Raw genomic sequence first — 54,700 nt, forward strand, 5'->3', positions numbered from 1 at the left:
GATCAGAGTAATTAGCATAGCCATCATTTCATGTATTTCATTTCTTTGTGTTGGGAATATTCAATATCCTCCTTCTAACTATTTGAAACTATATATTACTGTTAACTATAGGCATCCCACAGTAGTATAGAATACTAGAATTTATTTTTCCTATCTAGCTGTGATTTTTTTATCCTTCAACAAATCTGTTCATATTCTCCCCTTCTCAACCTGTAGTATCCTCTGTTCTACTTTTTACTTCTGTGAGATCAACTTTTTTGGTCTCCACATATGAATGAGAACATGTGGCAGTTAACTTTCTGTTCCTGGCTTATTTCACTTAACACAATGTCCTACACTTCCATCCATGTTACTGTGAATGACAGGATTTCATTCTTTTTATAGCTTAGTACTCCACTGTGTATATATACCACATTTTCTTTATTCATTCATTTGTTGTTGGACACCCAGGTTGATTTCATGTCTTAGCTATTGTAAATAGTGCTGCAATAAATATGGGGATGTAGATGTCTCTTGGATATACGGATATCCTGTCCTTTGATAAATGTCTGGGTGGGATTGCTGGACCATATGATTACTTCTATTCGTAGGTTTTTTGAGGAGCCTTCATACTGTTCTCCATAGTGGCCATACAAGTTTACATTCCCATTAAGAGTATATAAGAGTTCCCTTTTCTCCACAGTTTTGCCAGCACTTGTTAATTTTTTTGTCATTTTGATAATAACCATCCTAAGTGGGATGAGATGACACTTCATTTTGGTTCTGATTTGCATTTACCTGATGATAAGGCTGGGAATTTTTCATATATTTGTCATCCATTTCTGTGTCTTCTTTTGAGAAATGCCTGTTCAAAAAATTTGCCCATTTTTTTAAAGAAAAATTTTTTTGCTGTTGAAATGTATATTCTGGATATTAATCCCCTGTTAGATAAATAGTTTGCAAACATTTTCTCCAATTCTCTAGGTTGTCTTTTCACTCTGATGATTGTTTCCTCTGCTATGCAGAAGCCTTTTTGGTTTGATATAATTTCATTTGTTTATTTTTGCTTTTGTTGCCTGTGGTCTTACTTAAAAAAAAAAATTCATTAAAATTTTTCCCAGTGTCCTGAAACATTTCCCCTATGTTTTCTTCTAGTAGTTTTGTGATTTGGGGTCTTACATTTGGTATTTGATCCACTTTGAGTTTATTTTTGTATAGCATGAAAGATGGGTGTCTAGTTTCATTCTTTTGCATATGGATATTCCATTTTCCCAGCAACATTTATTAAAGAGAATGTCCTTTCTTCAATGAGTGTTCTTCATACCTTTGACAAAAGTCAGTTGACTGTGTATATATGGATTAATTTCTGGGTTCTCTATTCTGTTCCATTGGTCTATGTGTGTTTTTATGCCAGCACCATGCTGTTTGCGTTACTGCAGCTTTGTTTTGTATTTTGAAGTTTCATGGTATGATGCCTCCAGCTTTGTTCTTTTTGCTCAAGATTGCTTTGACTATTCGAGGTCTTTTGTGGTTCCATAAAAATTGTGAGTTTTTTCTGTTGTTGTGAAGAATACCATGGAAATTTTGATAGGGATTTCATTGAATCTGTAGATTCCTTTTGTAGTATGCTTATTTTAACAATATTAATTCTTTCAATCCATGAGCATAAGGTGTTTTTACATTTACTTGTATCCTCTTCAATTTCTTTCATCAGCATTTTGTAGTTTTCCTTGTAGAGATCTTTTACCTCCTTGGTTAAGCTTCTTCCTAGGTTTTTGTTGTTGTTGTTTTTGCAGCTTTAGAAAATGAGATTGCCTTTTTGATTTCTTTTTCAGCTAGTTTGTTTTTCACATGTAGAAATGCTACTGATTTTTGCATGTTGACTTTGTATCCTGCAACTTTAGTGAATTTGTTTATCTGTTCTAAGAGTTTTTTGGTAGAGTCTTTAGGTTTTTCTATATAGAAAATTATGTAGTCTGCAAACAAGAACTATTTAACTTCCTTCTTTCCAGTTTGGATGCCCACTATTTTTCTCTTGCCTAATAGCTCTAACTAGGACTTCCAGTATTATGTTGAATAAGAGTGCTGAGAGTGGGCATCCTTGTTTTGTTCCAGATCTTAGAGGAAAATCATTCATATTTTCTGCATTCAGTATGATGACAGCTTTGGGTTTGTCATATATGGTCTTTATTGTGTTGAGGAACTTTCCTTCTATACCTAATTTATTGAGAGTTTTTATCATGAAGGAATGTTGAATTTTATTTCTGCATTTTCTGCATCTATTGAGGTGATCATATGGTTTTTGTCTTTCATTCTGTTGATGAGATATATCACGTTTATTGATTTGCATATGTTGAGCCATTTTGCATTCCTGGAATAAATCCCACTTGATCATAGTGTATTGTCTTTTTGATGTATTGTTGTATTCCATTTGCTAGTATTTTGCTGAGGTTTTTGCATTTCTGTTCATCAAAGATATTGGCCTGTAGTTTTCTTTTGTTGCATTTTTGGTATCAGGGTTATGCTGGTCTCATAAAATGATGTAGGAAGAGTTCCCTCTGCTTCAATTTCTTGGAAATATTTTCAGAAAAATTGATATCAATTCTTTAAAGATTTGGTAGAATTCAGTAATTAAAACCATCCATTCTTGGACTTTTCTTTATTGGGAGTCTTTTTATTACTGATTTAATCTCATTACCTGTCATTAGTCTTTTCAGGTTTTCTATTTCTTCTTGGTTCAATCTTAGTAGGTTGCATATGTCCAGTAATTTATCCATTTCCTCTAGTTTTAAAATTGTATTGGCATATATTTTTCGTAGTATTGTCTAATGATCCTTTTTTTCTGTGGTATCCATTGTAATGTCTCATTTTTCATTTCTAATTTTATTTATTTGAGTTTTCTCTCTTTTCTTATTTAGTCTGGCTAATTGTTGATTTTATTGTTTCAAAAAAACAATTTTTTGTTTCATTGCTCTATTGTATTTTTTACTCTCAATTTTATTTTTGCTCTGATTTTTATTATTTCTCTCCTTCTACTAATTGGGCTTGTTCTTCTTTTCTAGATCCTTGAGATGCATAATTAGGTTGTTTATTGGAAATTTTCTATTTTTGATGTAGGTATTTATTATGCTGATGAAAAAAATGTGTATTCTGCACCCATTGGGCAGAATGTTCCATAAATATGTTAGGTGTATTTCGTCTATGGTGCAGTTGAAATCCAATATTTCTTTGTTAATTTTCTGTCTAGATAATCTCTCCAATGCAAAGAGTAGAATGTGGTAGAATGTGGAAGTCCCAAACTATTACTGTATTTTGCTTTATCTCTCTCTTTAGATCTAATAATATTGGCTTTATAAATCTGAGTGTTCCAGTGTTGGGTGCATATATACTTACAATTGTTATATTTTCTTCCTTAATTGATCCCTTTATTATTATATAATGTTCTTCTTTGTCTCTTCTTACAGCTTTTGACCTAAAGTTTGTTTTGTCTAATATACATATAGCTATTCCTGCTCACTTTTGGTTTCTATTTGCATGGAATACCTTTTTCCATCTCTTCACTTTTAGCCTATTTGTGTCTTTATAGGTGAGGTGAGTTTCTTATAGGCAGCGTATAGTTAGGTCTTGTTTTTTTTTTTTAATCCATTTAACCAGTCTATATCTTTTAAATATGGAATTTAATCTGTTTACATGCAAGGTTATTATGAATAGGTGAGGGCATACTCCTGTCATTTTATTGATTATTTTCAGGTTGTTTTATATATTCGTTGTTCCTTACTTCTTCTCTTATTTATTTTTGTTTGGGTGGTATTCTGTAGTGATAAGGTTTGATTCCTTTCTCTTCTTGTGCATTGGCTCTACCAGTGAATTTTATAGTTTTGCATGTTTTCATGATGGTGTTTATAGGTTTTCAGCTATTATTTCTTTTCATTTCTGCCATCTATGAATAAATCAGCTATTATTTCATTAAATATGTTTCCCTTAACTTCCTCCTTCTGGAATGCCCATAATGTGAATATTTGTTCACTGAATAGTGTGCCACAAATCCTGTAAGGTTTTTTTCATTCTTTTTTCTTTTTTTGTCTGCCTATGTTATTCCAAACAGCCTGTCTTCAAGTTCAGAAATTCTTTCTTCTGCTTGGCCTAGTCTGTTTTTGAAGCACTTGACTGTATATTTTATTTTATTCATTTAATTCTTCAGCTCTAAATTTTCTGTTTGGTTCTTTTTTATGATGTTTCTCTCTTTGTTGAATTTCTCATTCAAATCATAAATTGTTGCCCTGATTTTGTTGAATTATCTATCTGTGTTCTCTTGTACCTTGTTGAATTTTCTTATAATCATTATTTTGAACTTTTGTTCTGGCATTTCATATATTTCCTTATGATTGGGATCTATTATTGAAGAATTATTGCGTTTCTTTGGAGGTGTTACGTTTTCTTGCATTTTCATGTTTGATGTTTCCCTGTGTTGATTTCTAGTCATCTAGTGAAACTCACCTCTTCCAATATTTTGGAGTAGGTTTTATAGGGAAAGGCTTATCTGCTTGGACTCAAGCACATTACATTTATTGTGCGCTTTATTTCTATTATTGTTACGTTAGAATATATAATTAAATAATTATACAACTCACCATAATGTAGAATCAGTGGGAGCCCTGAGCTTGATTGCCTGCAAATAGGCAGTCCCATCTGGGGGTGATGGGAGACACTGACAGATTATCAGGCATTAGATTCTCATAAGGAATGCACAACCTAGAACTCTGGCATGCACAGTTCACAATAGGGTTCATGCTACTATGACAATCTAATGCCTCCACTGATCTGACAGAAGGGGGACCTTAGTCAGTAATGTGAATGATGGGGAGTGGCTGTAAATACAAATGAACTTTGCTCGCTCTCCTACTACTCACCTCCTGCTGTGTGGCCCAGTTCCTAACAGACCAGTATGAGTCTGTGGCCCGGGGGTTGGGGACCCCTGCTTTAAAGCAAGAAAAAGAGGGCCAGGCATGGCAGCTCATGTGTGTAATCCCAGCACTTTGGGAGGCTGAGGCAGGAGGATCACTTGAACCTAGGAATTTGAGACTAGTCCAGGCAACATAGGGAGACCCTGTCTCTACAAAAAGTTTAAAAACCAACCAGGCATGGTGGCCTGTGCTTGTAGTCCCAGCTACTCAGGAGGCTGAGGTGGAAGGACCAATGGAGTCCAGGAGTTTCAGGCTGCAGTGAGCTATGATCATACCCCTGCACTCCAGCCTGGGCAACAGAGCAAGACCCTGTCTCAAAAAAATATATAAATAAAGCCAGAGAAAGAAAATACATAAAAAGAACATGATAAAATCAATATTTTAGATAATATGATAATAAGCTAAGAAAACACCAAAAAATCATCAGATGAATTATTAGAACTAATATGAGAATTCAGAAAAGGTATGGACTCAGGGCTTTTGCCCATGCCTTTTGGATGCCACTTATAGTCTTGGCAAGCCAGATCTGGAGGTTTGTGGGAAGCCCTTATACAGAACTTACAGGCAGTGCCTTAACCATGCTGCATGTTTTCACTCATGTAATACCCTCCACAGTGCTACGACAGTTATACTATTGTTATATCTCTATTATAGATACTAAAGATTAAGTGACCTGAGATTAAGACATTAAGTAAACTACTAGTAAGTGGTGGAGGTTTAGTCTCTGAGACAATGCTTTCAACCACTGCACTATTTTGTGTGGTGTGAGTTCCAGAATCAAAGAATAAGGGTTGATTCCTTCACACTACATTCAAATTACCAGAAGTCAATTAAATCCAGGAAGTAATATTATTCCAAATTGCATCCTTATAAATATTAGTTTCCTCAGTGCATTTAACTCCACTTTAGTCCTCACATATTTTCCTTCCCTAAATATGAGAAACTCATAGTATTCAGAGCCTTGAGTTTTATTCTCTAAAGGAGGCAGCAGTACTCCACCTCTATTTAGAGTCTAAATATGAATCAATCCATTTTCTCTTTTATTCCTTCAACAAATATTTGAGCATCTTCTGTGAGCCATACATTTCTCTAGATATTGGAGATACAGTGATAGCAAGAGGAGCATATCCCCTGATCCTGTGGAACTTATGTCCAAGAGTGTAGACAATCAACATGGGGACAAATAATGTCACTTTCTTTGACACATTATTTAAAATCAAAGAATGCCTGGCTGGGCGTGGTGGCTCATGCCTGTAATCCGAGCACTTTGGGAGGCTGAGGTAGGTGATCACTTGAGGTCAGGAGTTCGAGACCAGCCTGACCAACATGGTGAAACCCCATTTCTACTAAAAATACAAACATTAGCTGGACGTGGTGGCGCATGCTTGTAATCTCAGCTACTCAGGAGGCTGAGGCAGGAAAATTGCTTGGACTCAGGAAACAGAGGTTGCAGTGAGCCGAGATCATGCCACTACACTCTGACACGGGTGACAGAGCAAGACTCCATCTCAAAACATAAAATAAATAAATATATAAATAAAATCAAAGAATGTCACTTAGTGTTTGGTGAAATGAGGAAATTTTTAAAAATAATCTGAAAGAGTGTGACTGACAGAAGGGTGGGGGCTAGTCAAGTGGGTGGTCAAGAAAGACCTGTTCAATCAGGTGGCATTTGGGCAGAAACCTGAATTACAAGAAGCCTGTGAAGAATAAACTATTCTCAATGAAATCATTAATTATTGCTCAGTTGCCCCCCCCCCACGGTGGAATGTGTTGACTCACAGTGATGCCAGTAATGTTAGTATGAATCTGGTGGCTTAGAATATTTGCCCATAATTCTTCCCTTACTCTCCGCCCTTGGCAGAGCTCATCCTCGCCCCATTGGTGTTGGGCTTGGCCATGTGTCTAGTCAACAGAATTTGGGTGGATTATGATGGATATAGATACTTTAAATATGCTTTGGCTCAGCCTCTTGTGCTTCTGCCATCTACTATGAAAAGAACATGCCTAGGAACCTGCTGGCCAAGAATAGGGAGACACCAAAAACAGAAGGGTAGAATAAAATCCTTTCAACCACGTGAATTATTTCCAAGTCATCTCTTCAAAGAAAGCAAGTGGAAGGGGTTTTCCACAAGAATGAATGAGTAGAAAACAAGAAATTCAGTAGAGGAGAGAGGTGAAGAGAATCCCAGTGGTGATGGTGGTGGAGGCCACAATATCTGTTGTGCACCAGGCAGAGATCTGGGCAAACAGTCCGGAATGAACCATATTTTTTAAATGTGGCCAAGGACACTGCAGACCCTTCCTCCACAGTAAACACTTGGGTATAGTGAAAATAAATTGAACCAAAATTTTTATTGATTAAATCCATAATGACACTGGTATATGACTAACACTGAATTATGAGATACTAAAGGAATACTTTCAAATCTTGAATGTCTGCTCTAAGGCAATGTACTCTGCTATTTACATGGACTATCTGCTCAAGAACACAGAACAGGCCGGAAAGTGTAGTTGTCTCTGAAAAGGGTGATTTTAAAGCTTCAGAAAAGGTGAGAGAGAAGATTTTTGTTTCTTTTGAATTTAGTGCTATGTATGTGTGCTGTAAAAGTGAACTAAGGTCAGGTGCAGTGGCTCACACCTGTAATCCCAGCACTTTGGGAGGTGGAGGCAGGCAGATCACTTGAGGCCAGGAGTTCAAGACCAGCCTGGCCTACGTGGCAAAACCCTGTCTCTACTAAAAATACAAAAATTAGCTGGGCACGGTGGTACACGCCTATAGTCCCAGCTACTCGGGAGGGTGAGGCAGGAGAATCGCTTGAACCCGGGAGGCAGAGGTTGCAGTGAGATCACACCACTGTACTCCAGCCTGGGTGACAGAGAGAGACTCTGTTTCAAATTTAAAAAAATGAATTGAGTAAATATGTGCACCCAAATTCCAATTACACCTCGGTTTCATTTCCACATTGTAAATCTTGGCCTTCTCAGTCTTCAGGTTAACTAACAGAATTCTAGAAATTAAGAGTAGGCTCCTCTGAGTCTGGAAGAAAAAATACTTAACAAGGCTAGACCAAAATATTTTCCCTGTCCCGTACATCTACAAATAATTAGATAATATTCTATATCATAAAAAATTCCTAGCAAATGTTCTAACAATATAGACGTTATATTTCAGAATTTCTGCTTTTAAAAAGTAACATTAATCTCTAAAAAGCTGAAATTATGTTTGGTGGTCTTAATATATACATTTAATTTAAATTATCTTATGAAATTTATACATATTTGTAATTTTACTTTTTAAAATAAAGGATCACTTGTTATGTCTCACACATACATAAAAAGCTAATGAAAGTTAAGAGTCTGATTTTTTATTTAAATAAAACCTTTGAGAGTCTATGGCTAATTTAAAGTAATACCAATGATTATTTCAGGAATTACATATAACCCATTTTAGCAACTAAAAGCAGATGTACGCTGCTGGCTAATGGGAAATGTTTCCTTGCTTCTGTCACAGGAGATGCTCTCCCTTATTATTTTCTGTGGATGTCGTCATGTCTGTTTGTAATATCTGGAAACCTGCCAGCCATCATGGTGCCAGCCAACACTGGGGAGTGCAGAGTGGAAAATGGAAGAGAAACTGAGTCTCTGAAAATTTAATTTTGCGGCCAGGTGCGGTGGCTCACGCCTGTAATCCCAGCACTTTGGGTGGTCGAGGCGGGCGGATCACGAGGTCAGGAGATCGAGACCATCCTGGCTGACACGGTGAAACCCTGTCTCTACTAAAAATACAAAAAAAATTAGCCAGGCGTGGTGGCGGGTGCCTGTAGTCCCAGCTACTCGGGAGGCTGAGGCAGGAGAATGGCATGAACCCGGGAGGCGGAGCTTGCAGTGAGCCGAGATAGCGCCACTGCAGTCCAGCCTGGGCAAAACAGGGAGACTCTATCTCAAAAAAAAAAAAAAAAATTTAATTTTGCTGATGAATCAAAAATTTCTGGAGCCCACTGTCCCTCTGAAAGCATGTTATACCATTCAATATACTTCCTTATTGTTCTAGCCAATGTGGGGTTTTTTTTGTTTTTTGTTTTTTTTGAGACGGAGTCTGGCTCTGTCACCAGGCTGGAGTGCAGTGGCACGTTCTTGGCTCACGGCAAGCTCCGTCTCCCGGGTTCATGCCATTCTCCTGCCTCAGCCTCCCAAGTAGCTGCAACTAAAGGTGCGCGCCACCAGGCCCAGCTTTTTTTTTTTTTTTTTGGTGTTTTTAGTAGAGACGGGGTTTCACTGTGTTAGCCAGGATGGTCTTGATCTCCTGACCTCGTGATCCACCCGCCTTGGCCTCCCAAAATGCTGGGATTACAGGCGTGAGACACCGCACCTGGCCCCAGTGTGGTATTTTAATTTCTACTGAGTGTATCCTAACTGGATCAAACAACTAAGGGTCATGGTTCATACTGGGAACTGGAGATACAGAGATAAAGCTGATTCCATCACAGTCATCAAAACCAGCTCAGTGTCTGGTGGGGAATAAACACACACACATACACGCACAGAGAGAGAGAGAGACAGAGAGAGAGAATGTCATGGCCTAGGTGTTACTTGTCCTCCAAACTGAACAGAGGTTCTGTAAAAAACAGACACATCTAATGCATCCAATGCCTGGAGCAAGGAGCAAAGAGAAACTGCAAGAATATACAAATAGGCAACAATGAGAAAACGCAAAATTAAACCACAATTATCAACAATCAAATGCCACTATATTACCTATGAGAGTAATGAAAATATTCTTTAAACTGATGATGTCAAGTATTATCAAAGATGTGGAGAAAGCAGAACATTGATATACTGCTAGTGACAGTATAAATAGGTTCATTTGTTTGGAAAACTGTTCAGAAGAATTTAAACTTACTAAAAAGTTGAACAGATGTGTATCCATGACCACACCCCAGCAATTCCACTCCCAGTATATACAGAAAGAAATGTGTACACGTGTGCTCCAAAAGACATGTACAAGTATGATCATAACAGCCCTATAAGGAAGTTCTGACTTCCCAACACATTATTCTTAAGAACACATAATGAAGGATTTTCAACAAGGGGCCATGCTGGGATGCTGCTTTTATGTGGATCTTGGCTAGTACTAATGGCTATGAGGGTTCCTTAAAGGAACTGTGCTGAACACTCAATAAATCTGTTATGTCTGAAGTAGGAATTAAAAGACAAAAAAAAATGCAACAGATGGAACTAGAAAAGTTGTCAAGGATAAAACAACCTAATAGGATCATACAATATTAAAAAATAGGCTATTGCAATACCAAAACAAACAAAAATACAATAAAAAAGAAAACTATTATATAAACTCACTCATGAGATGCAAAAATACTAAATAAAATGGCAAAATGAAATCAAGCAATGCATCAGAAGGACACCATGACTAACCTGGAATATCCAGGAATGGGAAAAAGTCAGTGAATCCGTCAGAATAAATTATCACATGAACAAATTAAATACTATACAAGTGCAGAAAAAGATAGTGAAATGACATTTAATAAAACTCAGGAGGCACCACTACTTAGCTACAACAAAGATTTTCACTCATAACTGAGAGCATGATGCTGCCATTCCATCATAGCTAACAACCAGACATGGTGACTGAAATTCTCTTTTGGTTATAGCAGCCGTTCCCAATGCAATTTCACCCACCTACAAAGATAATAGGTCATGGGAATCAGTATTTCAACAGTGAAGTTTGCCATACACCAGTTTAAACAAAGTTCAACCATTTTCTTCACTAGAATACTCCTTAGTCTTTTTTTTTATTTTTATTTTTTTGAGACGGAGTCTCACTCTTTCGACCAGGCTGGAGTGCAGTGGCTCAATCTCGGCTCACTGCAAGTCCTGCCTCCCGGGTTCACGCCATTTTCCTGCCTCAGCCTCCCGAGTAGCTGCGACCACAGGTGCCCGCCACCACGCCCGGCTAATTTTTTCTATTTTTAGTAGAGACGAGGTTTCACCGTGTTAGCCAGGATGGTCTTGATCTCCTGACCTCGTGATCCACCCGCCTCGGCCTCCCAAAGTGCTGGGATTACAGGCGTGAGCCACTGCGCCCAGCCATCTTTTCTTTTTTCACTTCTCTTTAGTCTTTTGATAGGCTGGTGAGGTGCTTTTGCTTGTTCCTTAAGAGGAGATTTAGTAGATACTACTTTATAAGCTTCTTTAACTGTAAAATCCTCCTTCATTGTCAAGTACTAGTAAGCACTGGTGATTCCTTGAGATATAATTTCAGAAATGTCGGGATAAGGCACCATGTCTACATTTCTTGGTTAACAGGCAAATGTGGCACCCAGAGGGAGTGGCATAATAGCCAATTACCAATAATATATCCTGTTAAAACTTCCAAAGTACTCTGCTTTGTGTTACAGTTGATTATTAAAAGTGCAACTGTTGGCTTTTTATGCCTTTGAAAAAGTGCAATCATGTAGAATGATGATCACTAGAGGGTGAATGACTGACTGAACAGTGATATTACGAATCCCCTGTGTGCACAAAATAGAGAGGTCAGGTGTAGACTTATGACAAGGAACCACAGACATTTAGTTATCAGTGCATTAGTTCTGATGGAACTGACATTATTTTTAAAAAGAAATAATTTTTAGAAAGGTCGATTTCTGTGTGAGTATATAAACACACTCTATTTCATTGTAACTAACCTGCCTTGATGCCAGCACTAAATTATGACAGCCACCTGGTCGAAAGTGGTTACAAGAAGCCATCAATTTTAAGATGCATTGTGATTTCCAAATAGTAAAATACAGCCAGGCGCGGTGTCTCACGCCTGTAATCCCAACACTTTGGGAGGCTGAGGCAGGCGCAGGAGTTCAAGATCAGCCTGGACCAACATGGCAAAACCCCATCTCTACTAAAAATACAAGAATTAGCCAGTGTGGTGATGCACACCTGTGGACCCAGCTACTTGAGAGGCTGAGGCACAAGAATCACTTGAACCCAAGAGGTGGAGGTTGCAGTGAGCCGAAATCACACCACTGCACTCCAGCCTTGGTGACAGAGAGAGAGATCCTGTCTCAAAAAAAAAAAGTAAAATACATACCATATGATCACACATTTCCAAAGATCATTGATCAAGGCTGACCAATCCTATTAGGTATATAATAGATCTTTATAACGGACAACTCCAGTAGTTATCATAAGTGATCAAACTTGGCACTGGTGATAGTGGGGGAAATGGATACTATCTGCTTCTGATGTATTGCAAGATGAAGTACACATCACCATCTATGAAGTGTTCTGGTAAAAAATGTTTAAGCCTCTATTTCCAACTTCAAGTTACGAGAAATGTGAAGGAGAGGCCCATATCAAATTTCACAATGAGGAAAGAAACTCATGTGTGACATTCTATAAAACAGCTTTCCTAAACTTTTCAAAAGTCTGGGTTTTTTCAAGTCTCAATTTTTTAGCTCAGCTTAAGGGATAAACTCTGAATTAAAATCCCCTCAAATTCTTTATACCATACTAGTTCTTATCCAGAATGAACTATCTGAAATTCAAATGGATGAGTGGTTATAGGAAGCTTTTCTGAATTCATTCCTCAAAACGGTTGTGCCTCTCCTAAGAATTCACCAGTAGTAATACTAATAATAAAGACAATATGAACAATAGCTAATATGTATTGAGCATAGGCTACATACCAGATACTCTTCCAAGGATATGATGCATACTAAATCCATCTAATCTCTGTAACAGCATTATTAGTTACCATTAGTTAGCATTTTAAACATCATGTCCAGAGGAGATAAGCATTTTGCTCACATCCTACAGGTAGTATGGAGGTGAAATGGTGATGACAGTATGGTATTTGCCATGGATAAGGGTTTTCCTACATTTGTTACATTAACAGAGTTATTCTCTAGGATGAATTTACTGAAGTTTAACAAAGACTGAATAGTGTTGGAAGGCTTCTGTACATTTAACATATCTGGTATAAATTATCTTATGCTGTTACAGGCATTAGAAAATTTGGATTCCCTCATTTGCCAAATCTTGCTGTAGTATAAATATTCTGCTATTCTAATCAGAGAGGTGCAAGTGAAGAATTTCTTATTTAAATTATATTGTGACTTGTCTCACGTCTTGAAAAGTGTGAGTCTTGTCTCTCAAATTATTTCTGGGAAACACCAAACTTTTTTTTCAATTCTCAATCATTTATGGACTGATAATTTTGTAAAATAGAATGTTATGGAAATGTCAAATTGCTATAAAAGTTCCAAATATTTACTCACTTTCCACATTTATCTCACGACTGACAGATGACAATTTTACGACTGCACCAGTCTCTGGATAATAATTTGAGTAGCATTTGTCTAAAGGCCTTCCTATAATTCTAATTCAAATGATTTCTCATTTAGATGAATTCTCTGATGTACTCTAGGATATTTACTATGTCTATAAGTCTTCCCAAATTCCTTATGTGCATAAGATTACACAGCAGTATGAATTCTCTGATGTGCAGCAAGAACTGAATTAAGTTTAGGTCCTTCCCACATTCCTCCCATTTAAACTCTTTTTAACAAATACCAATTATCTGATGTTAATCAGACTTCGTGTCATGAATAAAGATCTTCACACATTCCTCACATTTAAATGATTTTACATCAGTATAAATTGATATCCAATAAGACTATATGGAAGTCTAAAGGCCTTTTCATATTAGTTATATTCAAAATATTTCTCACTGGTATGAATTGCTAGATAGCAAGATAATTGTCCATAAACAGAAATGAATGGCTTTTGCACATCCCTTACATTCACGAGGTTTCTCAAGAGTTCTTATTAAGTTGTCTATACACACACACAAAATGTTCTTTTATAACTGTCAATCATAAGGTTTCATCGGTATCAATTTTCTCATTTGAGTAAGTTGTCCACAGAAAGGCTTCCCCACATTCGTTATATTTGTAGGGTTTATCATTACTATGAGTTCTCTCATGAACAAGTTTTGAGCCATGAGCAAAGGTCTTCCTGATTTCCTTACACTGATAAAGCTTCTCACCAGTATGAAATCTCTGATGAACACTAAGTTGATAGCCACTACCAAAGGCCTTCCCACAATCTTTACATTCATAAGACTTCTCATTAGTATGGACTCTCTCATGCTTAACTAGGCTTGAACCCCAACTGAAGGCCTTCCCACATTCCTTACATTTGAAAGGTTTCTCACCAGTATGGATTTTCTGATGTTGAGTAAGGTGATAGCCACGACTAAAAGCCTTCCCACATTCTTTACATTCATAAGGTTTCTCCCCTGTATGGATTCTCTCATGTTGAACAAGGCTTGATCCACAATTAAAAGCCTTCCCACATTCCTTACATTCATAGGGTTTCTCACCACTATGAAATACCTGATGCCGAGTAAGTTGATAGCCACTACAAAAGGTCTTTCCACATTCTTTACATTCATGCGATTTCTCACCAGTATGAACTCTCTCATGTTTAACAAGGCTTGAACCCCAACTAAAGGCCTTCCCACATTCCTTACATTCAAAAGGTTTCTCACCAGTATGGATTTTCTGATGTTGAGAAAGGTGATAGCCACGACTAAAGGCCTTTCCACATTCTTTACATGCATAAGGTTTCTCACCAGTATGAATTCTTTCATGTTGAATAAGGCTTGATCCACAATTAAAAGCCTTCCCACATTCCTTACATTCATAGGGTTTCTCACCAGTATGAAATATCTGATGTCGAGTAAGTTGATAGCCCCAACAAAAAGCCTTTCCACATATTTTACATTCATAAGGTTTCTTACCAGTATGGATTTTCTGATGCTGAGTAAGTTGATAGCCACGACTGAAGGCCTTCCCACATTCTTTACATTTATAAGGTTTCTCACCTGTATGAATTATCTCATGTTTAGCAAGGCTTGAGCCCCAAAAAAAGGCCTTCCCACATTCCTTACATTTATAAGATTTCACACCAATATGAATTTTCTGATGTTGAGTAAGGTGATAGCCACGACTAAAGGCCTTCCCACATTCTTTACATTCATAGGGTTTCTCACCAGTGTGAATTCTCTCGTGTTTAACAAGGCTTGACCCCCAACTAAAGGTCTTCCCACATTCCTTACACTCATAGGGTTTCTCACCAGTATGAAATCTCTGATGCACATTGAGTTGATAGGCACTTAAATAATTCTTCCCACATTCTTTACATTCAAAGTGTTTTTCAGCTGTATGAGTTCTCTCGTGTTGAACAAGCTTTGAGCCATGACTGCAAGCCTTCCCACATTCCTTACAAACATAGGATTTCTCTGTATTATGAATTATTTGATGTGGAGTAAGAGATTTACTTTTTCTGTAAGAGGGTATTTTTTCATAGCTGATTATCATTTGACTGAAGTATCCCTCTTGATGTCCTTTTAGTCCCTTGAATATGCTTTTGCACTTCCAATTATTTCTGAAGATGGATGCCTCAAGGCCAAGGGTTTTACTTTTTTCCTTCATCTCCCATTGGGAAAAACTTATTTCAAAAATATCCTTTTCTGAAAATATTTTTTTGGTCTCATATGTTGTTGACTCCAAATCTGAAAGGAAACAAGAAAACCACACATTTTATTTCCTTCACTAGGGAAAAAAAAAAAACTATGGTAGAAGTAAAAGACAAATTAGGAGACTTTACTGAACTCACTCCTGAGCATTAAGGCACTCCCCTATTAAATAACAAACTTAGCCTTGATTTTGCAGCTCTTGTGATCTTCATGTTCTGATTTTATAGTTTTCTGGAGGATTTCACAGAGGTCGCTTCAACAAGTCCCTCATTTTCCCACGCTGATGTTCCCTCAAACCAAATATCAGCTTCTGTCAATCAAGCCCTTATGTTCCAGTTGTGGTCATCCAATGTCCCCTGCTAGGTATGGTTCTTAATGGGAATCAAATTCTTATCATAATGAGCTTTGGCTGATTTTGTTTTGTCTAACAACTCAATGGTTGCAACTCTGCCATTTTATCAAGGCAGCCATGGGCAATATGTAAACATATAAACAAATGGGCAAGACTATGTTCCAATACAACTTTATTTGCAAAAACAGATGGATTTGGCCTCCAGAGCCAGAGTTTTCCAACCCCTGAGATAAAGCAAACATTGCTTTCATAAATGTTCACAATTATAAAAATATAAAGTTCAATTAAATTTAAATTTTACATTTACTTAGATTTGTTAGCCAGAATTTTTATAAAAGGATTGATTTTTATAACTTCAAACAATGCTGCAATTATGTGAATCTATAGATTTAACCTTATTTAAAAATTTTAAATGTCTATCAATTTTAAAAATCAACAGTAATTATATTGCTATTTAAGGATCACTTTAAATTAGAAGATCTCTAATTCACTTAGACAAAATGATCTTCAGTTACTAATAAATAATTTCTGGTTGCACAAAAAGTTCTTAAGAAGATATTCATAAAACAGGAAGAACAAATATTTTGAGTTATTTTTCAATTAAGTTTTCTTATTTCTTGACCATTGTTAAACATATTTTCTCTCAACTAAGCTCAAACTACCCTGTCAAAAATCAATGTGATACACACATCATCTTATAACACATTAATACTGTTAATTATATTTTAAAATTGAAAATAAAGCTTTAAATTATAGTGTCATTCAGCACGGTATACTGACAATATTAGCAGGTTCAAATGCATATGGAAAATGCTATGTCCTATCATAATGTATGAAAAAAGTAACATAAGTATGATATGATAGAAAAGACTGATAGCTAAAGGGAAATGATGATCTTGGAGTAAACTGTCTACTCTGTATGAGGAAATTAAAGTATTATTCTTTTTCTTCAATACATGCAGAAAATCTGCATAATTCTGCCACACTTCTGTATATGCTTCAAATTTTAAGAGTCAAATAATTTTCATGCTTTTAGCTACCTTATACTACACATCTAAACTATTTTTAAATAGAACAGAATTTTTTATTTAAATAAAAATTAAAATCTTGCTACCTTCTCATTATTTTAAATATTGTGTTGACGTTCTGATTAGTCACAACTATTGTTCTTGTCAAAAGCTCCTCTGACAACTCTTTTTGATAATGCCTTTTCCAAATTCAGATAATGAAACAGATTGTAACAGATTATGTCTTTCACACAAAATCTGCCTTTCAGGTTTCCTAAAAGGCCACTGAGCAAGCACAAAGATTTGCTCTTTCGCTTACAAAAGATACTAGAAACAATCAGGTTTCTTTGACATAATCCAGAATTTACTTACCCAAAACTACTATGACTGTGTTTTTGTTTATATAATCCCAGGTATATTAAAAACCAAAAGCTGACAATAAAAAGAGAAGTTTGGCCTTTCTACGCTAATAAGTAACTTGTTATTAAAAGGTACCTGTCCCAGCAATAATGTACTTGTCAAGTTGGAGAAGATGTATATTCATATTCATGTACCCACAGCTTATGACTTTCTATAAGTTAATTTTAAGAAAGATTGTGTACCTAGGTTTAAATACCCTTGTCAGTTTGGAACACTCATAATACTCTTTCATTATCCATAATTAATGTGTTTTGACTTCAAGGTAGTCACTTACTTCATCCTTATAAATTAATTAGGTTTTATACCTCAATAGAGGATTTAACTTTTTTCCATTATGAAATTGTTATTATATTAAGTTAACCAGAGCCATTGAGCCTTAACAACTACAAGAAGGTTTTTCCAAACTCAAATCTACTGACATTTGGGCCCAGATCATTCTTGGTTGTGAGGGGTTTTCATGTGCCTTGCCTGTTGATGACTGTATAACATTTTGGTTGAGCTATTAAATGATGGATGATTATTGTGATGTGAATGTGGGAAGTAAGTTTAATCATATATAGTTGGTCACAGGTCTAAACTGCACTATTGCTGTTTCATTTAACAATGTCTTGCTGCTTTTTATGCATTAATATTTGGGTGTAAAGATTCTGTGGATAACCAAAACAAAGCCACAGTATTTAAGCTGGCCAACCTAATATTCCAACTGAATATGGAGGTGATCAATTACGAACTAAAAGGAGTACAGTTTTGTACAACATAGCATCAGTAGTTTAGTGAATTTTAATTTCTATGTAAGGCTCAAATTTTAATTTAACATTTTAGATTTAGATTTAACATTTTAGTTACTTACTACTTATGTTTTATGTAAGGTTTTACAGTGTCAGTAAATAAATATGGGTTTAACTTCTTTTTAAATATTAAAAAAATCATTGCGGACCCAAAAGACTTTTAGTTTATGTAGTTATATATTTTGACATTTGTCAAGTTAAAAATTTAAACAGGGAAATTTTAAGATATTTATTAATTCACTTAAAAATAACAATAAACCATTAAATGTTAACATAAATGATTTGTTATAAAAATAATCTTTTCTAAAACAAAACAAAAGTTGTTTTAAATTTTTTTAAATCTTTTAAATGACTGGTTTAATAAAAGACACCTGGATTCTCATATCTGCTTCTGCATTCAATCTATGGCAATATGTTATTTAGGTTGAAATATATGAAGAAAATCATATATATGAAGTATATGAAGAAAATCTAGCCTCTCATGGATACATAATTGGAAAATGGCAGAATATTTTATGAGTCCATGCAGATAACTGTGGATATTTTTCTTTGACACCACCCTAAAACTTAAGAAATGGTAGTGTCTGGTAGGTTAAGTGCAATGTGGAATATAAAATCATATCTATGAACTTTTCATAGTATGTTACATTAAAATCATTGCACTTAGAATAATCTTTTATCCATGTGTAATTTTGTAACATCATATACTGGTCATTTGGAAAATACTGATTCAAAGAGTTATGCAGATCTTTGAAATGTTGACGTAGTTCATTATACAACATCAAAAAATCATGTTAATATTACCACCCATCTCATAAAAAAAAAATCTTTATGTATTAGGAAGCTATAAAGCTCAAGATTATGAATAAACATTTTACAAAATTCTAATTTTAACATGACAGATTGAATTATATCATTGGCAACAAATATTAGTTATTCTTGAAGTGATAGGCTCACTTGCAAGAAAATGTTTTCCTACTGCCCAAGTCTGAACAAAGTTTGTCATTCTTTGGTGAAAAATATGGTGTTTTGTCAAAAAAGCAGTTGGTTTAACTCACAATTTTTTTTTTTTTTTTGAGACATAGTCTCACTCTGTCACCAGGCTGGAATGCAGAGGCACGATCTTGGCTCACTGCAACCTCCTCCTCTTGGGTTCAAGCGATTCTCCTGCCTCAGCCTCCTGACTAGCTGGGACTACAGGCGCACGCCACCATGCTCAGCTAATTTTTGTATTTTTAGTAGAGATGGGGTTTCACCATGTTGGCCAAGATGGTCTCGATCTCTTGACCTTGTGATCTGTCCACCTCAGCCTCCCAAAGTGCTGGGATTACAGGCATGAGCCACAGCACTTGGCCTTTAACTCAGAACTTAAACAACTGTACAAGTGGTTTTCTTCAAGGCAACCATCATACTTTGGTATACAGCAGAAGACCTTAATGGATACTTCCCATTTCATTACATAGAATATTTTTTAAATGTATATATAATCAAGGGTTGAGATTCAATAAAATGAATACTCCTTCAAGATGTTCTTAAGTGAAAACGGGATTTTTCTTAACACATTTTCTTTGTGTGTGGAGGTAAAGAATGTGATCATTACTAGTACTGTTTGGTGCCTCTGCCTTTGCTCATGCTAAAGCAGAGAAGATTCACCATGGCTTCTACACCACCAGTGGAAGTGTCACCATAGTGAAAAAGACAAACCTCTCAGTATTGTTATGAGAATATTTTTCACTTTGTGAAAGGTTTGGCCCACTGAAAGAATCTTGGGGACTCCCAGGGGTCTTCAGTCCACAGTTTGAGAACCACTGCCCTACCTAGAGTAAGAATTATGTCCAGGACTAAGATAAAGCCAAACTATACCTGCCTTCAAAAATCAATTCTTAAAAAGATCATTGTGATCTGCTATTAATTTAACTGCTTGCCTGAACAGTTCTAAATAATTATTAGGAAGATAATAAAATCCCCAGGCCGGGCACGGTGGCTCACGCTTGTAATCCCAGCACTTTGGGAGGCTGAGGCGGGCGGATCACGAGGTCAGGAGATCGAGACCACGGTGAAACCCCGTCTCTACTAAAAATACAAAAAATTAGCCAGGAGTGGTGGCGGGCGCCTGTAGTCCCAGCTACTCGGAGAGGCTGACGCAGGAGAATGGCGTGAACCCAGGAGGCGGAGCTTGCAGTGAGCTGAGATTGCGCCACTGCACTCTAGCCTGGGCGACAGAGCAAAACTCCGTCTCAAAAAAAAAAAAAAAAAAAAAAGATAATAAAATCCCCAAGTCACTACAACATGGCATCTACAATGGCCAGTATACAATAAGAAATTGTAAGACTGGTAAAGAAGCAGGAAAATTTGACACAAGATTTAGAGAAAATATAGTCAATAAAAGCAGACCCACAAAACCAAATGTAAATTCTAGAACTACAAAATGTATGTGGAATGAAATCTTTATTGGATAGGCTTAACAACAATTGGACACTGTCAAAGAAAAAAAACAGTGACTTGAAGACAGGTAAATAGGTATTACCAAACTGAAGTACAAAGAGTAAAAAGACTGGGGGTTGCACCTCAGTGACTGGTGGCACCACATAAGTGGTCTAACACACATATAATTGGAGTCTTAGGAGGAGGAAAAGTACTAAAGAAGCAGAAAAAAGTATGTGAAGATAAAATGGTTGAAATTTCTCCAAATTCAATAAAAAAAATCAACCCACTGATCAAAGGTAAGGGAAAGTGAAGCATGATAAATGTAAAGGAACCATATCTAGAACTTCATAGTCAGATTGTTACAGACCAAAAATAAAAAAAAAACTTAACAGAGAATAAAGTATATGTAAAATGAAAAATAAGAATCATAGCTGTCTAATCATTATACACAATAGTGTTAAGAAGATAATGGAACATTTTTGAAGCTAACTAAAAGAAAAAATATATCAATTGGGAAATTCGTATCTGGTAAAAATATCCTTCAAAAATAAGAAAGATGAAGGCTGGGTGTGGTAGCTCATACCTGTAATCCCAGCACCTTGGGAGGCCGAGGCAGGTGGATCACCTGAGGTCAAGAGATCAAAAACAGCCTGGCCAACATAGTGAAACCTTGTCTCTACTAAAAATACAAAAATTAGCCAGGCATGGTGGCACACGACTGTAATCCCAGCTATTTCAGAGGCTGAGGCACGAGAATTGCTTGAACCTGGAAGGCGGAGGCTGCAGTGAGCCGAAATCATGCCACTGCACTCCAGCCTGGGTGACACAGTGAGGCTGTCTCAAAAAAAAAAAAAAGATGAGAGAATTAGCTGCTAGTAGCCATACGACACAAGAAATGCTAAAGGAAGCTTTTCAGGCTGAATGAAGTTTACAGATTAGTAAAATTCTTACATTATACAACAAAGTAGTATGTTACTAATTTCAAGTAGACCATGCTAAATTAAGGAAGCATATTGTAATCCCAAAAGTAAATACAAATAATACAGCAAAAGATAACAGATGAGATAAAATGGAATACTAAAAAATACTTGATGAATCCAAGAAGGTGGAAACAAAAGAAAGAACTAGTGAAACAAAAAACAGCAAGATGGTAAACTGAAATCTAACCATATCAATAATGACATTAAATGAATATGTAGGAGTGATGTCACACAAAATGATGAAATAGGAAGCTCTAAGGGCTGGTCCCTCCATCAAAGCAACAACTGAGCTGGAAAGAGAGATTGGCATCGGCCAGGCACAGTGGCCCACACCTGTAATCCTAGCAATTTGGGAGGCCGAGGTGGGTGGATCACAAGGTCAGGAGATTGAGACCAACCTGGCTAACACAGTGAAACCCCATCTCTACTAAAAAAAAAAAAAAAAAAAAGTACAAAAAAATTAGCCAGGTGTGGTGGCAGGCACCTGTAGTCCCAGCTACTCGGGAGGCTGAGGCAGGAGAATGGCGTGAACCTGGGAGGCGGAGCTGGCAGTGAGACGAGATCGCGCCACTGCACTCCAGCCTGGGTGACAGAGCAAGACTCCATCTCAAAAAAAAAAAAAGAGAGAGAGAGATTGGCATCAACTCTGGAACCTTATCAGGCACTTCCATAACAACAAGGAGAGTGCTGGATGAATAAAGAGGCTACTATTCTTAGGTGAAAGAGTGGCTTGTGCAAGCCACCATCCCCCATTTCTCAGTCCAGCCAATGCTATGGGATGAGAGGCCTATGTGCCTGGAATGCTGTGTACCAACTAATCATGTCCTTCACTCCTCAGCCCCACCACAGCTGTGGGGAGAGCAGTCTGTATTCCTGGAATAGCCGGCTGGGACCTGGGTGGGCAGTGTAACCTTGTCTTCCAAAAAATTCAGGGTTGTGCAGTTTGGTGGGTTTTATGTTATTTTGAGGGACCAGCACAGATGACAGCCTTAATTTTAGCCCCATCAGCCACAGCAGCTTTCCCCAGAAGCATCTGTTGGAAGATTTAAAGGGCTAATGGACCTTTTTTTCTTCCCCTTTTTACAGCCAGATATTTAAGTAAATCTTTGTCTGGTACTGACTGCAGAGATGATGAAACAGAAACTTCAGTGACCACATACAATAAGGAATATACAATTTGCAAAAAGAGTTTGAAAAAGTCTGACAGCCCCAGCCCTCAACAAGCAGAAATCAGCCATGCCTGAGGAATGGGAAAATTGCATCTCCAGAGGTACCACATTATAATACTCAAAACGCCCAGTTTTAACAAAAAAAATTACAAAGCATACAATGAAACAGGAAAATAGTGGGCCTGTTCAAAAGAAAAAAAAGAATCTGACAAAAACCATTCCAGAGGAAGCCCAGACATTAAATGAACTATCCAAATATGCTCAATGAGCTAAAGAAACCATGGACCAAGAGCTAAAGGAAATCAGGAAAACAATGTATGAACAAAATGAAAATATCAATAAAAGGATAGAAATTATAAAAAAAAAGGAACCAAACAAATTCTGGAGTAAAGTAACCGAAATGAAAATTTCAATAGTGGATTCAGCAGAAGAAAGACTCAGTGAACTTGAAAATGAGTCATTTGAAATTATTGCACTAGAGAAGCAAAAAGAAAAAGGAATAATGAACAGTGAAGAGAGCCTGAGGGATCAATGGGATACCACCAAGCACACCAACATACACATCATATGAGTCCCAGAAAAAGAAGAGAGATAAAAGTACAGAAAAAAATTTGAAGAAAGAATGTCTGAAAACTTCCAAAATCTGACAAAAGGCAGGCCTACACACATCCAAGAGGCTCAACAACTTCAGACATGATAAACTCAAAGAGGTTCATATATAGACACATTATTGTCAAATTATGGAAACCCAAAGACAAAAAGACTTCAGAACACAGGAAGAAGGCAGCAGCCTACCACATACAAGAATCTTCAACAAGATTAACAGCTAATTTCTCATCAGAAACCATGGAGAACAGAAAGTAGTAGGATGGTATATTGAAAAGTCCCAAAAGAAAAAAAACTGTCAACCAAGAATTCTATACCAGCAAAAACTGTCCTTTAAGAATAAAGGGAAATTAAGGCATTTCCAGAAAAAACAAAAGCTGAAGGAGGTGTGATTACCAGTAGACCTACTCTAGAAGAAATGTTAGAGGGAGTGTTTCAGCCTAAAGTGAAAGGACACTAAACAGTAATTAGAAGCCATAAGGAGAAATAAAGAACACTGGTAAAGGTAACTACATGAGTAAATATAAAAGTCAGTATTATTGTACTTTTGATTTATTGATTTAACAGACAAATGCATAAAATAACAACTATAAATCTGTGTTAAAGTAACCAGGCACTTCAAAGCAATACCTGATTGTAAAACTAGAGCAGGGAAATTTCATACAAAATGAACCTCTAACACCTTGTTTATCAGAAAACCAGGAGGTACTCAAAGAGTGACAGAGATGTGTCAAAAAGCCATATCATGAAAGGATTCCCACTGACCAAATCTGGACAAGCTCCAACACTTTGAGCTTCAAAATAAATGACAGAAAAATCCAGAATATAGCCCATTGACTAGAAATCCAACACATGAATAAATGGAAAGTTTAAAGAGGAATACAATATTTATTTATTTATTTATTTATTTATTTATTTATTTATTTAGGTAGGGTCTTGCTGTGTCACCCAGGCTGGAGTGTGGTGACACAACCTCCGCTCACTGCAGCCTCAACCTCTTGGGTTCAAGCAGTCTGGCCACCTCAGCCTCCCCAGTTGCTGGGACTAAAGGTGTGCACCACCACAGCCCAGCAAATATTTTTGTATTTTTTGTAGAGATGGGGTTTTGCCATGTTGCCCATGCTGGTCTCGAACTCCTGGCCTCAAGCGATCCAACCGTCTCAGCTTCCCAAAGTGCTGGGATTACAGGTGTGAGCCACCACTGTGCCCAGTTCCACAATATTTAATAGTTTCAAAGTTCCTCCCCACAAAATAGTTATGGAAAGGAAAAAGAGCAACTGCACAAGGAAGAAGCCAGCAGACACCACCTTAATCAAGTGCTCAGAGTGAATAACATGAGTAATGACAAATTATTCACACTACCCAACAAAATGCAGGGAGAAGAACGCAGCATCAATTCTGTGATAATCCTGCCAAAGATCTATACTCTAAATCTAATCACGAAGAAAGAGCAGACAAACCCAAACTGAGGAACACTATACAAAATAACTGGCCTGTAATCTTCAAAAGCATCACAGATATATATGCAAGTCAAGGAAAGACATGTGAACGTTCTCAGACTGAAAGAGACTAAACAATCCAAATTCCACAAACAAGAACAACAAAACAATATATTATCTGGCCCCTTCCTATCTCCCTGGCCTGATTTCTTAGTACATGTTCCTTTAATAACTCTACTCTAGAGTTCTGGTAAAGTTCCTTTCCAACAACAGGCCTTTGCATTTGCTGTTCACTGGGATTGATCTGTTCCTCTGCCAGATATTCACATACCTAGATCCCAGGCTCCACATCTCTGTTCAAGAAAGCGTTCCCTGACTATCTTACCTAAATTAGCCCTGTCAGTCCTCATCATTTTCTATTCCCTTGTGCTATTTACCTTTTCCAAAGAATTTGCTTCATTACATACTATTTATCTATTTATAAATTTACTTATTTGATGTTTCTCCTTTACTACAAAGTAAACTGCATGAAAATGGGCAAGTTATCAAAGCTTGCTCATGATTCAATTGATAGTGCTCAGTACAAGGCTGGCCAGGAGTAGACTTTCAATATAATATTTGCAGAACTTATGAAATCTGGTTTCTTTGCCATGGTTATGAAATAAATGTCCTATAATGCAAATCCAGCCCCTTGGCCATTAAAGGAGAGAGGTGATTGCAGGGAGGGCCCGAGAATGGTGTAAAGCTCACTGAGGGATGGGGAAGATCAACATGTTTAACGAACCCACTTCTAACCCAGCAAGTATAAAAGCATGCCCTTGGGAAGGGGGAGAAGAAATTCACCTGGTTTCTTCAAAGATAGCCCTGTAATTTCCAGTGCAGAAAACTGATGATGCAAAGAGGAGACTCTAAATTATTTCAGGCAGATGACCTTACCCAGTGACACCAAGTTACTATAGTTCTCCAACATTACATCCACGTACAAGTCCCTCTGAGCAGGGTCCAGGCATTCCCACTCCTCCTGAGAGAAGTCGATGGCCACATCCCTGAATGTCACCAACCCCTAAAACCAAAAACCCATGTATTACTTGTGAAATTAAAGAAAACATTTCCAGGAGGAAAAAAGAGGGTACAAAGGATGAACTACAAAGATGGGGAGAAATATAACAATCAAGTAGGCTGAAAGCCTCTGATATAGGTAGGAAAAAGCAAGAAAATCTGTGACTAAAGCTGGATGTCACCATGTTCTACAACAATCTTGTCATAGCAGGAAAAACTTCCCGGATACTGTAAGATAACTCAGCTATCCAGATCTGTCTGGTAATATATTTTAAAAATCTCAGTTTCTTCTCTGTTAAATAAAAAGTGCATGTGTATACATCATGCATATTTACAATGTGCTATGTGCCTTCCTCATAAATTCTTTGTAAAAGTGAATTGCTCACCATCTTTCCCCTTTAAGAAATAAAAACAAGGCCAGGTGCAATGGTTCATGCCCGCAATCCCAAGCACTTCGGGAGGCTGAGGCGGGCAAATCACTTGAGGTCAGGAGTTCAAGACCAGCCTGGCCAACATGTGAAACCCCATCTCTACTAACAATACAAAAATTAGCCAGGTGTGGTGGCAGATGCCTATAATCCCAGCTACTTGGGAGGCTGAGGCAGGAGAATCGCTTGAACCCGGGAAGCAGAAGTTGCGGTGAGCCGAGATTGTGCCACTGCACTCCAGCCTGGGTGACAGAGCAAGATTCTGTCTCAAAAAGAAAGAAAGAAATAGGAAAACATGAAAACATTTTTCCAAATGTACTACAAAATCTTTATTTTATAAAAATGATTTCCATTAAATTAGGGACTATCATCAAGACTCAAATACATCACTGTTAGATTACATCATAAGCATTTTTTCTTATGATGAATAAACAATATTTTTATTTGTTGCAATTCATTTTATCCTCTCAATATATGAGCTTAGTCACTCAATTGTATCTGTACATTTAGGCTGAACAAAACTTCTGTAGATTTTCTTGGTTGTGGAAATATATTATCATCTAGACCTTAGGCATCATCTTATCTGTTACTATCAACTACCCCTCGCTTAGTACTTTACTTGTTCCTGAGTTAGAGAGTACTGATACAGGACACATGAGGATACTGATATAGGATGTTGCACATGACACAAATGTCACTCATGGCCTACACATCCTGGTTGACGACAAAATGACTTCAAAGTCAACTGGTTCAAAATCCACTGGTGGTGGAGTCCTTTGGTGACTCCAAAGACCACTGGTCTTCATCTCTTAGGAAATTCGTGGAAAGAACCACTAACTCCCCTCTCTCTAACCTGAAGCGCCTCCCAACACATGCAGCTTCACATAAACTGAGGTTGAGACCAAGCAACCCCAAAGTCCATGTTATCTCTGTGGAAAACTTGGGTCTATGGAGAAGTTCTATAGGTCTAAGGAAAATTAACAAAAAGATTCACACGCCCTAAAAATCACAGTATTTCATGGAGAAAAAAATACCAACTTACATCAGTCATGGTTCTGGAATTGCAAGAACTAATTAATGCTCCATGGGATTCCTCTATTGGTGAAGCAGAGAATCCAGAAAAGCCAGAACTGGGGAGGGAAAACGAAGTGTTAAACCAGGTGTGCCTCAGTGATCCCATCCTGACTTACGCTAATAGAAGATCTTATCTTCTCCATGCCTGCTTCTGCTACACACCCCACACACCACTTATGGAATTCAAACTTTCACCTAAACCCCAAAGTTCTTCAGCAGGGAGGTTTCTGGCAGTGTCTGGTTCTGAGGATGTGAATCTGGACCTGGGATTCAACAATTCAGTCCTGCCCAGGAAATCAGATCATCCTCCTTCCATTCCTGCCTCTCAGGAATACCTGTCACAGTCCAAGCTAGAACGTCCTTCATGGGCTCAGGACTGAAGGAAGTTGGTCAAAACATGGGAGCTGGACAGGATGTATAAGGAATTCATCAGGAACCCAAAAAGCTGACTTTCTAATGCATATGTCAGAATATTCATGACACAGAACATCATGCAATGAGTACATGCTAACTTAGAGAAATAATCAAGATATACTCAATAGAAAAAGGAGTTATGAGATTTATGATATGATTACATTTATAAAATACATATATATCAATACAGAAAGACTGATAATCACATCAATAGATGAAAAAATGTTTAGAAAGTTATACATCTCAAGAAAGAAACAGGCCAGGTGTGGTGGCTCAAGCCTATAATCCCAGCACTTTGGGAGGCTGAGGTGGGCGGATTATGAGGTCAGGAGATCGAGACCACTCTGGCTAACACGGTGAAACCCCGTCTCTACTAAAAATACAAAAAATTAGCTGGGCGTGGTGGTGGACACCTGTAGTCCCAGCTACTTGGGAGGCTGAGGCAGGAGAATGGCGTGAACCCGGGAGGCAGAGCTGGCAGTGAGCCGAGATCACACCGCTGCACTCCAGCCTGGGTGACAGAACAAGACTCCATCTCAAAAAAAATAAATAAATAAAATAAATAAAAAATAAATAAAATTATTTATCTATATATATTAATAACATTTATCTTTTCATTATGATCATAATGTTTTCTGTTTAGGTAATCCACACAATCATTGTAACCATGGCCATACATTACACGAACTGTGTAATTTCTACATATGCCTATGTCTTGCCTAGAAAAAAAAAGGATGAAATTCCCCAAGTTATGCCATGGATATATTAATGGAATAATACTAATGGAATAATATTAATGAAATGATATTAATATATCCATGGCATAAGTTGAGGAATTTCATCCTTTTTTTTTTCATTTTTTTGGGGGGGTTTTATTTTTTTGTTCCCCTTCCATTAATGAGGTTTTGATTCTGCTTTTCTCATCTTGACTGATGGATTTATTTTGTATCTGAACCTGTCTTAGACATGGTACTCTCCAGATAACTGAATCCAGATAACTGAATCACCTGATCCTATTAGGCTCACTTTGCAACCAACATTAGTAGAATAAAAACTATAAAGTATAAACCTTACAGAATAAATTCCATTTGCCTCCAAATGCTTGATCATGGTTCAACAGTATTGCTTATAACTGCCTTCCTATGAGTTCCTAAAGCAGGTCCCCTGGATTGCCTACTGGCCTTTGTTGCTGACTGCTGGCTGCCTTATGCTTACCCCAAGGCATATTTGGTCTCCAAGGTAACAACTATGTCTTCCAAACACTGTATTACCCCCTAAGTACAAGTATCAGAGGGTCAGGCATTTGGGGCAAATTCTTTACCCAAAACTTCACTTCTAGAAATGTATCCTTAAGAAATAGGTAAAGAAGGGCCAGGTGCGGTGGCTCACGTCTGTAATCCCAGCACTTTGGGAGGCCAAGGCGGGTGGATCACGAGGTCAGGAGATCGAGACCATCCTAACATGGTGAAACCCCGTCTCTACTAAACTACAAAAAAAATTCGCCGGGTGTGGTGGCGGGCACCTGTAGTCCCAGCTACTCAGGAGGCTGAGGCAGGAGAATGGCGTGAACCCAGGAGGCAGAGCTTTCAGTGAGCCAAGATCACACCACTGCACTCCAGCCTGGGCGACAGAGCGAGACTCCGTCTGAAAAAAAAAAAAAAAGAAATAGGTAAAGAAGAAAGTACCACACAAGATGAATACACAAGGGTATTCAACCAAAAATAATTTCTGGTAACCAAAAATGAGAAACTACGTAATAGTAAGCAAAAGGTTTAATAAATTATGGCCCACCATATCCTCATTAGTTATGATGGTGTTGGTTCATATTAATTGATGAAGAAAGACATGCATGATCAATTCCTTAGGCAGGCAGGTTTGTAACTAACATAATGTGGGAGGTATATTCTATTAAAATTAAGATAAAAGTTCTGGTATCAGACCTTTAGGATGTGAATTTGAGCTTGATAATTATCCATTTCTCAATACCTCTGTTTCCTCATCAGTAAGAGGGGTGAGAACAGTGTCTACCATACAAGAGTAAGTAAGAAATCCATACGAAATACTGAATGGTATATGACAATTGTTTATAAGTTGTCTTTTTTTTTTTTTTTTTTTTTTCCAGAGACAGGGTCTTGCTCTGCTGCCTAGGCTGGAGTGCAGTGGCACAAACACAGCTCACTGCAGCCTCAACCTCCTGGGCTCAAGTGATCCTCCCAGCTCAGCCTCCATCCCCAGTAGCTGGAACCACAGGTGCATGCCACCTTGCCCTGCTAATGATTCTTCTTTAAAATTGTTTGTAAAGACAGGGTCTCACTGTGTTGTCCAGGCTGGTCTCGAACTCCTGAGCTCAAGGAATCCTCCTTCCTGCCTTGACCTCCCAAAGTGCTGGGATTACAAGTGCAAGCCACCAGGCTTGGCCACATTTTCATCATTATTATTGAAAATGAAGAATGTTAGTGTCCCTCATCCTGTTATGACAAAGAAATTTAAGGCTACTGTATTTTGCTCACAGTAAAATGTGTCTTTCTCAGACCTGCTTTCTTATAACGTGAACTCAAATTTCACAGGTCAACCTTGAGTCTGCTATTCTTCCTAAATAACAATGTGAGCAAAACAGGTTCTCAGAAACATATAGAGGAAAATACCCCTTCTTCCCAGAAGATACATAGAGATTCAGCATCATTAAGCTGCATCAGAAAATACAACCTGATTAGGTATCAAGCTGAGAACTTAACCAGAGGCTCAATCTTACTCTTCTGTACAAATTGGTGGTTTACTTAAACATTTACAACCCGAACCTTCTTATTCTACCTCCTGGTATTTACACCTGTCCTTGGAAATATTATCTGTAAAATGTATTTTTTGTAAGATGGCTGTATATTGGAGATTATTGCCATTGTCTGTAGAGGTAACCTTTAAAATAATCTAATTCTAAAACACTTTTTTGCCTGGTAATTCATTTTTAAATGACATTTCTATAATCCCAGAAGTTGTAAATATTTGAAGGTTTTCAAGTAGGGGAATCACTAGTACTTCCCTCTTCTCCCTAAGTATTCAAGATTAACATAAAACCTAGATCTGGGTTGGATTTCTTTTTCAAACTAAGAACAAAGGAGTCTTCAATTCATTTACGTCACCAATTACTATAATTTTATTCTGCAGAAAAAAAAAAACAGACCCATAGGCTCAAAGGAAAAAGGATTTAAATAAAAATATTACAAAGTGCCGGGTGTGGTGGCTCATGCCTGTAATTCCAGCACTTTGGAAGGCCAAAGGAGGCAGATTGCTTGAGCTCAGGAGTTCAAGACCAGCCTGGGCAACATGGTGAAAACCCCATCTCTACCAAAAACATGAAAAATTAGTGGGGCATGGTGGCACACACCTGTGGTCCCAGCTACCTTCCCTCTGAGGTGGGAGGATCGCTTGAGCCTGGGAGGTGGACATTGCACCACTGCACTCCAACCTGGGTGACAGAGTGAGACACTATCTCAAAAAAGAAAAAAAAAAAAAACACCAAAACATTAAAAATGATTAACTCTAAAGAATGTGATTTTTAGCTTCCTTCTCTATATGTCTCCTGGACTGCTGAGTTTTTTTTTTTGGACCAAGCCTGCATTAATTCCATAATTGGAACTATAAAGACATTTCCAAACGTAAAAAAACTGAGTGACAGGAGGAATATATTTCAGTCATTAAGAAAACTAAACAAACGGGGCCAATGCTGAAAATCAGTGGGCCTGAAACAATTTACACCTACCAGCTCTTGAACATCCTGTGGCTGTTATTCAACGTAATGAGACACGTTCACTGTCAAGATTCTCCTGTAAATCAACACAAATTAGATAAACCACCTTCAAAGTCTGAGGAAGAAAATAAATGTGCATAAACAAAACAGTATTTGGTACAGAGTAGATGCTCAATAAGTATAGCTGCACCTCTTCACTTCTTCAGTGAATGACCAATTAAAGTAACATTTTAATGTAATCCTTGAAATATGTCTTCCAAAACGCTGTCTTATTAGATGGGATTGACACATAACACAATATTCTTGAGCACTTTTGTTCATAACTATAATGATTGTTTAAAATTGTATCATTTATATTTTTCCTTCCTTTGACTCTTTATAAACTTAATTTTTATTAGGTGCATATCATTCCATCACTAGATATACTGCAATTTACTTGACTATTTCCATTCTATTGGACACTAATTTTTTTTTTTTTGAGATGGAGTCTTGCTCTGTCGCTCAGGCTGGGCTACAGTGGTGCGATCTTGGCTCACTGCAACCTCTGTCTCCCAGGTTCAACCAATTCTCCTGCCTCAGCCTATTGAGTAGCTGGGTCTACAGGCGCACGCCACCACACCCAGCTAATTTTTGTAATTTTAGTAGAGACGGGATTTCACCATATTGGTCAGGCTGGTCTTGAACTCCTGACCTCAAGTGATCCACCCGCCTCGGCCTCCCAAAGCGTTGGGATTACAGGCGTGAGCCACCGCGCCCAGCTGGACACTAATATTTTTCAAGCTCTTTCCCAGCAATTACAGTCTTTTTTCCAGAACAATGGAGCTAGATCTTTTTGGGTCATGGTCACTTTTGATAATCTCATGAAATTATAGACATTTTGCCCACTTAAAAAAACACATTTACATATATTTACAGAAATTTGGTCTCAATTTCAAGGGGTTTTGGTCACCTGGAAGCTCATCAATGGAACAAGAAGACCTCAGGTTAAGACTTCCTGTCGTAAGGCTGGGCACAGAGGCTCATGCCTGTAATCCTAGCACTTGAGGAGCCCAAGGCAGGCAGATCACTTGAGTCCAGGAGTTAGAGACCAGGCTGGGCAACATAGCAAAACCCCCTCTCTATAAAAAATACAAAAAAAAAAATGGTCAGGCTTCATGGCACATACCTGTAGTCCCAGGTACTTGGGAGCCTGAGGTGGGAGGATCACTTGAGCCTAGGAGGCCAAGGCTACAGTAAGCCATGATCATGCCACTGCACTCCAGCCTAGGCAAAAGGCCAAGACCCTGTTTAAACAAAAACAAAAAGTTTTCCTGTCCTAGATCATTTGAGCATCTGGTCACTTTTGTGTGTGTGTGAGACAGTCTTGCTCTGTTACCCTGGCTGGAGTGCAGTGGCGTGATCTCGGCACACTGCAACCTCCGCCTGCTGGGTTCAAGCAATTCTCCTGCCTCAGCCTCCTGAGTAGCTGGGACTACAGCCACCCACCACCATGCCCGGCTAATTTTTTGTATTTTTAGTAGAGATGGAGTTTCACCATGCTGGCCAGGCTGGTCTCGAACTTCTGACCTTGTGATCCGCCCACCTTAGCCTCCCAAAGTGCTGGGATTACAGGCGTGAGCCACCACCCTCAGCCCCCACTATTTTTAGTTAATTTGCAAGCACCCACACAATCAACTTCATACTTCTGTTACTCTAATCTGTCAAAAGTTTACAGGAAATAATCTAGAAGAGCCCAATAATAGCAACTCAATATTCAGTAAGCCCATATCATGGGGATGACACTGCTCTACGAAGCTTTACACATAATAACTCATCTTACATCATATAAACTCCATTAGGTAGGTACTATCCTGTCCCTATTTTATAGATGTAGCACAGAGGGCCTGAATCAATTGTCTAAGTTCACACAGCTACCAACAGGAAGAGCCAGGATTTGAATTCAGATACTTTGGATCCAGAGCCTTAATTTTTTTGTTGTGGTTTTTTGAGATGGAGTCTCTTTCTGTCACCTAGGCTGGAGTGCAGTGGTGCGATCTTGGCTCACTGCAACCTCCACTGCCCGGGTTCACGCCATTCTCCTGCCTCAGCCTCCCGAGTAGCTGGGACTACAGGCACCCGCCACTACGCCCAGCTAATTTTTTGTATTTTTAGTGGAGACGGGGTTTCACCGTGTTAGCCAGGATGTTCTCGATCTCCTGACCTCATGATCCACCTGGCTTGGCCTCCCAAAGTGCTGGGATTACAGGCGTGAGCCACCATGCCCGACCCCAGAGCCTTATTTTTAACTACAACATAGTATGGCTTCTTACATGCCACACAAAGCTGGACTTGAAAGAAGTCATGCTTGGAAATGTTACGGACTTCTATCTAAAGATTATCTGAAAGTTCCCACTCTTGTTGGTGCAAATTACAAATCCCTATGCTCAAAGCTCAATCATATTTCCACCCCTAAAAGCCTCACAAAGCAGACAACATTGTCATGTACTGCCAGAAACATTCCCTTACTTAAAATCCCTTATACCTTGCCTTTCTTTAAGAATCATGTCTATGGGCCAGGCATGGTAGCTCACACCTGCAGTCCCAGCACTTTGGGAGGACAAGGCCAGAGGAACACTTGAGCCCAGGACTTCAAGGTTGCACTGAGCTATGACTGTACTACTGCACTCAGCCTGGGCAACAGAGTGAGACCTTGTCTCTAAAAAGAGTTAAAAAAAAAAAAACTTTTTAATTATGACTACAGAAAAGATAAAAAATAATTTGTAAATAACCCCACCTAATTACTAATCTCTTCAAATAATCATAGTATAAAATAATGCTCTAATAGCAATCTACAAGAGGTGCCTTTCTATAACTCTACAGTGCATCATAATGCACTGAAGTATTTGAACAATTTGCCATATGAACAGGTGGGTAAGAATTGAGGAGAAGAACAATAGGGGGCCACTGGGAGGAAATATGTACCAGCATGGCGGGTCATGTGACTGGGAAAACCCAGTCAAGATAAATTTTCAGGCCAAGGAAAGAAAATGTTCTCATGACCTCGAAGCAAAGGTAATTGTATGTATATGTATTTAAAAAGTATGTATAAAAAACCTCACCTGAACCTTGATTTCTAAACATGCAAAAATCCTTTTCTCCTCTTCAAACTCCTTCTTAGAAATCTGGCAACCTGGCAGCACTGGGGGAAAAACAGTAACGAGACATCAGCATTTCTAGCGCGTCACAGACTTAATTAAAAAAGAAAAAGAAGAGCAAAACACCCTCTGGGGCCACTTCTGCCTTCATCCACACAAAACCAAACGGAATGAAAAGGGAGGCTAGAGTCTGTCTCTGTGTTGAGGGCAATTCTTGGGGACAGAGGTCTGCTTGCAATGGCTCTGAAACATGTAGCTCACCACCCAAGAGCTCCTAGAGGCGCCTCTTCTAGGAATCCCACCTCTAGAACTTCCCCATCAGGTCTTGACAAGATCCTGTCCCGCGGACACTTCCAGATCTAAACTTCTCATCCTTTTTGCTTGAAACGTTCATTATGGGGCTTAGCATAGACTTCTTTCTTGCGGTCATTTAATTGTGGCAGGCCCGAAGACAGGCTAAAGGGAACCTACAGCATTTGGTCAAAGCAAATCACATTTACAAATACGGCCACGCACCCCGTCAGCCCGTCACACATTCACAACTGCACCCACCTCCGCGGAGACACGCCCCGTCTCTGCCACGCCGTCTGAGACACACTATCCCTCGGCTGCTCGTGTGCACACAGGCTTGAGGATCCGGACACGACACGCTCTGTCCGTGACCCAGCCCTCCCCACCTCCAGCGCCCCCGATGCCACCCCCACCCTCACTGCCGGTTCCAATCGGGCCCCGGTAAAGCCAGCCGAGCCCTCCCAGCTTCACCCGGGCTGATTACTTCTACGGACACGACCAACTCACCATGCAGAGTCCAAGAACCTTAAGGACACCGGAAAAGGACCCGGAGACCCGTAGTTAGTTTGGACCCAGAGGCTGATGGGAAACAAGAGCCTGGAAATGCTCGCAGGCTAGCAGAGTAGCTTCTGGCAGGCAAGCTCGCCCCGCCCCTAAAAGACCTGTGCCCCGGAGACTTCTGGGAAATGTAGTCCACAGCGGGACAGTCTCCGGAAGTTGAAACCTGGACAGCAGGGATGCTCCCAGCATGCAATTTGGCTTCACCTGTCAAAGGCGCTTTTCCCGAAGACTCCCGGGAGCTCTAGCTTTTGCTTGAGGGTCTTTGGTATTGACTGAGAGCGAATTAAAAGGTTCTCAGCTTTCGCTAAGGAACGCATTCTGGAGTCTAGAACAGGCGAAGATGGGACTGGGGTGTCTGGGTACTTAGACACGAGCGAGCAGGGGAATCCGGGGTAGGTTCCCTGGAAATGACCTGCGCGACACTACCAGTTTACCTGGGTATGAGCGCCTGGAACAGTGTCTGGCAATTGAACAGATGGGTGTGTCTTGCTGTGAGGGAGTTTCTTAGTTCGATTCGATGTCTAGGACCCTGCGTGGTCCTGTTTATGTTCATGGGATGGTTTCTAAATTTATGCCTGTGTGAGTCTGTTTTATTAGGTGTGAGATGAACTGTGTTACAGATTTTGTATGCCGCTGTTGAAAGACAACAATAAGTGGTCGTGAGTGGATATTGTGACCGTGGAGACTTATGGCAGTGCAAAGGCGGCCATAAACAATACAAAAGCAATCCAGCATGGCTGTGTTCCAATAAAACTTGATGGATTATAAAATTTGAATCTCATTTTTTATAGAGTATGAAACCATTTATTCTGAAGCACACACTCATACTCCAAAAACAATACTATATATTCCCTCTCTATCTCTTGTGTGTTTGTGTGTGTGAGACAGACAGAGAGAGAGAGTGAGAGAGAGAAAGGTTTTAAAGGAGACAACTAACTGATTCTGAGGTTAGGGCAAAAAGATTGGGGCTGTGGTTGGTGTGGTAAGAACCTTTGGATATAAATATTTTTTTAAAAAAAGAATTGTCTGAAAATATTAAAGCGAAATTTTATATTAAAACTAACAGGAAGAAAAGGAAGTTACTTTTTAGGGGCTCTTTATGGTCACTGATGTCACCTCTCTCATCCTCTGCCATCTCTCACCTCCTGGTCTCTCTTGCTTATCAAGGGAAGACTAGAGCTCTTGGATCCCAGCTTTTCCCCTGCCTCAGCTGAGGCCACTACCCTGGTTGACTCCCATGGTGACATGGATGTCTCATCCAGTATCGTGGGTCTGAGTCCTCATCTGCAGGGTCCTTGAGCTTTCCTCAGCACCCATTCCCATTTCCCATCTGGGACTTCATTATCATCAGCATCTGCTCCACCTCCAAAACTACTGGTGGAAGCAGCCTCCTCTCTTCCCATGTTACTTGCTCAATGACTCCCACAAGTACTACTCTGAATATTTTGGGGGTCTTTGATTTTTTTTAATTTGTTATTTCCATAGGTTTTTGGGAAACAGATGGTGTTTGGTTACATGAGTAACTTCTTCCGTGGTGATCTGTGAGATTTTGGTGCACCTATCACCTGAACAGTATATACAGCACCCAATTTTTAGTCTTTTATCCCTCACCCCCTTTCCACCCTTTCCCCCTGAGTCCCCAAAGTCTATTGTGTCATTCTTATGCCTTTGCATCCTCACACCTTAGCTCCCACTTATGAGTGAGAATATATGATGTTTGATTTTCCATTCCTGAGTTGCTTCACTTAGAATAATAGTCTCTAGGCCGGACACGGTGATTCACGCCTGTAATCCCAGCACTTTGGGAGGCTGAGGCGGCTGGATCACCTGAAGTCAAGAATTCCAGACAAGTCTGGCCAACATGATGAAACTCCGTCTCTAGTAAAAATACGAAAATTAGCCAGGCACGCTGGTGGGTGTCTATAATCCTAGCCATTCAGGAGGCTGAGGCAGGAGAATTGCCTGAACCCGGGAGGTGGAGGTTGCAGTGAGCCAAGATAGCGCCATTGCACTACAGCCTGGGCGACAAGAGTGAAACTCCGTCTTTAAAAATAAAAATAAAAATAAATAAATCCAGGCAAATGCGATTAATTCATTCCTTTTTGTGGCTGAGTAGTATTCCACTGTATATATCTACCAGTTTCTTTATCCACTCATTGATTCATGGGCATTTGGGTTGTTCAGCATTTTTGCAATTGTGAATTCTGCTGCTGTAAATATGTGTGTACAAGTATCTTTTTTGTATAACGACTTATTTTCCTCTAGATACCCAGTAGTGGGATTGCTGGATCAAATAGTAGTTCTACTTTTAGTTCTTTAAGGAATCTCCACACTGTTTTCCATAGTGGTTTTACTAGTTTACATTCCCACCGGCAGTGTAGAAGTGTTCCCTGTTCACTGCATCCATGACAACATCTATTTTTTTTTCCATTATAAACATTCTTGCAGGAGTAAGATGGTATTTTACTGTGGTTTTGATTTGCATTTCCCTGATCAGTAGTGATGTTGAGCATTTTTTCTTATGTTTGTATATTTTCTTTTGAGAATTGTCTACTCATGTCCTTAGTGCACTTTTTGATGGGATTGTTTGTTTTTCTTGCTAATTTGTTTGAGTTCTTTGTAGATTCTGGATATTAGTCCTTTGTCAGATGTATATATTGTGAAAATTTTCTCCCACTTTGTGGGTTGTCTGTTTACTTTGCTGACTGTTCCTTTAGCCATGCTAAGGCTCTTTAGTTTAATTAAGTCCCAGGCCCTTTGTTTTTATTGCATTTGCTTTTGGGTTCTTGGTCACAAAATCCTTGCCTAGGCCAATGTCTAGAAGGCTTTTCCAATGTTATCTTCTAGAATTTTTACAGTTTCAGGTCTTAGATTGAAGTCCTTGATCCATCTTCAGTTGATTTTTGTATAAGGTGAGAGATGAGGATCCAGTTTCATTCTCCTACATGTGGCTAGCGAATTATCCCAGTGCCATTTGTTGAATAGGGCGTCCTTTCTCCATTTTATGTTTTTGTTTGCTTTGTTGAAGATTAGTTGACTGTATTTGGGTTTATTTATGGGTTCTCTATTCTGTTCCATTGGTCAATGTGCCTATTTTTATACCAGTACTATACTGTTTTGGTGACTATGACCTTACAGTTTGAAATCAGGTAATGGGATGCCTCCATTGCTTAGTCTTGCTTTGGCTATGCGGGCTCTTTTTTGGTTCCACATGAATTTTAGGATCGTTTTTTCTAGTTATGTGAAGAATGATGGCGGTAATTTTATGGGAATTGCTTTGAATTTGTAGGTTGCTTTTGGCAGTATGATCATTTTTACAATCTTGATTCTACCCATCCATGAGCATGGGATTTGTTTCCATTTGTTTGTGTCATCTATTATTTCTTTTAGCAGTGTTTTGAAGTTTCCTTGTAGAGGTCTCTCACCTCCTTGGTTAGGTATATTCCTAAGTATTTTATCTTATTTTATTTTTGCAGATGTTGTAAAAGTTGTTGAGTTCTTGATTTGATTCTCAGCTTGGTCGCTGTTGGTGTATAGAGGAGCTACTGATTTGTGTACATCGGAAACTTTATCGAATTGGACTACATTTCTAGAAATGGATTCCTGAATTAAAAGAGATGCTTCTCTTACATATTTATGTAAAGTTACTCTCAGAAAGGTTGTAAGTGGATTCCTCCCACCAAAAGTATTGTGAATGAATATCTTCTTAAAATTTACAATTGTTTTGACCCTTTCCCAGTCCTTAAACCAATGATAACATTTTATTTTCTTTTTCTTTTTTCTTTTTTTTTTTTTTTTTTTGTTGAGACAGAGTTTTGCTCTAGTTGCCCAGGCTGGAGCAATGGCGCGATCTTGGCTCATCGCAACCTCCACCTCCCAGGTTCAAGAAATTCTCCTGCCTCAGCCTTCCCACGTAGCTGGGACTACAGGCACGAGCCACCAAGCCCAGCTAATTTTGTATTTTTAGTAGAGATGGAGTTTCTCCTTGTGGGTCAGGCTGGTCTCGAACTCCCAACCTCAGGTGATCCGCCCACCTCAGCCTCCCAAAGTGCTGGGATTACAGGCGTGAGCCACTGCGCCTGGCCTTTATTTTCATATTTCCATGTCTTTTATTTCTCATAAGCTTAGATATGCATTCAAGTATTTATTGGTCATTTTCAATTTTTCCTTTTAAGAGTCTATATTCTTTACCTATTTCTATACATTTTTGTATTCATCTATATGTTGATTTGTTTTAAATTTATTATCTGTTTGTTGTATCTGAAATATTTTCCCTTAGTTTATTTGCTACTTAAATTTGAGGGAGGGAGGGAAGCTTACTGAAACATACTTTATATTTTCTATAATTTATTAACTACTTCATAATTTGTGTTTTGGCTGTCAAGCTTACAAATCAAAATTATAATAACATCAATTTGTAATTTGATAAGTACTCTGGTAGTCTATTTTTAAGTTATGCATGTTGTGAACATTATTTGTTTTAATGTGTGAGGGATGGAAGTTACTTTATTTTTCCAGGTAGTTAACTAGTTAACACAGATTATTGCTTTTCTGTAATATTTTTACTGAGATATAATTCATATACTCTAAAATTCACCCATTTAAAGTGTACAATTCAGTAGATTCTTTTTTTTTTTTCTTTGAGACAGAGTTTTGAACTTGTTGCCCAGGTTGGAGTTCAATGGTGTGATCTCAGCTCACTGCAACCTCCGCCTCCTGGGTTCAAGCGACTCTCCTGCCTCAGCCTCCCGAGTAGCTGGGATTACAGGCGCCTGCCATCATGCCTGGCTAATTTTTTTTTTTTTTTTTTTTTTTTTTTTTGAGAAGGAGTCTTGCTCTTTCACCCAGGCTAGAGTGCAGTGGCGCGATCTCGGCTCACTGCAGGCTCCGCCCCCCGGGGTTCACGCCATTCTCCTGCCTCAGCCTCCCGCGTAGTTGGGACTACAGGTGCCCGCCACTTCGCCTGGCTAATTTTTTGTATTTTTAATAGAGACGGGGTTTCACCATGTTAGCCTGGATGGTCTCGATCTCCTGACCTCGTGATCCGCCCGCCTCGGCTTCCCAAAGTGCTGGGACCACAGGCGTGAGCCACCGCGCCCGGCCTGTATTTTTTAGTAAAGACAGGGGTTTCACCATGTTGGCCACGCTGCTCTTGAACTCCTGACCTCAGGTGATCCGCCCGCCTTAGCCTCCCAAAGTGCTGGGATTACAGGCGTGAGCCACCACGCCCGGCCAAATTCAATAGTTTCTAGTTTATTCAAAGAGCTATGCAACCATCATCACAATCAATTTTAGAACATTTTCATTGCCCCAAAAAGACCCGATACTCATTAGCAATCATCATTTTCAGCCACTCCATGGGCTACAGGGATCTTTTCTGTTATTGCACTTGTTCTATATTCATACTTTATGTAATAAAGCATGCATTGCTTTTGTAATTACAAAGTAAAAAGAAAAACGTTTTAAAAGAAAACATGTTGGGATTTTAAATTGATCCAACTGATTTCACTTTTTCTGATGCCACAATCAATTTCTTATTGTTTTACTTTTAATCACTCAAGTAATTCCATGTTCTAATGCTTTTCACACCAGATCGGGAGCATTCAGAGTGGTATAGCTGTAGACATGTTCTAATGCTTTTCAGTGAGGAGATAAGACAGAAATGAGGGAGGTCTATTAAGTTAAAGTAGTTCAGTATTTCAAGAAAGAGTACGTCACTGAGATAGTAGAAGGCAGTCAAAAATCTTTCAAAATAAGTAATAAAAATATTTATTTGGATTTAGCAACATTCAGTTAGTTGTTGCAGTTTTAAATATTCAAAAAACTGATGATAATATCAGAAATGAAAGTGTCCTCCTACTCATTCCCTATCTACAGAAATGACCAAAGTTAATATTTTCAGGTATTCTTCCAGATTTTTCTGTACACTGAATGTATGTATAAAGACACAGCTATTTTATACAGAAATGGGATCATGCTATCCATATAATTCTGCCATTTGCCCTTTCCACTTCAACACATTCTTCTACTTCATTTCATGTCAGTTATAGACTTAATTCATTCCTTTTAACGTTGAATTATTACCTAACCCAGCACTGTTCAATGTAACTTTCTGTGGTGTTAGAAATGTTCATATCCCTCTTGTCCAATACAGTAGCCACTAGCTGTCTTGGCTAATGAGCCTTTGAAACATGGCTAGTGTGAGTAAGAAACTGAATTTCGAATTTTATTTAATTTTAATAAATTTAATTTTAAATAGTCACAAATAGCTATCATATTGGCCAGCACAAAAAACGAACATTGAGGTTCTTCAGTATTACAATGTGAATTCTTCAGTATTGCAAACATGGCTTTGGTAAGCATTACTGTACCCACATCTTTGTCTTTCATGCCAGCATTTTTGTAGGCTAGATTCTTGTATGTAAAAATGCTGGTTGCTTAGGGGTTTGCTTTCACACTTTGTGAATGCTGCTACACAAAACTGTGAAAGAGCTGTAGTCATTTCCACCCACGACGTGTGAAAGCTCTCATTTCCCTGCATTCTCAACAATATTGTGTACCATCTACATTTTTAGTTTTTGAAATTTGATAACTGAAAACGAAGTATGTCATCTGTTTCCATTACCAGTTTATTGCCTCTCACCTCCGCACGCACTCTTCAATGTACCCTCCCTGCTAAAGAGATTCCCCTGAAGCGTTCCTGCGCCTGCGCACTCGGAGCACAGGTCACAACTTCCAGAAACCCCCGGGACGCGCCGTCCCAAGGCACTTGGGTTTCCGGCGTCTCCTGCGTTTCCGGCCCTGGACTACAATTCCCACAGGCCACCGGGCCGAATGAGCGTGCGCTCCTAAGGCGCTTTGCGCATCGTAGTGATTCTTGGGCTCCGCGTGTAAGCAAGTAGTTTCGGAAGGAGACATCGAAGCAGGGCGAGGCGCAGAGAGCGTTGCGAACTCATGCTCCAGTCGGCAGTGCGGGTGAGAGTGGGAGAGGCAATGAGGCGAATGCGAGCAGCCGAAGAAGGCGACAATGTGGCTGGGTATGAAGACTTGAGGGAGTGGGTGGGGCAAAACGAGGTCGGGCGTCTCCCTGGCCGCGTGTGATGGACCCTCCGTGATGGTGACAGACATGGTGTAGGGGGTGTGTGCAATATTATGTGCGTGATAGAGCCAAGGATGTGCCCTAACGTGCGAATGGTGACGTTGCATCTGTATGAGAGTGCACGTGCCAGGGCTGGGATGTCTTGTGACACATGGAATGCGGTGGGTGTGTGTGTGTGCATCTGTGCACATGAAATGGCCAGGGTATGTCTCCGTGACTGCGTGTGTGCTCATGACAGGGCAGATGTGTTTCTCTGTGATAGACTGTGTGTATGTGTCAAAGAGAAGAAAGTGCTTGGTGTATGACAGGACTGGAATGAATCTGTGACTGTGACACAAGTGTGTGGGTTTGTGTGTAGAGTGACAGCTGGAGTGTGTCCTAGACAATTGAGCTTTCCTACAGGAATGGTGAAGTCTTTTCCTTCTCTAGCTACACAGTATTGTCCAATAATTGAAGTTTTTAGGACCCAGAAGTTGCTAATTTGGGCCTTCTGAACTGGAATTGTGTCAGCAACTGGATCAGTGGGCACCAACTCTCGAGCTTCCCAAGGCCATCAGTCTCCCATAGTGGTTTCCTCACATACATAACAGAAAGTAACATTGAGGAAATGAGCTACACTTTCTGCTAACTGGAGAAACAAGTTCTTTGTCTTTTTTGGAAGCTCTGGTGGTGGCAGATTCAGCTCATCATAAAAAGTTTGAAACACTGGTTTGGGAGAGTGCCTGTGTACCTCCCCTCGAACTAAAATGGCAACCCCAACGGGGGTCTAGGGGATTAGTGGGTCATGAGTTAGAGGCCTGTGAAAATTGTGCCTATTGGCCATGTGTTATTTAAGCTACTTAGAAAAAGGACAGAAAAGACCCGGTTCACCTTCAGAAAAAGGAAGCCAATCCCTCCTGTGCTACCTGTCACTGTAACCTACTAGAACTAATAATCACTAATCTCCTAGACCCCCTCGGGAGGCTGAGGCAGGAGAATCGCTTGAACCCTGGGGGCGGAGGTTGCAGTGAGCTGAGACCATGCCATTACGCTCCAGCCTGGGCAACAAGAGCAAACTCCATCTCAAAAAAAAAAAAAAGGAGAAGAAGAAGAAGAAGGGAAAAATGAAAAGAATGAAGGCTATGTCCAACTGGAAGTTAGAAAACAGAATAAATACAAAGAAAGTTGGTTGAAGTCAACAATAAGCACAAGTTAAAGAAATAGAAAACACTGATGCAATAGAGGCTAAATGCCAACAACTGCTTATTTGAAGTGATCCATTTCTGAGATAATTAAAAAATAGATTATTTCAAAAGATGAAGAAAAAAGAGAACAGGCACAAATAATATTAAGAAAGAAAAAGACTGCACAAGAATAGAAAATATTTTTTGAATTAGAATAAATTTGAAAACATGAAATGGTCAATTTCCTAGAAAGCTATAACTTAAAGAATTGACAAGAAGAGACAGAAACTTTTAATAATAGACAATTAGTCATTAATGATACAGCATCAGTAGTTTAGAATTTAAATTCTAATCATCACCAGGCTCAGATAATTGCATGCAAGAGTTGAATTAAGAAAGAGTTCAGACACATCTTATGTGTCACTTCAGATCCTCTCAGCCTCACCTGTGCCTGGGGCCTCTGGAAACTTGTTTCTCTTGATTCACTACTGCAGCAACATCCCTGCATGAACTCAGAACAACTCTACACGGGCACAAGCAGCAACAGAACCTGACCTCATGCCTGCAATGGGCACTACTTGTCTCAAGCCCTAGGGCTTTCCTGTTGATGCTGATGCATGAGACGTTACAGAACCCATTGAACTATTCACATGCGACCTGAAGTACAGCGGAGTTAATAGTCTCTGGGACAAACCTTTCATGAATCAGTGGATAAATTCACCTCCCTTCTTCTCCTCAGCTAGGTGGTCTTAAAATACAAAATTAAACAATCAATTACACTTGATAGCAAGCAGTGGCCAGCTCAGTAAGACCTTCATACAATTGTTGTCTCCTTCCCTACCACACTATACTTTTCCCTCTCCCCTGCTTCCCTGGAACTGTACCCGCTGATAAAATAATAGCACAGAAACTTCTTCTCAAGGTCCTCCCTGTAGGGAATGTAAGCTAAGAGGAATGTTTTCAGCAGAGACACTCAAGATCCTTGTGATAGGATTTCAAGCTTGTTACTTATCCACGTTTTGCCCAAGTCTGACCTCACAGTGAGGTCAGTAAGTCCATGAACTCACCATATGGTTGTTTTCCTCTATCCTTTAACATATATTTGGGATAGATATGCTCATCTTCTGGTAGAATTCATTATAGTGGTTTCCTAACTTGTGAACTAAGAGTCCTTATGGGCCGGACGCAGTGGCTCATGCCTGTAATCCCAGCACTTTGGGAGGCCAAGGCGGGTGGATCACATGGTCAGGAGATCGAGACCATCCTGGCCAAAAAGGTGAAACCTCGTCTCTACTAAAATAAAAAAATGACTTGAGTGTGGTGGTGCACACCTGTAATCCCAGCTACTCGGGAGGCTGAGGCAGGGGAATTGCTTGAACCCAGGAGGCAGAGATTGCAGTGAGCTGAGATCGCATCACTGCACTCCAGCCTGGTGACAGAGTGAAACTCCATCTCAAAAAAAAAAAAAAAGGAAAAAGTCCTTATGGTATAAAGGACCAAGTGGACACCCTTGAAATTCAGTACTGTGTTGTGGGAGGAATTGCAGAGATTGCATATCATCAAAAAGTTAGAGGATGCAGGATTATTTGTCCCTATCATATCCCCATTCATTTCACTTGGCCCCTGCAAAAAACCTGCATGACTGAAGCTAGTGGATGTGGTAGATTGAAAAAAAAAAATCCACAAATTCTTCCCATTCCTGTGTGTATATTCTTTGCACCATGACTTTGCAGCTCTTCCCTTCAATGGTGGAGTCAATTTCCCCACTCCTTGAATCTGGGCATGTGCATTTGATTTTCTTCAAGACGGTAGCAATTGTGACACATAGAGGTTTGAAAAATGCTCACTGAATGGAAATCGCTTTCTTATTGCATTTTGAACCCAGCTCCCATGGGTTCAAGCAAGCCTGAACTAGACTGAGGGATGATGAGAAACATAAGGCCAAGTCATTCTCATGCCCCCTCTCCCACAATAACCAACCAACCATTAGAAATTTGAGTGAGGCCTGACTACACTATCCAGCTGCAGCCAAACCAGCCCAGAGCAAAAGAAATGCTGAGAAAGCCCCCAAAATTGTGAGAAATAATATTCGTAATTTCAAGCCTCTGAGTTTTGGGGTTACTGATTGTATTCGTCTGTTTTCTTGCTGCTGATAAAGACATATCCAAGACTGGGTAACTGATAAAGAAAAACAGGTTTAATGGACTCATAGTTACACATGCCTGGGGAGGCCTCACAATCATGGCAGAAGAGCAAAAGAGAACAAAGAGACGTCTTACATGGCAGCCAGCAAAGACAGAATGAGAGCCAAGCAAAAAGGGTTTCCTCTTATAAAACCATCAGTTCTGATAATACTTATTCACTATCATGAGAACAGTATGGGGGAAACCACCCCCATGATTCAATTATCCCCCACCGGGTTCCTCCCACAACATGTGGGAATTATGGGAGCTACAATTCAAGATGAGATTTGGGTGGGGACACAGCCAAACCGTATCACTTATTATGTGGCCAAAGCTAATTCATAGTGACTACTTTAAATGTAAACAAATAGCAGCTCCAATTTCAGCTGCTATGTCAGATGTGACATCTTTACTGGAGTTGACCAACCTAGTTTTTGGTCCTTAGTATGTGCTTAGTGATCTGACAAATGTATTTTACTTGATCTCTGACATTTAGGAGAATCATGTGTGCATGGTAAGGACTGAAGCACTGTCTTGCCCCAGGTTCCTGATAGCCCTCCTAATCTCCGTCATATTGTAGTCCACAGAGGCCTTGATCATCTTTACATTCTGAAGAACATAGCACTGGTTCATTCCACCAGTAAAATCATGCTAATTTGACCTGGTGATCAGGAAGTGGCAATCACTGTAAAAGCCATAGTAGTGCAAATGAGTGACAGAAAGGGGGAGATAAACCTCATGAATGTTCACTAACTTACCACGTCAGTGAAGATTTTAGAAGTCCAATCATCTGGGACATGCCATAGTATCTCCCTTAAGATAAAGAATAAGTTATTACAACTCACACTTCCTAAACTGATAAACAGGCACATAATTTGGTAGGGCTTTTTGACATTTGAAAGTGATAGATACATGATGATAGATAGATAGATAGATAGATAGATAGATAGATAGATAGATAATAGATAGATAGATAGATAGATAGATAGATAGATAGATAGATAGATAGATAGATAGATAGATAGATAGATAGATAGATAGATAGATAGATAGATGATAGACAGACAGACAGATAGAGTGGGGTGTGGTCGCTCACACCTGGAATCCCAGCAGTTTGGGAGGCCAAGGCGGTGGATCACTTGAGGTTAGGAGTTCAAGACCAGCCTGGCCAACATGGCGAAACCCCATCTCTACTAAAAATACAAAAATTAGGCATCGTGGCGCACACCTGTAGTCCCAGCTACTCAGGAGGCTGAGGCAGGGGAATCGCTTGAAGTCGGGAAGCAGAGGTTGCAGTGAGCTGAGATCGCGCCACTGCACTCCAGCCTGGGCGACAAAGTGAAACTCTGTCTCAAAAATAAAATAAAATAAAAATAATAAATGGGTGTATATAGATGTGTGTTTATATATAATATGTATGATTTATATGATACATAGATAAATCACACTTCAGAATAGTGTTCTTTTTTTCTCTTTTTAAAATAGTTCTACGTGTCTTTTATAGCTGGTTTTTGGTTTTGGTTTTGTTTTAGACAGGGTCTTGCTCTATTGCCCAGGCTGGAGTGCAGTGGCACGATCGCAGCTCACTGCAGCCTTGACCTCCCTGGCTCAAGTAGATCCTCCCACTTCAGCCTCCCGAGTAACTGGGACTACAGGCACATGCCACTGTGCCCGGCTAGTTTTTAAATTTTCTGTGGAGACGGGGTCTCCCTGTGTTGCCCATGCTGGTCTCAAACTCCTTTTTCTTTCTTTCTTTTTTTTTTAGAAGTAGGTTCTCACTATATTGCCCAGGCTGGCCTCAAACTCCTGGCCTTAAACAATCCCCCCACTTTCGGCCTCCCAAAGTGCTGAGATTACAGGCGTGAGCCATCATGACTGGCCTGGAATATTGTTCTGACTCATTTTTCAGATAAACTTGAAGGCTGCTGAGTTTCAAAGCAGGTGAGAGCTCTACAGCAGGTAAAGCCTGTAATGCAATCTCCCTGTCCCTGAGCCACATGAATCAGCAACTTTGATGGTGTCACCTCTATCCGTAGTGATTGAAGCTGTTATGTGGAGTCTCTGGCAAGACACAAAAGCAAAATTACAGCCCGTAAGGTTCTGAAGTAAGTCCATTTATTATGCAGCATATAAGTGCTTTCAATTTGCAAACCAGCTGCTGAGTACTAACAGAGTCTGTGATTTTGACCATGGGACATCAAGTATCTATATGACGAAAACTACCTGTCATGAGTTGGGTATCTAACCCACTGAGTCATAGTGTCATTTAGGCACAGTTTTAATTCATTGTAAGAGATCTAGATGGCACAAAAGAGTTACACACACAGACAGCTCAGACTCTCATGTCACTGACCTTGGTTGCAGCTATGTTGTTCCTTTAATTCACATTCATGACATCATATGAAGATTTTACTGTAGAAAACTAAAGAAGAAAAGGTCTGGCTCACAGATGGATCAGATATATTCTGGAAGCTGAACCTTAATTATCGTATTACAGGACCACTACTCAGAGGTGGGTCCTACAGGCAGTGGTGAAGGTAAATCCTGGTGTGCAGAGCTGTGATTGGAGATCTTCACTTCATTTGTTTGTTTGTTTGTTTGTTTGTTTGTTTGTTTGTTTTAGAGACAGGTCTTTCTCTGTTACCCAGGCTAGAGTGCAGTGGCAGGATCATAGCTCACTGCAGCCTCAATCTCTTGGGTTCAAGTGATTTTTTCATTTCAGCCTCCCCAGTAGCTGGGACTACAGGTGTGCACCACTACACCTGCTAATTTGTTTTGAATGTTTTGTAGAGATGGGGTCTCCCTATGTTGCCCAGATTGATTTTGAACTCCTGGGCTCAAGCCATCCTCCCGCCTCAGACTCACAAAGTGCTGGGATTGCAGGCTGAGCCACCACACCTGGCCCCTTCACTTAAATTGGAGTGAGATGTGGCCCAATGTGCAGATATACATGGGCTCCTGGGAAATGGCCAATGGCTTTCTGTTTGGCCAGGATCTTGTAAGGAATGAGACTGGAAGCTCAGGGGCAAGTAGGTCTAGGAAGAAGTATGTGGATACATTTATGGGCATACATACAAAATGCATGCATATATGTGTCTCATCCTAATTCCTACTAAAAATAATCCTTGGCTGGGCACAGTGGCTCATGCCTGTAATCCCAGCACTTTGGGAGGCCAATGCAGGCAAATATCTTGAGTTCAGGAGTTCGAGACCAGCCTGGCCAACATGGTGAAACACCATCTCTACTAAAAATACAAAAGTTTGCCGGGCATGGTGGTGTGCACTTGTAATCCCAGCTACTCAAGAGGCTGAGGCAGGAGAATCACTTGAACCCGGGAGATGGAGGTTGCAATGAGCCAAGATTGCACCACTGCACTCCAGCCTGGGCAACAGAATGAAATGGTGTCTCAATAAATAAATACATAAATAAACAAATAAATACAAACAATAATCCTCCACGAAGAAGGCTCTTAACAACAGTGATGATACATCCCATGAAAGTAAGTCAGTCCATCTCCTCAGCCAGCCCCATGCTGGTTCAATGGTCTCATGAACAGAGTGGCCATGGTGGCAAGGATGAAAGCGATGCCTGTGTGTTAGTCTGTTTTGCATTGCTATAAGGGAATACCGGAGTCTAGGTAATTTATAAGGAAAGAAGGTTATTTGGCTCACAGTTCTGCAGACCAGACAAAAAGCATAGTGCCAGCATCTGCTTCTGTTGAGGCCTCAGGAAGCTTACAGTCATGGTGGAAGACGAAGGGGGAACAGGTGTGTCACATGGCAAGAGAGAGAGCAAGAGAGAGACGGTGGAGTTCCCGGACTCTTTTAACAACCAGATCTTGAATAAACTCATTACTGCGGGAGGGCACCACGCAGAGGCTCCCTTTCACCGACACTAATCAAGTTACCACCACTACTGAGTACCCAATCTGCTAGCAGCAGAGGCTAACCCTGAGCACGTGATATGGAACTGCTTCTCAAGGAGACCAGCCAGCTACCTCATAGTAACGTAATTACACAAGACATCTCCTGAGTGCAGCAGGAATTTATTCTTACAGTGTCCTTAATATCTTTATGAGGTTGGAGGTGGGACTCGATTCCAGAGGCGGGGCTCAGACACCAGATCTAATTGAGGACTAGCTAAAACACGGCCTGGGTAGAAGCAGCTTTCCATAAGACACTCCCACCAGTGTGCCATGTCAGTTTACCATTGCCGTGGCAATACCCGGAAGTTACCACCCATTTCCATGGTGATGACCTAGAAGTTACCACTCTTTTCCTAGAAATGTCTGCATAATCTGCCCCTTAATTTGCATGTAGTTAAAAGAGTATAAAGATGACTGCAAAACTGCCTCTGAGTTGCTACTCTGGACACGCTGGCTACGGGGTAACCCTTCTCTACAAGGAGCAGTCCCTCTGCTGCCGCTGTACACTGCTGCTTCAATAAAAGTTGCTGTTTAACACCACCGGCTTGCCCTTGAATTCTTTTCTGGGCAAAGCCAAGAACTCTCCTGGGCTAAGCTCCAGTTTTGGGGTTTGCCTGCCCTACTTCACTTACAGTGGTGATAATGAGTCCAGATGTGCATATGCCTTCCTGCCCACACTCACTCTACCAGCACCTCCATCTGAGAATGCTTCATCATCGGTGAATTATCACATTCAACACTGCTCAAAAAAGGCATGCATTTAAAATAGCAAAGAAGATGTGACAGTGGGTTTACTGTCTTATTAGATATCCCACCTCACAGAAGCAGCCAACCTAACAGAACAGCAATCTGGCCTGTGAAAGGCTTGGTCTTGTCTTCCTGAATGTAGCATAAGCATTGAGCCAATGAATAGTATAAGGTTCTGTATTGCCAGTAGCTAGAGTACTGGCACAGAAAGTAAAAGTAAAGGCAGGATTTAGTTTCGCTAAATTGACTAGTTTATTGCATCTAGGCTTATCTGGCTGTGCTTTTATCCTGGTCACACCAATAAGAGAGATTCTCCAAGAAATCTAGTTAGATGTTGTGGCTCAAACCTACAATTTCCTTGTGAGTAAAAATGAATGTTTTTAAATATTTTAATTAGTTGGCCTTGTAGGTCTTCCCCCCTACGTTCTTTATCACTGTCACAATTATTGTGTGAATGTGAGATGAACAACCAAGGTTCAAGTTATTTAGCCCTTTAAAAATAGTCTGAAAAGAAGGGAAGGGAAGAATTGAATTGTAGAAAGACCCCTTGCCTATGCCAGAATTTATATTTAGGAGTGAAGCAAATGATGTCTGCAACTTGCTTTTAATTGTTCGACAGTAAGAGACAAATAATAGATGATAAAGATGATAATGATGATACATAGCTGGATGGATGGATAGATGATAGATAGATAGATAGATAGATAGATAGATAGATAGATAGATAGATGATAGATAGAATAACTACAAATTATTCCCCTCCCTCTATCCACACCTTTTGTTAGTGCTCTTCTGCACTGACTCTGGGATACCCTGGTGACTTGCTCTGGCCAATGGGACATGAGACATTAGCAAACATAACATAAGCAAAGGCGTGAAAATCACCTGCTTATTAGGGGTTGCCCTTTTTTGCTCCCCTTTGGAACGTTGCAACTCCCATGTGATAAAGTTCAAGCTAGCCATTTGGAGGAGAACTGAGGCCTGTATGACAGCCAGCCAATTACCAGTCTTGTGAGTGAGACCATTCTGGGTCATCCAGCCACCACCCAACCCTCCAGCTGACCACAAGCACATGACAGAGCCCAGCAGAAATCAGTCAAGCCAGCCCATATCAGTACCACCCAAGAGACACACAGGATTTGGAGAGGGGTAAAATGCTTGATGTTTTAAGCCCCTACATTTTGCTTGTGGTTTCCTATGCACCAGAAGCTGACATGGAAGATAGAGATAGAATAAGCAAATATGGCAAATGTTAACAATTTTGATCCACATAACTGCTATATGGATGATCAATGAGCCTTCCTGCCTGCCTTCCCCTTCCCTCCTTCCTTCCTTCCTTCCTTCCTTCCTTCCTTCCTTCCTTCCTTCCTTCCTTCCTTCCTCCCTCTCTTTCTTTCCCCCTTTGTCACCCAGGCTACAGTGCAGTGACACAATCTCTGCCCACTGCAACCTCCACCTTCCGGGTCCAAGCGATTCTCCTGCCTTTGCCTCCCAGGTAGCTGGGATTACAGGCCCTGGCCACCACATCAGGCTAATTTTTGTATTTTTAGTAGAGACAGGGTTTCACCCTGTTGGCCAGCCTGGTCTTGAACTCCTGACCTCAGGTGATCTGCCCACCTTGGCCTCCCAAAGTGCTGGGATTACAGGCATGAGCCACCGCGCCCAGCTGATGAGCTACTTTTTCAACACTTTCACACCTTTAAATTTGTTTGCAATGAAATTTAGAAAAAATCGCCTTTATTTTCATGATGTCATGTTTCTCAACTATTCCATGTTATCCCTTTTTTTTTTCCCCTCAATCTCCTAGGCTCAAGCAGTCATCCTGCCTCAACCTCCCAAATGCTGGGATTACAGGCATAAGCCATGGCACCCAGCCCCATGTCATCCTGTATTTCAAAGTTAATCTGTGAAACATTGCTTATATCAAGTTGACTCAAAATACTCACCTCTCACCTTTTATTTAGAGCCTTGTCCAGGCTCTAAATAAAATATAAATACAGAGGATATTTAATAATTCTTTATGAACTTATTTTAAAGCTGTATTCGAAACTACACAAATGCTGCCAAAGAAAGGTGTTTGATCACGCTGTGGGTGGTCTGGTATATATTTACTATTATTTAAAAAATATTTTTCTGTTAGGCTGGGTGCGGTGGCTCACGCCTGTAATCCCAGACCTTTGGGAAGCCAAGGCAGGTGAATCACCTAAGGTCAGGAGTTCAAGACCAGCCTGGCCAACATGGCGAAACCCCGTCTCTACTAAAAATACAAAGAATTAGCCGGGTGTGGTGGCAGGCACCTGTAATCCCAGCTTACTCGGGAGGCTGAGGCAGGAGAATCGCTTGAACCCAGGAGGCAGAGGTTGCAGTGAGCCGAGACCGCTGCATTCCAGCCTGGGCAACAGAGCGAGACTCTGTCCAAAAAAAGAAAGAAAGAAAGATAAAGAAAGATGGAAAGAAAGGAAGGGAAGGGGAAGAAAGGGGAGGGGAGGGGAGGGGAGTTGAGGGGAGGGGAGGGGAGGGGAGGGGAAGGAAGGGAAGGGAAGGGAAGGGAAGGGAAGGGAAGGGAAGGGAAGGGAAGGGAAGGGAAGAAACTAGCAAAATTAGCCAGGCATAGTGGCACACAACTGTGGTCCCAGCTACTCAAGAGGCTGAGGAGGGAGGATCACTTGAGCCCAGCAAGTTGAAGCTGCAGTGACCCATGATTATGCCAGTGCACTCCAGCCTGGGTAACAGAGAAAGACCTTGTCTCAAAAAAACACACAACTACATAACATCAGTAGCAAGACAAGCATGTTTACTCCCATTAATTCTATTCAATCATGTACTGGGAGTTCCAGCCTATACAATAAGGCAAGAAAAAGAAAAAAAGGCATAAAGATTGGAGAGGAAAAAGTAAAATGGATTTTGTTTTGCAGATGCCATGATTCTACTGTCACCGTGTGCAGTTGTTCATGTTGGGCACTGCACAAGAACACTACACCTAAGGAGGCGCTATTCATATCACAGACATCTTTACTATTTTGAAAACAACTTTTTGAAAATTATTGTGTATTGTGTATCCTATTGCTTGTTGCAAAAGTGATTTACAATTTATTGCAACTATGTTCCAGCAGATGGCAGTAAAGTGTCTTGTTCCAAGAGGGTTGGTAGCTACCATTCTACTTCCATATACTAAGAAGACATTGGTTTTGAAAGGGAAAGACGTGTTGATTTTATGTCATTTAAAATAGTCTGTGCTTCTAAACAACGAGCTGCTCTTCCACCTGATATGCAGAACATTTTGTTAAAGTCCCTAATGGTGCCAGCACATTGTCTGTATTCAGTATTTCATATTGCAGTTCATATTTTCATCTAATTATTTATGCAACCAGACTGGAATTGTTGAATTCTATGTTTAAATCTACAAGTCCTGGCCAGGCACGGTGGCTCACGCCTGTAATCCCAGCACTTTGGGAGGCCGAGGCGGGTGGATCACCTGAGGTCAGGAGTTCGAGACCATCCTGGCTTACATGGTGAAACCCTGTCTCTACTAAAAATACAAAAAATTAGCCCAGTGAATTAGCCGGGTGTGGTGGCAGTCGCCTGTAATCCCAGCTACAGAGGCTGAGGCAGGAGAATCGCTTGAACCCGGGAGGCGAAGGTTGCAGTGAGCCAAGATCTCGCCATTGCACTCCAGCCTGGGTGACAAGAGTGAAGCTCTGTCATAAACAAATAAATAAATAAATAAATCTACAAGTCCTTTCACTTGGCACAAATCACAGTATAATAATATCCGGCCAGGTGCGGTGGCTCACACATGTAATCCCAGCACTTTGGGAGGCTGAGGTGGGCAGATCACGAGGTCAGGAGTTCGAGACCAGTCTGCCAACATGGTGAAACCACGTCTCTACTAAAAATGCAAAAATTAGCCGGGTGTAGTGGCAGGCGCCTGTAATCCCAGCTAATCGGGAGGCTGAGGCAGGAGAATCACTTGAACCCGGGAGGCAGAGGTTGCAGTGAGCCGAGACCACGCCGTTGCACTCCAGCCTGGGTGACAGGGCAAGACTCTGTCTCAAAACGACAACAACAGTAACACAACAAACTAATATCCAGTTACCATTAATCATCCACAAAGAATGTGTGTGGGTTGAAATTAAAGAGTATTATGCAAGTCTGTTAATTATATTATTATAGTAGTTGTTTATTATTGC

General features: G+C 39.9%; 1 protein-coding gene across 2 annotated transcripts; it reads right to left on the reverse strand.

The window, feature by feature from the left end:
- Window positions 1–9,315: 9,315 nt before the first annotated feature.
- On the reverse strand, window positions 9,316–35,409 carry ZNF283 (zinc finger protein 283). Of its 2 annotated transcripts, none has more exons than XM_032172698.2 (6): window positions 35,339–35,409; window positions 34,505–34,584; window positions 31,419–31,482; window positions 27,216–27,303; window positions 25,623–25,749; window positions 9,316–15,534 (listed from the first exon to the last, which is right to left on the reverse strand). In XM_032172698.2, exons 3-6 carry the CDS (start codon window positions 31,430–31,432, stop codon window positions 13,832–13,834), a joined length of 1,932 nt encoding a protein of 643 aa, XP_032028589.1. In that variant the 5' UTR covers window positions 31,433–31,482; window positions 34,505–34,584; window positions 35,339–35,409; the 3' UTR covers window positions 9,316–13,831. The 2 variants fall into 2 exon arrangements, with proteins under 2 accessions (XP_032028589.1, XP_058282788.1); XM_058426805.1 differs by lacking the exon at window positions 35,339–35,409 and adding an exon at window positions 34,843–34,962.
- Window positions 35,410–54,700: the final 19,291 nt, after the last annotated feature.

This window comes from Hylobates moloch, unplaced genomic scaffold (genome assembly GCF_009828535.3).
Source record: "Hylobates moloch isolate HMO894 unplaced genomic scaffold, HMol_V3 SCAFFOLD_13, whole genome shotgun sequence".
Lineage (NCBI taxonomy): Eukaryota > Metazoa > Chordata > Mammalia > Primates > Hylobatidae > Hylobates > Hylobates moloch.

What these genes read in the sequence shown, in the direction of transcription:
- ZNF283 (XM_032172698.2), bottom strand. An exon ending in ATTCCAGAACCATGACTGAT is followed by an intron (nt 25,750 to 27,215) that starts GTAAGTTGGTAT and finishes TTTTGGTTTTAG; the next exon opens with GGGTTGGTGACATTCAGGGA. An exon ending in TAGTAACTTGGTGTCACTGG is followed by an intron (nt 15,535 to 25,622) that starts GTAAGGTCATCT and finishes GTTTCCTTTCAG; the next exon opens with ATTTGGAGTCAACAACATAT.